Here is a 72,089-nt window from a genome sequence, read left to right as displayed (position 1 = left end):
TGTTCAGTCTTCCTTTCAAGTCCCTGTTCGGGCGCCACTTGTTGGGCATTTTTCTCCCTGGGGCTTGGAAGCAATGAACCTGAAAGAATGACACTCAGACAGTCTCTTGCAAGGACTGACAAGTTTATTTCTGCAGTCAAGCCTTTTTATAGAAGCAGGAACAAACAGCTTAAAGTATATGGCCAGCAGAGCGCATACGGGGTTAACACATAATCAGTAAAAACATTTCAAGGACAGCGTGCTCTAAGTGACTCATGTGCTTATCCCACAACCCCTTTTCTCAAGTAACATCCCTATTTATTATTAAATCTTGGCGATGAGCATAACCAAAGGCAGGAGATGTTTTTCTGTCCGCAGTACACAAAGCTGGATACTTCTGGCCCTTCACCATTTTCCCAAGGACTTTCTCCTAATACGGCTATTTTGTACTATGCTTCCCAACATTGACTATGCCAAAGCCTTTGACTGTGTGGATCACAACAAAAATTCTGAAAGACATTAGAATACCAGACCACCTGACCTGCCTCCTGTGAAATCTGTATGCAGGTCAAGAAGCAACAGTGGAGCCTATTATACAGAGTGAAGTAAGCCAGAAAGAAAAACACCAATACAGTATACTAACGCATATATATGGAATTTAGAAAGATGGTAACAATAACCCAGTGTAAGAGACAGCAAAAGAGACACTGATGTATGGAACAGTCTTATGGACTCTGTGGGAGAGGGAGAGGGTGGGAAGATTTGGGAGAATGGCATTGAAACATGTAGAATATCATGTATGAAACGAGTCACCAGTCCAGGTTCGATGCACGATACTGGATGCTTGGGGCTGGTGCACTGGGACGACCCAGAGGGATGGTATGGGGAGGGAGGAGGGAGGACGGTTTGGGATGGGGAACACATGTATACCTGTGGCGGATTCACTTCAATATTTGGCAAAACCAATACAATATTGTAAAGTTTAAAAATAAAATAAAATTAAAAAAAAAAAAGAAGCAACAGTTAGAACTGGTCATGGAACAATGGACTGATTCCAAATTGGGAAAGGAGTACGTCAAGGCTGTATATTGTCACCCAGCTTATTTAACTTATGTACAGATTACATCATGCAAAATGCTGAGCTGGATGAAGCAAAAGCTGGAATCAAGATTGCAAGAAGAAATATCAGTAACCTCAGATATGCAGATGACCTCAGCCTTATGGCAAAAAGTGAAGAAGAACTAAAGAGCCTCTTGACAAAAGTGAAAGAGGAGAGTGAAAAAGTTGACTTAACTGAACATTCAGAAAACAAAGATCATGGCATCTAGTCCCATCACTTCATGGAAAATAGATGGGGAAACAATGGAAGCAGTAAGAGACTTTATTTTCCTGGGCTCCCAAATCACTGCAGATGATGACTGCAGCCATGAAATTAAAAGATTCATGCCCCTTGGAAGAAAAGCTATGATGAACCTTGAAAGCATATGAAAAAGCAGAGAGGTTACTTTGCCAACAAAATTCTGTCTAGTCAAAGCTATGGTTTTTCCAGTAGTCATGTATGGGATGTGACAGCTGGACTATAAAGAAAGCTGAGCACCAAAGAATTGATGCTTTTGATCTGTGGTGTTGGAGAAGATTCTTGAGAGTCCCTTGGACTGCAAGATGAAACCAGTCAATCCCAAAGGTAATCAGTCCTGAATATTCACTGGAAGGACTGACGCTGAAGCTGAAGTCACAATACTTTGGCCATCTGATATGAAGAACTGACTCACTGAAAAAAACCATGATGCTGGGAAAGGTTGGAAGCAGGAGGAGAAGGGGACAACAGAGGATGAGATGGTTGGATGGCATCACTGACTTGATGGACATGAGTTTGAGTAAACTCCGGGAGTTGGTGATGGACAGGGAATCCTGGTGTGCTGCAGTCCATGGCTTTGCAAAGAGTCAGACATGGCTGAGGAACTGAACTGAACTGAGAAACTAACACAAGATTATAAAGCTATTACACTCCAATAAAATTTAATTTAAAAAAAAGCAAGGATAAAACTAAAATGAAAAGAACTTTGCAATGATGGGGAAGAGTTAAGTTCCCTTCCCCAAATTCCTTTAGTAATGGATCTCTGATATAAGAGTCCAGAGAATTGATTTTAGTCAATGCTCTACCACAAAATATAAAAGCAAAAAATAGAGGCTGTGGAATAAGCAGAAGACTTTAGAAATATTGACTAAAACTTTTTGGAGATGAGATAAGGCACAGAGGGGGATGGATGAAAGCTGCTGGATTAGAAATCATTCCCCTTAGCCGGTTTGGGCTTTTATCCATAGTGCATCACTGTCTCTTAAAATGAGACTTTTCATTAGAGTATTATTTTCCAATGTTGTGTTAGCTTCTGCTGTACAATGAAGTGAATCAGCTATTAATATATCCCATCACTTCATGGGAAATAGATGGGGAAACAGTGTCAGACTTTATTTTTTGGGCTCCAAAAATCACTGCAGATGGTGACTGCAGCCATGAAATTAAAAGATGCTTACTCCTTGGAAGGAAAGTTATGACCAACCTAGATAGCATATTCAAAAGCAGAGACATTACTTTGCCAACAAAGGTTCGTCTAGTCAAGGCTATGGTTTTACCAGTGGTCATGTATGGATGTGAGAGTTGGACTGTGAAGAAGGCTGAGAGCCAAAGAATTGATGCTTTTGAACTGTGGTGTTGGAGAAGACTCTTGAGAGTCCCTTGGACTGCAAGGAGATCCAACCAGTCCATTCTGAAGGAGATCAGCCCTGGGATTTCTTTGGAGGGAATGATGCTGAAGCTGAAACTCCAGTACTTTGGCCATCTCATGCAAAGAGTTGACTAATTGGAAAATACTCTGATGCTGGGAGGGATTGGTGGCAGGAGGATAAGGGGACGACAGAGGATGAGGTGGCTGGATGGCATCACTGACTCAATGGACGTGAGTCTGAGTGAACTCCGGGAGTTGGTGATGGACAGGGAGGCCTGGCATGCTGTGATTCATGGGGTGGCGAAGAGTCGGACACGACTGAGTAACTGAACTGAACTGATATATATGTATATATATCCTCTCCCCCCTGGGCCTCCTGTCTGCCCCCCTCCCCATCAGACTCTTCTAGGTCATCACAGAGCACCGAGCTCAGTTCTCTGTACTATATAGCAGCTTCCCACTAGCTATTCATTTTACATATGGTTGTGTATTTATGTCAAAGCTAACACACCCGTCAGAGTGACCATCATGAACAAAATCTACAAACAGGAGAAGCTGGAGAGTGTGTGGAGGAAAGGGAAACCTCCTGCACTACTGGTGGGAATGTAAATTGATACAGCCACTATGGAGAACGGTATGGCAGTTCCTTAAAAAACTGAAAAATAGAACTACCATATGATCCACCTATCTGACTCCTGAGCACCTGCCCTGAGACATCTTTTCTTTAGGTGTATGTTTTCTCAGTTATTTAATGAGGAGGTTAGACATGAACTTTTGTAAAATTCACAAAAATTAGAATTCTCAGTGTGTGTTCACTTTGTACCACAAAATGTGCATGGAGCCACTATGACAATATATGCAGTTAAAATGACAGAGATCTGAAATGGAAATTAAAGAGATGGAAGGGGATGTCTAGTCAATTGGAAGAATATATTCCTTTGTTTCTGACAGGTTTTAGTTCTTTTTGGCAGATCCATCTATTTTTTGCAGCACAGTAATCAGAAATACATTGTGTCTTTGATATGTAAACACAGCAGTCTTCTTTAGCATCACCAAAAATGGGTAATCTGTGGAGAAAAAGAAAAGACTCTCTTTAGTGTTCATGATTTTCTCACACAATTCTCCTCATCCAGCCAGTGTTTTCTATAACTTTCAGGAAACAACGAGAAGCATTGGGTAAATAAACAGTCTAATGGCAGAAAGTGAAGAGGAAGTAAAAAGCCTCTGAAAGAGGGTGAAAGAGGACAGTGAAAAGTTGGCTTGAAACTCAACATTCAAAAGCTAAGATTTTAGCATCCAGTTCCATCACTTCATGGCAAATAGCAGGGGAAAAAATGTAAGCAGTGACAGACTTTGTTTGCTTGGGCTCCAAAATCTTTGCAGACAATGACTGAAGACGTGAAATTAAAAGACACTTGCTCCTGGGAATGGCTACCCACTCCGGTATTCTTGTCTGGAGAATTCCATTTCCATGGACAGAGGAACCTGGAGGGATACATCCATAGCATGGGAAAGAGTCATGGACGGAGGGACTAACACTTTCCCTTTCATTTTTTTTCCACTTGCTCCTTGGAAGGAAATCTATGACAAACCTAGACAGCATATTCAAAAGCAAAGACATCACTTTGCCAGCAAATGTCAGTATAGTCAAATCTATGGCTTTTCCATTACTCATGTACTGATGTGAAATTTATACCATAAAGAGAGTAAGTGCCGAAGAATTGATGCTTTCAAATCGTGGTGCTGGAGAAGATTCTTGAGAGTCCCTTGGACTGCATGCAAATCAAACCAGTCAATCCTAAAAGAAATCAACCCTGAATATTCCTTGGAAGGACTGATGCTGAGGCTTTGGAAGGACTTATGCTCCAATACTTTGACCACCTGATGGGAAAAGCCAACTCATTGGAAAAGACCCTGATGCTGGGAAAGGCTGAGGCTAAAGGAGAAGGGGGAGGCAGAGGATGAGATGGTTAGATAGCATCACTGACTCAAAAGGACATGAATTTGAGCAAACTGGGAGACACTGGAGGACAGAGGACCCTGGGGAGCTGCAGTCCATGGGGGTCAGAAAGGGTTGGACACGACTTAGCAACTGAACAGTGATAACTACACAGTCAGTCATAAATATACACTTTTAAAAGAAAGCTAATCAACCATCTGGAACTTGCAAGTTCATCTTCACTGGAAGCAAAGCATTCTAAACATAAATGTCATCATGAGATATACAAAATGAAGCTTTGAAAATTGGAAACTGAATCTCCTATTAACATATCACATGAAAAACTTATTGCTTTCATGGAATTTTGATTTTCTTAAATATTTAGGATATAACGACCTAGTATTTGGGGAGGCATTGAGACGATACCTATAGAAGTGTGATCAGGCTTAAACAGAGTATGTGCTCAGGAAATGTAGTAAGTAAGTACAGATACACAGGCTCTGCAGAATTTGAATGTGGCCAGAAAAGGAGGTTCAGTTCATGTTGTATGCAGTGGAAGGTTCCTTTCTTTCCGATTCCAAACAGTACACGAGTGTCTGCTGTGATCAATGTACTATTAGTTCCAAAGATGCAGGAGTGTTGTGGCTCATTGCAGATGTGGTGTGAGAAGCAGTCAAAGAATGGGATGGCAATGCAGAACTGGCGTGCTAGGATGGGATATGCGCAAGACGTTCACCTGCTTGTCCTAAATTGAAAGTGAAGTGGTACAGTGGGCAGGGCTCCATCACAGATTTTCTTTGTTACTTTGTTCCGTTTCTTCATAAAGCCCCTTGGCCCTGAGAAGTCCACCTTATTCCCTCCTAGGGCCTGACAGTCTAGTCACATCAGCACTTCTTTCAAGTGAGTAATAGCAAAAGTCCCCTGTGTTTTATCTCTTTCACCCTTCTGGTCCCCTTCTTCAGATTTCAAGATAACTTTTTGAATGCTCATTTGACCAAGCCCTTTTTCAAAAGACCCTCAGTGACTTCTCAGGCCTTCTTTGACCAGATCTCTGCCTAGTTCTTTAGTGTTATATTCTTTAATCCCCAAAGCAGTGAAAAAAATTATTCCTGTTTATGTTTTTCATTACTTGAAAACCAGGGTAGAGAACTAAAGAAAAGCGAGTCTAACTGCTACTCTTTCTACTATCATATGATACCTTTCAGGGTTACCTGATTACTGTCTTAACCAAAGCATCCTTTCAGTCTTCAGAAGAGAATAGAATGCTAATTGAATTTAGTTCATCAACTATGCCTATATTTCTGCTCATAGACACTTCAGAGATTTCCAATTTTATCATAAAGCTTAATAGAATAAACATAATGGCCCAATAAGAAACATACCCAAGCAGAAACCGAAATTAACGTTTTTCTATGTTCAGAAAAATAGAAATAAGTTAATATCAGAATTGCATTTATGTGTAAATAAAGTATAGAATATAATTCCTGGAAAACAAATAAAAATCAGAATAGATTTTATGTAACAAAATATATTTGCCTTTTCATACATTTATTCTTGTCCAGGACCCTTTATTTTAAAGTGATATTCTTTTTAAAGTACTGTATTTAAAAATATTATATTTTAGAACATGGGTGAAGCAACATAAAAATTTGCTAATTAAAGCAACATGTCTCTCAATTTTTTGTAATTTTCTACATAACAAATTATTACTCTATTTTATATAAATTTTTACCCACTCCTATGTCTTCAATTTTAATGTCTTATTTTTTTGAATGATAAAAAAAATCAATTTTAACTATCCTTTATACAAATGTAAATATATCATTCACAGACTCAAAAATCATAACAAGATATCATCTGTTCTGAAAAGCTCATCAAAATTTTTTTACAGAGCCTGTGCTCTGCAACAAGAGAAGCCACTACAATGAGAAGCCCACATGCTACAACTACAGAGTAGCCCCTACTCTGAGCAACTAGAGAAAAGTCTGAGTAGTGATAAAGACCCAGCACAGACAAAAATAAATAAATAAATAAAAAAATTTTAAAAATAGCAAAAAGCTCTTTCGCAGCTTATGCAGTTTCATTGCATCTCCTCAAACAACTCTCTTTCTACACCACTGATTAAAATAGGCTACAATATTTGTCACAAGTTGGCCAATTCTCTCGAATGCCTGGATTCCACAATCTGATATTTACTATACTTTTTTCTTCTCATATTCATTATTTCAATGCTGGATGTGGCCTACTTATTTGGTCCCATAGTTTGAAAAGTTCTACTTAAATTCTTTGTTTTAATAATATTGCAACAAAAATTCTTTGTCCAATAGCATCCAGCTAAAAATTTCTTTATTTTTAAATTTTGTTATTAAAAAAATTTTTTTTGGTGTCCCTCCCAAAGGAGTTGGTCTATCCCCTGTTTCTTAAAACTCCATTGTAATTAAAAATATACATTGTGACAAAGAGTGATGTCTTTTCATATATGGAGATTTTCTTTAAAAAATTAAAAAAATTTTTTTTCATTTATTTATTTTAATTAAGGCTAATTACTTTAAAACATTGTATTGGTTTTGTCATACATCAATATGAATCCTTCAAATAACTTCAAAAATCATTCTTCTTCTCAGACTATACTGCTTCTTTTGAAAATTTCTAAACTAAATTAAAACTATAAATCTCAGTTTTCAATAGCAGTGTTACTATCTTGCCTTGCAAACCTGATACAAATTGAATATTCAAATTAGCTTATCTAATACTCACATATTAGAATTTAAAAAGGAACCATTTATCCACTTCCAGCTCTTCCCTGATAATGTAAAATTTAATCCAATCCAAAACAGAATTCCTTCTTTGTTTATCAGGTTTTGCATGAGTCTCTGTAAATGAAACAGAAGAAATGACTGAGTATTGAATCCCTTTATCTATTGCTGGTTTGCATTCTTCTATTCATCCTCTGAAACCCAGTTCAAGTATTACTTTCTCTATGATGCCTTTCCTATACCCATTGGAGTTAATTATTCCTTACTTGTAATATTTCTATTCCGTTCATTTATATACCCAAATATTTATATTTATATTTTTGTATTCATTAAATAATATTTATTTTGCTTATATGTCCATTTAGTCTCTCAGATTGTGAGCTCCTTGAAGTCAAGGTTAATACTTCTATCTGCATAGAACCTTCAAGACTAGAGCACAAAAATCTTGATATGGTTAGAAGCCAGTGCTGAATTGTATTAAAATATTTTACTTATTAATTATTTACCAATTCTTCCTGATCTTGAATAAGCAGTAGACTGGATTCTCTTGTGGAACAGTCAGCTAGACTATCATTCCAAGGTTTGGAAGTTTCACTAAAATATAAGCATTTATCTCGGATTCGTTTCCAGTGCATTGGACACGTTAACAGAACTGGTCTCTCTAAAGTAAGAAGAAGAGGGAAAATAAAAATAAAATAAGAAAGAGGAAGAAAAGAAATGAATGTTATATTTCTAACCTGTCCCCACCCTACTAACACTAATAACACATACACAATTCAGTTCAGTTCAGTCGCTCAGTAGTGTCCAACTCTTTGTGACCCCATGGACTGCAGCAGGCCAGGCCTCCCTGTCCATCAACAACTCCTGGAGTTTACTCAAACTCATGCCCATTGAGTTGGTGATGGCATTCAACCATCTTATCCTTTGTTGTCCCCTTCTTCTCCCGCCTTCAAACTTTCCCAGCACCAAGGTCTTTTTAAATGAGTCAGCTCTTCACATCAGGTGGACAAAGTATTGAAGTTTCAGCTTCAACATCAGTTCTTTCAATGAATATTCAGGATTGACTTCCTTTAGGATGGACTGGTTGGATCTCATACAAGTCATTATAAATTCAGGAAAGTCTTTGATCATCACTGTGAGAACAATTCATGAATTTAATATAACTGAGGGTTTTGAGACCACTGTTCATTCTGCTGTTCAGTTCAGTTCAGTCGCTCAGACATGTCTGACTCTTTGCAACCCCATGAATTGCAGCACGCCAGGCCTCCCTGTCCATCACCAACTCCTGAAGTTCACTCAGACTCATGTCCATTGAGTCAGTGATGCCATCCAGCCATCTCATCCTCTGTCGTCCCCTTCTCCTCCTGCCCCCAGTCCCTCCCAGCATCAAAGTCTTTTCCAATGAGTCAACTCTTCGCATGAGGTGGCCAAAGTACTGGAGTTTCAGCTTTAGCATCATTCCTTCCAAAGAAATCCCAGGGCTGATCTCCTTCAGAATGGACTGGTTGGATCTTCTTGCAGTCCGAGGGACTCTCAAGAGTCTTCTCCAACACCACAGTTCAAAAGCATCAATTCTTAGTGACCAGCTAAAACACTGAGAGACAGAATAACTTGTTCAAGTCCACACAAGCAGGTGGTGATAGAGCCAAACTCTTTTTTGAGATTCCTTAAATTCCTTATCATTGCTCTTCCTACTCCATGGACAACTATATCAAACGCTCTTAAAAAAAAGTCTACTTGAAACAACATGTAAAATGAAAAGCAAATAATAATTCATACTCACAATTAATGGCAAATATCATGGAGAGAAATTATTAGAAAATTTCTAACTGCTAAATTATATATTTGCCTAATAATAATAAGATCTATTTGATAGCATTTTTTAGAGGGATATTCTCATTTTCTTAAAATTTCTCTTCTGTACAAATATATATAAAAAATGACCACATTCTGCTACAGTCTGTCAACAATGGAGTATTAACACACACTGCTTAGTAAGTATAAAGACAAGATCAATATCTTAATGATTAATACAATAAATATTAAAGAATTCATTACATGTTTGTGTTCTATTCATTAGCTTTAGTCAAAGGTTAGTTGCTTGACATATTAAAATCACCAAATAGCTCACTTAATGTATATTTTACTTTATAGCTTGGATTTTGACTAATAATTATTGACTCTCCTAGCCTGAGTACTCATAAGGCAGTATTATCTGGTAGTTAAGATGATAGGCTATGATGATAGACCACTGAAGTACAATTCTCAGTGTCACCCCTTAGCACATGTATGACCCCAAATGAGTTGCTTAACCTTTCCATGCCTCAGCTCTGCCAAACATAAAATCAGAGTGATAAGACTAATCTTAACATATGGGTTGTAATGAGCTTTAAGGAAAGTAATACAATGATAACTTCGAATTTTAGCCATTAGTCTTAGAAAATTCAAGCCACAAAATATACCTGTTGCTTCCTTCCGGTTCTCTTGAGCATCCATGCTGGTTTTTTCTACTGATGTGTTTTGTCTTATGAATATCACTGGTAAATAAAGAAACACCGTTAAGAAGATAAAATGCTGAAAGGTGCAATGAAATGCATATGCTATATTTATCACTTCAGGGAATTGTCGTCTCAGTACTATCTCAACAAGCTTGAAATGAACAGAAGATAAGAGCAATAGCAATTTAGTAACAGTGGGTCTGCTTAGAAGACAACATAAACAACATGTAAGTAAACACAGAGAAACACTGAGTTACTTGCATCTAATGTATAAGTAATCTGGAGAAGGGAATGGCAACCCACTCCAGTATTCTTGCCTGGAGAGAACAGAGGAGCCTGGAGGGCTATGGTCCCTAAGATTTCTAAGAGTCAGACATGACTGAAGTGACTTAGCGTGCACACACCCACTATATAAGTAAACTCTCAGGTGTTATTTAAATTCTTAAATTGCTTACACTCCTGTCTACATGTTCCATTTTCAGAATGAGTATAATTGTGTCTGTCCTATGGGAGACATTGCCTACGACAATCTGGAATTTAGTAGGCACCTAAGAAACTGTAGGGATGTCCCAGGAAGTCCAGTGGTTAAGACTTCACCTTCCAATGCAGAGGATGCTGGTTCGATCCCTGGTGGGGGAGCTGAGATCCCATATGCCTTGGGGCCAAAAAACAAAACAAAACAACAACAACAACAAACCCAGAACATAAAAACAGCAGAAGCAGTATTGTAACAAATTCAATAGACTTTAAAAATTGTCCACATTAAAAAAAAAAAAAAAGAAACTCTAAGCAATTGTAAACTTATTTTCTTTGTTATTATCAAGCTTTTATCATAATTACAATTTTTTAAAAAGTTCTTGGAGCACATGTAAATCCCCTATGAAGATTCTCAGAACAATTAGAAAGAGAAATATGAAAGCCTATGGTTTGCAAAGTGGATATGGTCTGGGCACTATTAGAGCACTGTTTCGTAACTGTTTTTATTTCATCAGTCTTCCGCTAAGTTTGGGGTGGCCAAAGCTGTTTAACATATTTTACTATTTATGGCAGAAGGAGAATAAGTAGAACAAGAAATAAATGATCTTGCATCACTTACCTGAAACACTCAACCCAGTCACAGTCAAGGCAAGAAGTATAATCACAGCACAACTAAATTTCAGGGGAAAGTTATGCCAACGTGGACCCTGACAAAGATCTGAGACATTAAGAAAACATGCTTGGTTAACTCAGTTGAGTTCATCTGGTACAAAAAGCAAAGGCTGTTTGGATCACATAAGAAAGAGCAAGATTCAGGTTGGGGGTTAGGGGCAAGAAAGAACATTTATCAGTTATCTTAAAGTAGGGTCCTAAGGACTTCCCTGGTGGTCCAGTGGTTAAGGATCTTCCTGCTAATGCAGGGGACACAGGTTCAATCCCTATTCCAGGAAGACCCCACCTGACGTGGCAGGGTAACTAAGCCGTGGGCCACAAGTATTGAAACTCAAGCACCCTAGAGACTATGCTCCACAACAAGAGAAACCACTGCAATGAGAAGCAACTAAAGAGTTGTTCACTACAACTAGGGAAAGCCCACGCAGCAACAAAGATCCAGCATAGCCAAAAATAAATAAAATTAATTAATTGATTTAAAAAAATGTTCCAGAGTGACCTGTAAGTCCATTTATTTCTACTTTAGTTTTTTACACTCCCCCAGGTGACTGAGTTGTGTGACCCAGTTTTCAGCCAACTACTACCGAACTCTCCTGTTAGGACGGTGACATTTGTCTAAGAGTTAGCCCTTTCTAAAACATCCTTGTGGAGATGGAATTTAAGATAGCTAAATGTGATAAAAGATTAAGGTAGGAAACAGAATGGATTAAATTTTAGATAGTGACACCTGGATAATCATGTGGAGGAGAGAGAGAAAAGATAACACCTAGAGGAGCTCCAAGGTCCTAGGGGTAATCTGAAAATGAGAGAAAGCACACTGGAGAATATTGACCTAGAACTTCTAATGCGATCCTGTGTGACACAGTAGCTAAACTTAGTGAGCCTGAGACAGTCCTAGGTGAACTTTCCTGACAGCTGTATGGTATTTTACCTTTCTGTCTCTTTTCTTCCTTATTCTTTCCTGTCTTGAAATTTTGAAAAATGGAGAAAGTTTCATATAGTCACTATCTTATCATTTATTACTGAAGAACAGCAGTGGTTAAGAGCAAAGGCTCTCAAATGTAACAGATTTGTATTTGAGTATGTTACTTTAAGCCTATAACCTTCATAAAATACAACTTCCTCACCTGTGAAACATAAAATAATAGTTACTTTGTGAGGTTTTGGAAAGGGTTATATGAAAAACTTCTTCTAGACATGGACTCTGGTACATAATAACTGTTCATTTAAAATTTATGGAATTGAGAGGAGGGTCTTATGACTCTTCTGAGTTGTTTTTCTGCAACACTACATGACTTTAGAACTAACAAAGTTACAACAAATTGAAGATGCCAGGTAAATTTTTAGTTCACTTCAGTTCAGTCGCTCAGTCGTGTCCGACTCTTTGCGAATCCATGAACCTCAGTATGCCAGGTCTCCCTGTCCATCACCAACTCCTGGAGTTTACCCAAACTCATGTCCATTGAGTTGGTGATGCCATCCAACCATCTCATCCTGTTCTCCCCTTCTCCTCCTTTAGTCATCTGGAAATACCCACGCAGGGCTATTTTTTGTTTGAATATAAACAATATGCCAAGGACTTCCCTGATGGTGCTGTGGATAAGAATCTCCCTGCTAATGTAGGGGACTCAGATTCAATCCCTGGTCTGGGAAGATTCTGCCACAATTACTGAGCCCATGCTCTAGAGCCCACAAGCCCCAATTGCCGAGACTGCATTCTGCGACTAATGAAGTCCATGAGCCCAGAGCCCACGCTCTGTGACAATGAGAAACCCTTGGACTGCCACGAAGACCCAGTGCAGCCAAAAATAAATAAATAAATACATAAAGTTAAAAAAAAATAGTATGCCAAATCATCTCACTCCATTGCTGCAAACCTTTTCTTGGCCTTCTCTCAAGCAGATTTAAGACTGTACATCTGTAAAACAGTCTACAAATTCCTGTTCAATCCATTTCCCATTACATCTCTGACTTTATCTCCTGCTGCTTTCAACACAGATATGGTCCATCATTTCACACCCAATGTATGTGCTCCTCCTACAAAAGGACAGGAATGTTCTCATCCCAGGGAACTTGCACTTGCCCTGGTCCATTTTCTAAAAAGCTCTTCTCCAAGGAAACATATCTTTGTCCTTTAATTCTTTCAGGTCTTGGCTCAGATGTCATTTTGTGAAGCAGGCCTTCTTCTACTTGATATCATACCCTCTCTGAAGTTAACTCTCAATTCCAGCACAAATAAAAAACAGTTTCTCAGGACTTTCCTAGTGGTCCAGTGGTTAAGAATCCACCTGCCAAAGCAGGGGACAGGGATTCTATCCCTGATCTGGGAAGATTCCATATGCCGTGAAACAACTAAGCAGTGCACATCCGGTACCGAGTCTGAGCTCTACAACAAGAAAAGCCACCACAATGAGAAGCCTGTGCGCTACAGCTAGCGACTAGCCCTTGAATAGTCCACAACTCAACAAAGTTCACAGGCAGCAGCAAAGTTCCAGTGCAGCCATAAATAAATAAGTAAAGAATAAAAAAAGCAGAGGGGTGAATATGAGAGAGTAAAAAATATAGATAAAATTTTCTCTATTGCATTTAATATTATCTAACCCATATATATGTATATACTTAGTTATTTGTTTATTTGTATGTCTTCCTAGCAGTATAACATAAACACAAACAGAGAAAATATTTTTCCACTATTTTTTCCACTTGTCCTAACCTCAGCACCAGGGCATGCCTGGTACAGGTGCTTATTTTTGGATGAATATGTAAACTCTAGAGGCATTTTGTGAACACTTATCTACTTTTTTAAGAAATCAAGTGCTGGGCCATAAACTAAATAGGTCACAACTCACATCTCCGGTTTACCTGAATGCCTTTGATGTAATCACTACTCTACAGTTCCCACAGCCTGAACAGTTCAGCCAAAGAGCTCAGGGGTAGCTTCATAATAAATGTAATAACAGGTCAATCTGTGGAGAAAGAATGTCAGCTGCCATTTCAATAAACAAGAGATGTTGTGACCATAAACCCATTAGCCAGGGCAGCCGCCGTGATGTTGAAGTCCGAGTGGAATTCAGAGTGAAGAAAAACAGGATACTAGCAGTAGATAGTTAAAATGCATGTCACGGGAATGATTTGAGTAAGCCCAGACTCTTGCATCTTCTCCCACATAAGTAAACACTAAAATCATTAACTCGATATGTCTGTTTTTGTGATTAGCAGTCATCTTTTTGTAGTCAACTATATATTTTTTTATTTCCAGCAAAAACTCCTATATGTCCTGGTTTCTCCCTCACCATTTGGGGACAGTTCCTCGGAGTTATCTAAGAGGCTGCCTTCCCAGCTATGGTCCTTGGTAAAACCACCAAATACAAAATTCTCAACTTGTAGGTTATACATTTTTTTGCAGTCAAGTGTTTTGTAACCACATATTTTGTTCTGACTTTATTCTGCTTTGTTTTTCAGATTTACTTTTATAATGATATTTTGAGGAATAATGATTACAAGCAGAATAGACACATCTTCTGACCCCATTGATTTGGGATCTTAGATCATAGCTTTTGAGGAAAATCTTGCTTTTTCTATATTCATCCTCCCACATCTCCTTTCAACACCATCCTCCTTTCTCGCCACTTTTGCTAGATTTGAATAGGGAACGGAATGCTTTTCTGTTTCCCATAAAAAAATAACTATAGTTTGACCAAACTGTCACTATAGTTATCAAAATTCTCCAATTTTCCATAACTGCCATTTGAAGGGTATTGTGAAACTATTTGATAACCCTAAGACTTTTCAGTCTCCAATTTAGAATGTTGATAACTGAATAGTTTGAAATTATCCCAAGTCATCCTGAAAGGATGTAGCACACCTGCTAAGCACACAAAGGAATGAATATCAGGTGGGATAAAAATTGCAATATTAGTAAATTTGGTTTGACATCAGAAGGCAGTACTATATTATAATAATTTTATACATTTTTCTACTTAGTTTCTAGTTTCTTTTCAGCCATGGAATCCATCACCTGTTACCTCACGTTAGAATCCTCATCTCCTTCACTCAGAATACTAGCTCCTCTGACACACAGAAAATTACCAAATTCAACAAATATCAAATAGGTTTATCAGTGACATTCTCCTGTGTCTTGTGGCCTATCTCCTTCTAAACTGATACATTTTTCAATTTAAAAATCATCAGATTGTGAGTATATTCACATCTTTGATCTTGAATATAACTTTCTTTTGGAACATTTTTTCTTCCCTTTGAAAAGTGGAAGATGTTCATCATTAACATCTTTAACACTTTGTGTTAATTAATTAGCAAAGTGTTAATCATTAACACTTTGTATTCTGAAAGGAATGTCATGGGTGCAAATGCACTGGAACTTAATCACAGTATTTTACAGAGAGATTTGAAATAAAGTAGGTTACTATTACAACAAGGTAGCAAAATATTTCTAAAAACATTTCTTTGTTAAAAAATAAAAACAAAAAAGGGACTTCCTGGCTGGTCCAGTGGTTAAGACTCCGTGCTTCCACTGCAGGGAGCACGGGTTTCATCCTTGGTTGGGGAACAAAGATCCTGCTCCCCACATGGGATGGCAAAAAATAAAACAAAAAAAAAAAATAGAAAAACTCCTTTTATTTCCAAATAAAATAAAAAATACTCCTTTGTTCATACTTATAAAATATTTATTCAGGTTCTTTTAGCCAAGGTTCAATAACAGGAATGATATTCAAAAAGAAATCTAAAGGTATGTACTTTTTTCCACACCTGTGATTACCTACAGACAGGCCATGCTATATCAACTTAAAACATGACAACTGCTCATCTTCAAAGTCATGATTTAAAGCCACAAATTTACAGGAACATCTAACTATTGGAAGATATACAAATGCCAAAAGGAAAATTAAAGCCACTTACTCTGAAGAAGAGATGGGGGTGATGACCTTTCAATGCCAGAATCCCTGGGTAAGTTTAAATCAGCATATACCAGCTGACTCTCCATTGCAAACAGAAGAATTCTTCCTTTTACTCGTATAAAAGGAAAAACTCCAACTTCTATGAGGCAAGATCAGCTGAAGGAAGTGATCAGTTTAAAAAGTTTTGCTCTTTCTTATACTAGCACCTACCCACAATGGTAGTTGTGGGTTTTGTCTATAAATTAGTGAGGAAGTCCACTTACTGGGTGTCCAGTGTACTTAGACATATAACATTAGGTTGGCCAAAAAGTTCGTTCAAGTTTTCCATAACATGGAAAATTCCAAAGGAACTTTTTGGCCAACTCAATATCTACTTTGTTTAGTTAATTGGCCTATTGTTTGACAATATTCTGGAAAGATTGTTTGTTGTCTTTGTAAGTATCTTTTTTCAACACCTTTTTCTGGGCCAGGACCAAAGTGAAGGAAATGAAGTACTCTAATTTGGCTCAAAATAAAAACAAACAAACAAACAAAAAACCCCCCAAGAATCAAGATAAACCATATTTAACGCAATGTTGTAAAAAGTAAACACTAACACACACAAAAAACTGTAGGACAATTTTCTAAAGCTCTCAAATCTTCCTGAAATATTTGTGCTCCTGACAAGAGCTGCAAAATGTGGGAAAAGGAGCTGTAAATGTGAAAAAGGTCACTGAATAATACAACAGAGAAAGCAAAGAGCCAAAGATCCAGACTATTCTTAGCTTAAAAGCATGCTTTCAGTGCACTGAAGTTTAACTTCAAGTTAGGAAGCGTGATTATGACCACGAGAAGTCCACAATGGCCATGTTAAAAACAATTGAGTGAGGAAGGAGTATTCTCTTCAACCAGAAGCTTGCAAAATTATGTGAGCTTCAAAAGTATAAACCAGCCAGAAATATAAACCAAAGGAGACTCTTCATTTGTGCATATGCAGTGTGAAACATACTGATGGATGTTTTCATTTGTTATAACCATCTTGACAACCATCTTATAGGACAGAAGACCCTTACTATGCAATTACTATTGTATACTTATAAAATGGACTCCTCAGGTGGCTCAGTGGTAAAGAAGCCGCCAGCCAAAGCAGGAGATGCAGCAGACAGGGGTTTGGTCCCTGGGTCAAGAAGAGCCCCTGGAGAAGGGAATGGCTACTCACTCCATTATTCTTGTCTGGACCACCTCATGGACCAGAGGAACCTGGCAGGCTACAGTCCATTGGATCACAAAATGTCAGACACAACTGAGTGACTAACATACCTCAACATAATAAAGACCATTTATGAAAAGCCCATGGCACAATCAGTGGTGAAAAAAAAATAAATAAAAGGTTTTCTTCTGAGGTCAAGAACAAGCAAGAATGTCTGTTCTCACCACTCCTATTCAACATAGGTATGGAAGTTCTAGCCAAACCAATTAGACATGGAAAAGAAGTTAAGTCCTCCAAGTTGAAAAAAAAAGGAGCAAAATTACATCTGTTCAGAGAAGACATAACCTTATGTGTAGAAAACCATCAAGACTCCAGACTCACACACTCACAAACTATTAGACTAATAAATGAATTTGTCTAAGTTTCAGAATAAAAAGTCAATGCACAGAAATCAGTTGCTATACACTGATTAATGATTTGGAAAGAAAATGAAATTCATTGGCAACAGTATCAAAAAGAATAAAATACTTCAGAAAAAAACCTAATTAAAACTTGTACTAAAAACTGTAGAATTTAAAGAAATTAAAGAAGACATAACTAAATGAAGAGACATCCCATGTTTGTGACTTGGAAGATTAATATTGTTAGCATATGTATACTAGAACTACCATACGACCCAGCAATTCCATTCCTGGGTATATGTCACAAAAAAACAAAAACACTAATTTGAAAAGATACGCACCCCTCAATGTTTGTAGCAGCAATACTTATACAATTGCCAAGATATGGAATAAACCTATGTCTAGGGCTTCACAGGTGGTGCCAATTGTAAAGAATCTGCCTGCCAATTCAGAAGACATAACAGATGTGGGTTGAATCCTTGGTTTGGGAAGATTCCCTGGAGAAGGGCAGGGCAACCTGCTCCATTATTGTTCCCTGGAGAATCCCCATGGACAGCAGAGATGGGCGTACTATAGTCCATGGGGTCACAAAGAGTAGGACACAACTGAGCACCCACGCATGCACGCACATAAAGAAAAGGAGTATTGATTGCTAGAGTGAAACTTGTGTAGTTGCTTCAAAAACCCAAGTGTATTTTGCTTTGCAGGCTTTTGTTGTTGTTGTCTGGTTGGCTGGTTGGTTTTTGTTTTGGGGTTGGTTTTTGTTGTTTAATGTTTTTAAAAATCTGAGTTCATTCACTAACAGTTCCTACCAGGGGGCGCTGCTGGCCTTTCTTTTTTATATCCTTAAACCTTCTGTATATTGAAATCAGAAAGCTCAAGTTATTGGTAAATGCTTCAATTCACATTATTTCATTTGATACATTAATATTTGCCTTATCCAGGCACTGGATTTTTTTGAATTTATGGATGAGTAAGGAGCAAAACTGACCATCTGTTTCCTACCTCAAAACCCAGGCTCCTTTTGCAGCCTACCGCATCACATTTTGCTCCTGTAATACCTACAAAACCAAGTTATACAGAGGAAAAAAAAGCTAAAATAAATTTTGCTCAAGGCTGGCCATTGTACCGCAAACAGCAGCTCTGCTCCTGGGTAGGTAGTTTGTCTAAATTCGAGTGGATGAAAACAGTATTCACTGTGTTGCTTATTGTGCCCAGGTACCTCTGAACAAGATTGATGTATATATATATGGTGACCTGGACAGCCTTGATATTTCCCTTTGTGTACACTTTGCGCTTAGTCTTTCAGTCATGTCTGACTCTTTTGTGATGCTATGGACTGCAGCCTGCCAGGCTCTTCTGTCCATGAGGATTCTCCAGGCAAGAATACTGGAGTGGGTTGCCATGCCCTCCTTCAGGGATCTTCCCAACCCAGGGATCTAACCCAGATCTCTTGCATTGAAAGAGGATTCTTTACTGTCTGAGCCACCAAAAAAAGCCCATGGATAATGGAGTGGGTAGCCCATCCCTTCTCTAGGGGATCTTCCTGACCCAGAAATTGAACTGGGGTCTCATGCATTGCAGGCAAAGTCTTCACCAGCTGAGCTACCAGGGAAGCCCCTTGTTTAAGCTCTAGACAGGTGTTTGCCTAAGTCAAGAGATACCTTCTCCAGGAGATCTTCCCCACCCAGGGACTGAACCCACAATTTCTGCAGTGGCAGGTGGATTCTTAACCAAAGCACCACATGGGAAGCCCAACTCTATAGATGGATACCACCATCAGATTAATTATATTATTTGCAGCTGAAGATGGAGAAGCTCTATGGTGGTGGTAGTTTAGCTGCTATGTGAGACTTAGTTGCAGCATGCAGGGTCTTTTTTTATGGCATGGCTATTCTCTAGTTGCAGCCTGAGGGTTTAGTTGCCCCACAGCATGTGGGATGTTAGTTCCCTGAGCAGTGACTGAACCTGCTTTCCCTGCATTGGGAGGTGAATTGTTAACCACTAAATAACTAGGAAAGTCCCGATTATATTTACCCTTCAGCAAGGGTAGTTGGATGGATAACAATTCTGCTTCAAAGATTTCTGTGGTCATAGCAAAGCAAAGAATAGAGATTTCAGCCTCTTTTTTTCTCTTGATGGTTTAGTGCTTTAATTTGTTCAGCATTGTCCCCAGTGGTTTCTAAAGTGCCTTTTTCAGACTTACACTTTAAGTTTAAAGGATTCTGACAGCAAATAATCTTTGACCTATAAACTCATGTCACACAGAACACACTAGAGCTCCGTATATGTCGCATGTTTAACTTCCAGTTCTAGTTTAAAGATGAGAGCAGTTCCTCAGAGAGCAGTCACTGAGTTAAAAACAATGATAATGCTGACTAAGAGTCAACTGCTCTTTTAAGTTAAGAGACTCCATTTTAGGTTTATGGAAAAAAGAAAAAGCAGTTTTAGATTGGGGTGAAAAGCAGAAATGCAGAGAGTTCCCACAGGCATTTCTTCCTCATACACAGCTTCCCCTGTTTTAAACACATTGCATTAGTTTGTTTTATTGGTTACAACTGATGAACAAATTTTGCTATAATATTATGAACTGAAGTCCATAGACTACATTAGGGTTTACTTTTTATGTTCTATATGCTATGGCAAGCTTGGGCTTTCCTGTTGGCTCAGACAGTAAAGAATCGGCCTGTGAGGCAGGAGGCTGGGGTTCAATCCTGGGTCAGGAAGAGCCTCTGGAGAAGGGAATGGCTATCCACTCCAATATTCTTGCCAGGAGAATTCCTTGGACAGAGAAGCCTGGTGGGCTACTGTCCATGGGGTTGCAAAAAATCAGACACGACTGAGCAACTAACACTTTCACTTTCATAATGATATGAATTTGATAGGGATAGAGTAAGGGGACAAAGTAGGTAATTAAATGGTTAATCCCACTGGGGATTGTAAGTAAAAAAGTATGAGACTGGGAAACCCCTGTATGTTAATGATTGCTTAAAAAAGCAGGTTTGCTTAACTACAAAACCAAGCAGGGTTGTTTAGCAACAAAACCTTGCAAAACAGAAGCATTGAGACATCTCTCAAAACAATAGAACGATGGCATGAGACCCACATCCCACCTAGTGAGCTCAGTAAGTTAATGACCCCCTAGGACAACCTCTCGGCACATATAAAAAAACAATAAAATGGAAAAGTGACATTCAAAGTGAAAGACCCTCATGGTCCTGAGACTTGAAACAATTTTTCCATAGTGCCATGACTGTCCTGGCTTAACCACGTAGGGACAAGAAAACTCCCCAGCCTGACATGAAGGCAGAGCTGACTATGGAAGCTTGACATCTACTCAAGAATGAGGAAAAAAAGAGGTATTTTCCCCCTCCCTACTTTTCCTTTGATTATTAATATAAAACTATAGCCCACTAAGTTCTCAGGCACAGCACCCTCTCATCCACCCACTTGTTAGCCTCACAAATCTCCTATTCTAATAAATCACTTCTTATCTATCACGTTGCCTCTCACTGGATTCTTTCTGTGCTGAGACATAAAGAACTAGAGCTCTTGAGAATCCCCCAAAACACCACCTAATAGTTTTAAATCCATCATTACAGAGTCACAGAGTATAGTTTCACTGTCTTAAAAATCCCCTGGCCTCCCCAATTCATCCCTCCCAATCGCTCCACCTTGGCCCTTCTGACATGTCTTTTCAACATTTCCATAGTTTTGCCTTTACCTAAATGTCAAATTGTTGCAATTTTACAGTATGCAGCTTTATTAGATTGCCTTCTTTCACTTAATAACCCGTATAAAAGGTTCTTTTTATTTTTTTTTCACTTGAGAACTTTTCTTTAAGTCCCTGAACATTATGTCATTGTTTGGAGAGTCTACAGTGTGTTTAGCCATTTATATATTAACAGGCATCTTGGTTGCCTCCAAGTTTTGGCAATCAAAAATACAGCTGCTATAGACACACCTGTGTAAGTCTGCATAAACATCAGTTTTCAACTCATTTCTGTAACTGCCAAAAAGTGAGACTGTTGGATCACCTGGCAAGTATATTAATTTCATAAGAAACGGACAAACTGTCTTCTAAAGAGTCAGCTTTTTATTGTCACCACTTGGTGAAACTTCTAAATCATTTCAAGGATCAAAATAATTCACCAGGAAAGAAATTTTTGTTCATCAAAGACCAATTTATGCCATTACTGTCTTGTTTTAAGAATCTGTTTGTAAACTCTGTTCCAACTGGACCAATCTCAGTGTAGCAGATCGTCAGGGTTGAAATCTTATCACCTCACAAAAGTCCAAAAAAGGGTGATGTAGACAGGTGATGATATATTTGCTGCTGCTGTTGTTTAGTCACTAAGTCCTGTCCAACTCTTTTGTGACGCCATGGACTGTAGCCCACCAGGCTCCTCTGTCCATGGGATTTTCCCAGCAAGAATACTGGGACTGGGCTACCATTTTCTTCACCAAAGGATCTTCCTGGACCGGGGATTGAACCTGCCTCTCCTGCATTGTCAGGCAGGTTCTTCATCACAGAGCCACCAGGGAAGCCTGATTATGTATTTAAGATCTTTCAAAAATAAAAATGGAGTAACTATAGTTCACACATACAAAATGGAGCCAGATGGCCTTAGGTGGAGGTAGTTTCAGATGCATTCTTGCATCTGAGAACTTGCAGATGCATCACTGAGAACTTAAACTTTCTGAATTATATCAAACTCAAGACCATCACCAGACATTTTCAAAACAGTATCTGCAAGCACTGCCAGGTGCAAATATAGTTTCAAAGTGCCTCCCTCCTACACCTGCAAGTGTGTAACCATTTTGAAACCCAAAACAACTCCTGTTTAAACAAGCATTCTTATTTCTTCCCAACTCTAGTCCTAATTTCTGACAATTTATATAACCTTATAGTTTTGACCTTTATAACCTTTCCTCATTTTGTAGCCTCAGAACGTAATAGCCTGGGGTTTTGATCTGTGTATGATCTCCTGAGAACAGTGGTGTGAACAAGCCACAAATCAACACCTTTTAGAGTAGGTTTGTGTGTGGGTGGCTACACACAACAGGGTTTCTGTCCTCAGGGGTCTTGGTTACCACGGGTTGAACCTCAGAGAGACAGAGCCTTGTCCCCATCTCTGCTAGGCCAGGGAGACTCGCAGGCTGTGGAGATTTATGCAGACGTTCTCCTGCTCTGCTAGGAAGGGACCCAGCGTGGCAGACAGCCTGAGCAGAGGGCTGTCCTCTTAGATCCACTGTTAGTCCACCAGGTCCCCATGAGGCGTTTGGCAGGTTGGAAAGGAGCCAAAGACCCTTCAACCGCAGGCATCCTGTTTTCAAGTGTTCTGAGTTTCTTTTCTGCCTCCACATCATGAGAAATGAAACACAGGAAGTGGGGCGTAACATCTAGGGTGGAGCGCAGAAGGTGGAGGGTCGGGGAGGGAGGGTTATCTTATACCATCTGGGGTACCATCCGCTCTATGGGCGTAATTTTCCAGGCCCCGCATCCGGTGTCTCCTTTGGCAGACGGTTGGGACCTGGATGTGGGAGATAGCCGCAGATCTATCTGCGAGGAGGAGAGGGATGTGGTCACCCCACAGGTAAGCTAGAGGCACCGGGAGAGGGCAGTGGTCGCAGCCCTGAGACGCCGCATCCCTCTGTTTGGCCACTTCTGATCCAGAGCAAAGCCATAGTGAAAGAGAAACCGCTACCGAGAGGAGAAGAGAAAGAAGAAATTGCCTTCTTGGTCTCTAGCAGGTTGCAAACTCTCCAGGGCTGTCCCAATACGGGGTGAACATCTGGCCTAGTTGCATGATTTGAAAAATATTTGACTTGATTTCTCCCCAGATGGCTGTGCGCCTAAGCCGCCCTCTTCATAGGAGTTTGCAGAACTTTAGTGGGTGACTGGGAGATTCCTTAGGGTAAGCTCTGCGGTCTAGGGATTAAGGGCTTTGAAAGGCTGAGAGAGGGCAGCAGGTGTTCTTAGTGACCTGTTTCAGGGTCTTTCCCCTTTTTATGTCTCCGTCTGCCTCTCTCCCAGGATTGTATCTTAATTGAAAAGTTGAGATCCCTTTGGAACCGGCCTGAATTCTGCTCCTTTCCAGAAACACAAAGGTCCCAGTGTTCTTGGGGAGACTTTTCTTTCCGTTTTGTCTGAAGAACCTTAAACTCCCGCTGACAGAATAAGGGTGTGTTAAAAAAAAAAAAAAAAAAAGGGCTCCCTTCCTGGTGTCATGCAGGTTAAGTGTGTCACCATTTTCATAATGTATTGCTTTTATTAACTGAAATTTCAGAAACAAAGACCTGATTGAGAAGAGGCGTTTTTTGGCTGGATTGTGAGAGCCCCAGCTTGAAGATACAGATGTAGCTCTGAGTTGTGACTGACACACTTAAAAAAAAGGAGGAAGTTTATTTAACTTTTTAAATGTGAGAAGCCATGGGTTCATTACAGAGCTTGTTTCTCAAGCATTAAAACTTCAGTTGATGAGAAGTGAAGTGTGTTAAGCAAGGATTGGTTGCACAAACACAGGAAAGGGAGGGAGGGAGATCTTGAGGGTGACAACAAGATTTCTCGGGATATCTTGAGGCCACAGGAATGGCCAGGTGTTGCTCTGTCCTTTTGTGTGGTACAATACCAAGATACAAAGAAGTTCTAATTCTTGAATTCTGAAATCAGACCCTCTCCTTCCAACTCTATTTTTGTATGCTGAACACTTCATTATAATTATAATGATCACTCTATTATAATTTCAATTTGTTGTTGCTCTTAGCTCTGTCAAGTTTTCAGTGGTACTATAAACCGTAATCTTTTAAAATGTCCCTGTCTTGACTAGACACCAGAGAAGACACTAACCTTGCCTCAGCCATTCTGGAAAATCCATCCAGACCTCTCCCACACAAGCCCCAGGTACCTGCTTCATCCTCTTCATCAGAATTCGCAGAGCTTTTGTTTCTTAGCACCTACCATAGTAGTAAACAATCTGCAGATATTTGGTGACTGGATAAGAAGTGATTAGTAATGCAAAAAATATGGAAAAAATGAGGCTGCCACTCTGACTAGATACATTACACAGCTGCTACAATAGATAACCTCCTGAATTTCATTGATAGCACAGTGTATATTTACTTATCACTCATGTAGCTGTGAAATATAGGAGGTTCTAGTTAGAATGCAGCTTTCTTCCACGTGGAAATTCAGGGACATAAGTTTCTTTTATCTTGAGGCTGTGCTACCTCTAAGGTCTCCTTGTTGTTATTGTTTTTTCATGAACAGAGAAAGGCAAAGGTTTTTGTGAAGATATGTCTGAGCTTAGGTGGCCTCAACCTGCAGGGACTTGAAACAGGACTTTGGTTTCTGGCCAGAGATTGAAGTCAGGCCAAGTGCTGAGTCCCGGCCATTAGGATTCATTTCCAGAAAATGAAGTTCCACAGAGAAACCAAAACTAGTGAAACAAGTGAGACATTTATTAGGAGGGAAAAGAGTACATGGCATAGGCACACACTGGCAAGCCCAGAGCGTCGGGTCCTTGTGGTAGTCGAATCACTTTTATGCGATTTTCTTCTGGGTTTCCTTTGGCCAAACGTCTTGCTTTGGCTGATTCTGAGTCCATATTTGGTGTATATCAGTGTCCTCCCAGGTGTGTGCCCACATTTCCTAGCCAAGATGGCTTCTAGTGAAGAGGCCTGTGCACAGGTTGACATTACTCCTTTTTTGATCCACAAAGAGCCTTGCTGCAGGTGTATTCTTGGAAAGGTCCTCTGGACCTTGAGAATGAGAAAAGTACTATCTCATTTCTGGGCAGGGCTTAGCTCCTCCTCCTCTTTATCTTGGAATACCTGTCCACAGGGGACAAAGTCCAGCTGTACAGCCCCGAGTCCATTTAGCTCCTGCCTCATGTACATTTCCAACAGTACAAGAGATGACTCTAAACATGGCCACCTGATGTGAAGAGTCGAGTCATTGGAAAAGACCTTGATGCTGGGAAAGACTGAAGGCAGGAGGAGAAGGGGATGACAGAGGATGAGATGGTTGGATGACATCACTGACTCAGTAGACATGAGTTGGAGCAAGCTCCAGGAGATGGTGAAGGACAGGGAAATTTGGCGTGTTGCAGTCCATGGGGTCACAAAGAGTTGGACATGACTGAGTGACTGAACAACAAAAACATGTACATTTTTGGAAGGTCTGCACCCAGTGACATAGTGACATGATGCTGTTCAGTTGCTAAGTCACGTCCAACTCTTTGTAACCTCAAGGATTGTAGCATACCAGGATCCTCTGTTCTCCATTATCTTTCAGAGTTTGCTTAGATTCATGTTCATTGAGTCAGTGATACTATCTGACCATCTTATCCTCTGGCACCCCTTTCCCCTTTTGCCTTCTGAAAAGACCCATCATCAGGGTCTTTTCCAATGAGTAAGTTCTTCACATCAGGTGGCCACAATATTGTAGCTTCAGCAACAGTCCTTCCAACGAATGTTCAGGACTGATTTCCTTTAGGATTGACTGGTTTGATCTCCTTGCCATCCAAGGGACTCTCAAGAGTCTTATCCAACACCACAGTTCAAATGCATCAATTCTTTGGTGCTCAGCTTTCTTTATAGTCCAACTCTCACATCCATACATGACTACTGGAAAAAACATAGCTTTGACTAGATGGATCTTTGTTGGCAAAGTAATGTCTCTGCTTTTTAATATGCTGTCTAGTTTGGTCATAGCTTTTCTTCCAAGGAGCAAGCATCTTTGAATATCATGGCTGCAGTCACCATCTGCAATGATTTTGGAGCCCAAGAAAATAAAGTCTGTCACTGTTTCCATTGTTTCCCCATCTATTTGCCATGAAATAATGGGACTGGATGCCATAATCTTAGAGTTTTGAATGTTGAATTTTAAGCCAGCGTTTTCACTCATTTTCATCAGGAGGCTCTTTTGCAATAGGAGGTGGAGTCTAAACTGAGAGGTTGCTAGTTTCTTTTCAGCCAAATGTTAAAGTAAGTTCCTTTCAATTCACATTTCCTGCTTTGCAACGACTGAGAAAAGGTACCACCAAATCCTTTTTTTCAAACAGAAACATGACATCAACAGAGGTGTTTTTGAAAATCTTAGAGACAGACCCTACCTATAGAGAGAACACAGAGGCGTGGAGATCTGGTAAGGTTAAATTGATGAACTTTGACAAAACAAAACGGGAGTTGGGGAGGAGAGTTCTTATACTACTGATCACTGACAGCATAGTAGAAATTGTGCTTTAGAGGTATCAGGACTTCACAGTTAACCTCCATAGAAGGAGAGATGTTTTGAGGGACTAGAAGTGGGTGAGAGGGCAGGTGTGTAATTGTTATGTTAGTTATTCTGCTACTGGATATGTTACTTAAATATTACTGCACAGTGAATTATGTTATAGGAGGTTAAGAGAAAAATGGTCTGTGGGTTTTGTTTTTAATTAGTCTTCGTATTTTCTCCAGGTTGCTGGCTACTTGCATTCTGGCAACTCACATTATGATGTTAAATAACAGATGATTATATCCCAGAGGGATGGCAAACAGACACCAACAATTTTGTAATACATAAACTAATAAAAGTTACCCATACCTCCTATATAGCACAGGGAACTCTGCTCAATATTATGTAACAACCTAAGTGGGAAAAGAATTTGAAAAAGAATAAACACATGTATATGTTAAAAAAAAATTAACCATGACACTTATGCTGTAGTCTGTTTGAAACTAATAATAATATATTTGGAATCTGTTATTTGTTAGACACAGAGCTACAAAGACAAATTGTATTTAGACCCTGCCTGCAGGGCTTCATCATCTCAGGGACAGACAAATGAGTTACTACAATTTGATGCGATTTGTACTACAAGGTATTTAATAAAACCTAGGGAATTGGTGATGGCTTTACTTGTGAAGTGACTTTTGATCTGGGCTTTGAATGAGTAGTCACATTTTCTGGAAGAAATATGAGTACAAGTCAAAATTTTGTGTTCCAAAAAAATCTAAATAAATATAAAAGTATATTTTCTTACCCTTGGGGATAAAACTGTCCTGAAAAATTTTCTTTTGGAATTAAGGGTAAATGTGATTTTCAGTGATATCGTTAAGTGTTTCAGATGAAATCTGTTGAGGCTCATTTATATGTTCAAATGACTTTCCCTTTGTCTTTCCCTCTGGCTTTCTCCAGCTTTTCCAAGTGGTTCAGTGGGTAAAGAATCTGCCTGCAATTCAGGAGATGCAAGTTTGATCACTGGGTGGGGAAGATCCTCTGGAGGAGGGCATGGCAACCCACCCCAGTATTCTTGCCTGGAGAATCCCATGGACAGTGGAGCCTGGCGGTCTATAGACCATGGGGTCACAAAGAGTCAGACCTGACTGAAGTGACTGAGCATTCATACACTGTTTCTCTCTTGCTTTATGTCTCTCTCTGTCTCATGGGATCTGGTGTACTTCTGTGTTCTCTCTCTCTCTCTCTTTTTTTTTTTTCATTCTCTGGACTTTTGATTATAGCACATCTTCAGCTAAGCTTTATATCATCCTACTTAGAATACATTACCAAAGTAGTTTATATAATGTGTCTTACCAGAAATTTTCAGAAGTGATCATAAAAATGAAATGAGCATCTTTTAAACATAACCATTTTAGTTAAATTAAGGGATTTCCTGGTGGCTCAGATAGTATAGAGTCTGCCTGCATGCGGGAAACCTAAGTTTGATCCCTGGGTCAGGAAGATTCCCTGGAGAAGGAAATGGCAACCCACTCCAGTATTCTTGTCTGGAAAATCCCCTGGAAGAGGACACCAGTCTTTTCTGTTTATTGGAGTCTAAAGGCAAGAATACTAGAGTGGGTTGCCATGTCCTCCTCCAGGGGATCTTCTGGACCCAGGGATCAAACCCGTGTCTCTAATGTCTCCTGCATTGGCAGGTGGGTTCTTTACTACTACTGCAAATTGGGAGCTGAGAATTAATTTATTGTTCTCTAAAGAGACTTTGATAAAATCATGAATAATTATTGATTTTTAAAAAGTCACCTGCAAAAACTGAGACTATTGGTGTATAGATCCTTTGTAATTTATTTATTTCTATTTTTAAAAATTTTAATCTTTGATAATTTAAAAGCAGATGTAGAGTTTGAAAGTAGGAATTGGACCTAAATCTATCCACCAGCAAATTCTTTAGCATTTTTAGTTTATATTAAATTTGATGATAAAGAGAAAGAACATAGCTTATGCATGTTTGTTCTTCAGTCCAGTAGAAAGAACACTTTTTATAGCTTTTACTGAACTTCTATTTTCTGCTAAAAATTTGCATTTCCTTCTTTCTTCTCCCATTCTCCCCTCTCCCTGAACTTTACTTTTTATCTGGGACAATCGGATATTGAGGTTCCTGAAACACAGGGCTCGTGCTTAATGCTTAATGCTTAATGAAAGCAAAAGTTCTTGCCAAATGTTGATGTTTTACTACCTAAGCCACGTAGGCGAAACTACTTGAGCAGCACAAAGGTGAAATCTATTTTCTTTTAAATTTAAACTGTCCTTGTAAGTTAAATAAGTTTTCTAGGACATGAAAGTAAAAGTTAAAACCAGTAGACCAGTAATTATGCTCCAATTAATATAAATAAATAAATTTAAAAAGCAAGCATCATTCAGTTCAGTTCAGTCACTCAGTCATGTCCGACTCTTTGTGACCCCATGAATCGTAGCATGTCAGGCCTCCTTGTCCATCACCTACTCCTGGAGTTCACTCAAACTCATGTGCATCGAGTCGGTGATGGCATCCAGCCATCTCATCCTGTCATCCCCTTCTCCTCCTGCCCCCAGTCCCTCCCAGCATCAGGGTGTTTTCCAATGAGTCAGCTCTTCATATGAGGTGGTCAATGTATTGGAGTTTAAGCTGTAGCATCAGTCCTTCCAATGAACACCAAGGACTGGTCTCCTTTAGGATGGACTGGTTGGATCTCATATATTAATGCATCTATATGGAATCTAGAAAAATGGTACTGATGAACGTATTTGCAGGGCAGGAATGGAGACACAAGGGAAGGCGAGTAGGACAAACAGAGAGTAGCATGGACATATATACACTACCATCTGCAAAATGGATAGCTAGTGGGAAGCAAATTGAATATTCAAATTAGCTTATCTAAAACTCACATATTAGAGTTTAAAAAGGATCCATTTACCCACTTCCAGCTCTTCTCTGATAATGTAAAGTTTAATCCAATCCCAAACAGAATTCCTTCTTTGTTTATCAGGTTTTGTATGAGTCTCTGTAAATGAAACAGAAGAAATGACTGAATATTGAATCTGTTTATCTGTTGCTGGTTTGCATTCTTATGTTCATCCTCTGAAACCCAGTTCAAGTATCACCTCTTCTAAGAGGCTTTTCCTGACTCCCTGTTGGAGTTAATTAATCCTTATTTGTGATATTTCTATTTGTTCATTTATATATTACTATATACAAATGTTTATATTTATATTGTTGTATTCATTAAATTATATTTATCTTGTTTACATGTCTATTTAGTCTCTCAGATTGTGAGCTTCTTGAAGTCAAGGTTGATATTTTCATCTGCATAGAACCCTTAAGGCTAAAGCACAAAGATCTTGATGTGGCTAGAAGTCAGTGCTAAGTTGTATTAAAGTATTTTACTTAATTATTTACCAGTTCTTCCCCATCTTGAATAAGCAGTAGACTGGATTCTCTTGTGGAACAGTCAGCTGGACTGTCATTCCAAGATTTGGAAGATTCATGAAAATACAAGCATTTATCTCGGATTTGTTGCCAGTGCATTGGGCACGTTAACAGAACTGGTCTCTCTAAAGTAAGAAAGAAGGGGAACAATAAAGTAAGAAAGAGGAAGAAGAAATAAATGTTATGTTTCTAACCTGTCCCCACCCCACTAACACTAACCACGCATGCACTAGTCGTCATAAATTCAGGAAAGACTTTGATCATCGCTGTGAGGACAATTATGTATTTAGAATTTAATATAACTGTGACGCTTTTGAGACCATTGTTCATTCTGCTACTAAGATTTGAAAAATGGTGACCAGTTAAAACACTAACAGACAGAATAACTTGTTCAAGTCCACACACGCAGATGGTGATAGAGACAAAACTCTTTCTAGGGTTCCTTAAATTCCTCACCAGTGCTCTTTCTACTCCATGGACAACAATATCAAAATCATCTAAAAAATACACGAAACAATATACTTGAAAGCAAATAATAATTCATAAGTTAATGGCAAATACCATGGAGAAAAATTATAAAAACACTCTAATGCTAAATTATATATTTGCCTATTCAGTTCAGTTCAACTCAGTTACTCAGTCTTGTCCGATTCTGTGAACCCATGGATTGCAGCATGGGGCTTCCTTGTCCATCACCAACTCCCAGAGCTTGCTCAAACTCATGTCCATCGAGTCAGTGATGCCATCCAACCATCTCAACCTCTGTCATCCCCTTCTACCTTCTTCCTTCAGTCTTTCCCAGCATCAGGGTCTTACTTTGGTCAGGGCTCTGTGATGATCTAGAGGGGTGGGATGGGAGGGTGGGAGGAGGCTCAAGAGGGAGGGGATATATGTATACTTATAGCTGATTCATGCTGTTGTATAGCAGAAACCAGCACAACACTGTAAAACAACTATCCTTCAATTAAAAATAAATTAAAAAAATAATAGTCATCCTTTTGATATACACTTTTAGTTTTGACAAATACATATAGTTGTGTAGTCACATCACGATCATTATAAAGAACAGTTCCGCCCGCACCCACACCTTTGTAAACATTGCTTTCCTCTCTGTCCACCCTTTGATAAAAACTGATCTGTTATCTTTTCTTATACTCTTGCTTTAGAAGAATGTTGATGGAGTCTGACTTTTTTCACTAAGCATCGTGCATTTGAAATTCATCCATATTGTACTGTGTTATCAATAGTGTAGTTTTAAGAAGGAGAGATATTATTTACAAGGACTCCTGCAATAGGAAAAATGCTCTAAAAAAGGTCCTCATTTTATAAATAGGTCAAGAAGTGGGTTGGACACTTGTGGGGGAAGAGAGCATGAACTGTAAAGAGTAGATGATAGCCTGAAGTTAGCACTTCCCACTTTGTGCCAGGGACACGAACTCATGGTCACACATGAGCTATGATGCATCTCACTTCTCTTTTTAGAGCTTGTTTACATTTTCAGGCAAGCCAGAGTTTGGGGATTTGGATGGGAGAGTGAGCCTCACTAAAATTTAACAAGCCAAAGAAAAATAAGAAATGAGCAATTGTGAATATAAAGTCAAGTTTTTCTTTTCTCCTAGTACCAAGTGGTATTTATTTATCTTTCTATCAGCTGAAGGATATTTGAATTGTTGCCAGTTTTGGTGATGATGAATAAAAAGGTAAAGCGAAAGCCACTCAGTTGTGTCTGACTCTTTGTGAGCCCATGGACTATACAGTCCATTGAATTCTGCAGGCCAGAATACTGGAGTCAGTAGTCTTTCCGTTCTCCAGGGGATCTTTCCAAGCCAGGGGTCGAACCCAGGTCTCCTGCATTTACAGGTGGATTCTTTACCAGCTGAACCACGAGGGAAGCCCGATAATGAATAAAGTTAATATAAATATTCAAGTCTAGGTTTTTGTGTAAATGGAAGTTTTCATTCCTCTTGCATAGACACCAAGGGATTCTTACATTGCTAGGGCATATGGTAAGGGTATGTTCACCACACCTAACTGCCAAGCTGTTTTCCAAAGTGGCTATACAGTTATATTTCCAACAGTTCATGAGAATTCCATTTGCATCTTTTCTTCCCTATCACTTAGTTTTGTTATTTTGTTTTACTTGCCACTCTGATGCACATATTGTGGCAGCTCACTGTATTTTACTGTTTCCCTAATGACTAGTTATGTTGGTTTCTTGATTGGTGGCAGCCAACAGGGAAGTCACAGGAGCTGCCTAGGGCTGCTAGATTCAGCAGTCACTGGGGTGAAAGGAGGCCTTAGTTCCCAGAAGCCTGCTGGGAACCTGGTGTCACAGGAGTCACTTGGGTCACTGGAGCTGGCAGGCACCTGGGAGAGGGGGGCCTTGGTTTGTGAGTCTGCAGGGAGTCACACAGGGCTGCAGGAGCCAGAAGGATGGGGAAGGCAGATCTGGGATGTGTAGTGAAGTCAGGTGCTGTTTTACTCCCCTTTTCCCATGGGGAATGGGTCTCTCTCTCTGCTGGACTGCCCAGTCCTGAGGGAAGGGTTTTGGGGGCCTGGTCCCCAAGAGTTCACCAGGAGCCAAGTGTCACAGGAGCCCCACCTGGAGCAGCTGGAGTTGGCAGGTGCAGGGGGGAGACAGGAGCCTGGGCTCCTAGATGCCCACAGGAAGCCCTGGGTGGAAGCTGTCTAAGGCTGCATTATCTGCCTGGAATTGCTAGAGTACACAGGAGCTGGGATGAAGCAGGGGGTGGGTGTACCTGGTGCTCCTTGCTCTGGGGAAGGTATTTTTAATGTGCAGATACTTTTCAAATTGATATTTCTACTGGGAGGAGAGTGGATGTGACTTCGAGAAACATTTTCACTTCTTTCTCATCTCTTTGCCTTTTTAACTTTTGCCTTATTTACTTTTCTTACCTTATTGGCACTCATAGAAACTCCAGTAAAATGTTAAATTAGATTGGTGAGAGCAGACATCCCTGCCTTGTTCCTGACCTTTGGAGGAAGGCCTTCACTTTTTCACCATTAAGTATCATGTTAGCTGCCCTATTTCTATGAAAAGTGAAAGTTCAGTTCATAATTTGTTGGGCTTTTTTATTTTGGATGACATACATTTTTCCATATTTTATGTCATACTTATTGACATGGTCATATCCATTTCTCTTCTCTTATTCTGTTAATATGATGAATTATAGTGATTAATTTTCTAATGCTCTTTTCAGAACTTCTAACCAAATTTATTATTTATGGAGGTAAATCTGGATTGTTTGTATGTTTTATTTTCATTCTGATTTCTACTCTTTTCGTTTCTTACTCTCTTATTAGCTCTTCTTCCAATAACTGGAAGACTCTCCAGGGGAAAAAGCTTCAGTTTCTCTTCTCTCTAGTCGCTTTGGGGCCATGTCCATGGCTGTCTGTCCTGGACATGGACCTTTTGTGAGAGAGTTTGGCAATAGGGGAGGTGAGGTACAGCAGACTTTATGTGTTGATTCTGTGATAAATTTGTTTTTCTTTCTAATACCTCCATGAGATTGAGATTATGACATTTGTATTTACAGGCAAAGATCTCCAAAAGAAATGCCTAGCAATTACCTCTTCTGTTACACCTGCCAAGCTTTGCTGCTGCATCCTGATTATTCTTATACTTGTAGCTCTAAATGTGGTGACACTTTGCGTTCTTCTGGCAGGTGAGTTACCTATTCTCCAAACCGTACCATGTTCTTTGCACATTCACATTGTCAATAAATATTTATTGAGCTCCATTATGTGCCAGGGTGTGTGAAATGCTTGAGGTGTATCAGTGAACAAAACACTCCTATTCTATAAATAGCAGGAAGATGCAGATATTATAATATAGGGTAACAGATTGAGTTGAATGTTAAGTGTCCAGGGCAAGCCTCCTTGAGAAAACGACTTTTCAGCAAACTTGAAGGAGATGAAGAAGCCATTGGGTATGTGGGGAAAGCATTCCAGATGGCAGGAACAAGTAGAATGAAAGGAATAATCTCCTGGCAGGTTTGAGGAACAGCATGGAGGCTTTCCTCCATGCTGAAGGAGGAAGGGAATGAGGTGGAAGTAACAGGCTTAAGCAAGGTGGGAATGAGGAAGAGTAACGGGCTGGGGGTCAGGGAGGTTACAGCCTAATGAGTCAGGTAAAAACTCTGGCTTTTAATCTGAGTGCAGTAGCGGGTATCAAGAAGAGGGAAATTGTAGGAGAGGAATGCCATGATCTGAATTTCATTGTAGAATAATATTTTGACTGCTACATTGAGAATCATGTAATGTGTATATTTATTAACATAATAGTTTTCATAGAACATTCTATTCTAAGGCAAATCCTCAATATAATAAAATCACTTGGGAAAAGCCTCTTTCACTAGTTTGTACTCAGCAAGTGATCACGGATCTCAATATTCCATTTTCCCAGAAACCAAAAAGGAAAAATGACCTCAAAAGACTTCTTTTGGCAAGCAGTGAAGTGCAATCAAATTTCCAAATATTGAGTAACAGTTGACATTTTATAAATGACTAAGGCTGATAGCATTCTAAGAGGCATTAGAAATACACTTGAGAATATGTTCCTGGAAGTAAAATGAGAGAAAATTATGTAGTGGGTGGTGCCAAGATACATATAAAGGAAAACTATTCATTCAGAAAAACAGACAAATTTGGGCTTGGAAAACATTTCTAAGAGTCTACCTATAGAAAGTAGCCCCTGTTCAGATTTTGAGAAAAGCAAAAGATTATTAGCCAAGGCCATGAAAGTACAAGAGTCTAGCTGTTCTTTGGCCATGCTTTTCTTCAAACCCCTCATTTTGGAATTTTGTTATACTGTACCTACATATACATGTACACATGTGTATATATGTATATATACATATGTAAAAAAAGACTGACCTCAGGGTGGTAAGTGTAAAAATAGATAAAAGGGATGAGAAAATTTATTTGTTATGCTTCACTGTGTCTGTCCAACTTTTAGTGAGAAGCAGAGAGACAGACTTACAAGTTGTGTATGTCACCTGCCCAAAAGGATGGATTGGATTTGGGAATAAGTGTTTTTATTTTTCTGAAGACTCAGAGAATTGGACATTGAGTCAGATATCCTGTACTTCAGTGGGAGCTGTTCTTGCTCAGTTTGAAACTGAGGAGGAGCTGGTAAGGAATATTTTTGGATCATGTTCTTTGTTAAATACTTAGCCCCTGAGAAGGATATAGGCCGCACAGGGTGACAGCTGAAAGAAGAGGAAGGATCCCATTCCAGGCAGACTTGGGGCCTTGGAGTGCATATTAGTGCCTGATATTTCTTGGGCATGTTCTATGCCTGGAAAGCTGTGAGACAAATTAGACACATTCTCTCATGTAATCCTCATAGTTAACCTTCACATTAGATATATTGTTCCCATTGTAAAAAAAGAAGTATGGTAATCCTGTAATTTATCATCCAAACTGGGACATCTTGGGGAGTGAAAGTGACAATATTATGTTGGAACCACAGGCATAACCTGGGACTTTCCCGGTCAAATTGAGATGTGTGATCACTTTAATGTAATTTAGGATCAGACACATTTGAGTGACTTAAGCTGAGAACTGGGGACTAGTCTTCTCCCTTCAATGTCTAAGCTTCTCAATCTTACCAGGCTGTCATCCAACGAGAGAAGGCTGGGGGGAAGAGGACTCAAGGGTAAAATGAAGGAGACATGTGTTTTTGCTTTCTGTGTTTTATAATAGAACTTTCTGACAAGATACAAAGACATTTTTGACTATTGGATTGGCCTTAGCAGAGAATCATCACATCATGCTTGGAAGTGGACAGACAACTCTAAACTTAATGTCCCGTAAGTTTTTAGGCTGCCTTCTATTCTATGTAGTTATGGGTGTGAGTTGTATTTATGGGAATGTAAATTTCATATCATGGAAAGTTTCCTGCACTATGATGTAAGAAATAGAAGTCCTTTGTATGCTCTTCTGTTTATTAGCAGTGCCTTTGGGAAAAGTTTACATATCATGTTTTCAATTGAAGTCTTTAGCATGATGATGACATTAGACATAGTTCTTCTGCTTTCACGCACTGACTTAAACTGTGCTGAAATCCATATTTAGAATGTAGAGAGAGCAGCTGAGGTACTCTGGGGTCCTATAGTCTTGGAAAGCCACTGAAGAATTGGTATCCACAGACCCTCAGTCCACTCTGCCAGCTGCTGTGTTATTCCTAAAAGGTATGTTGTCAGGGACCCAGAGGGAATCCCTCCTGTGATAATTTATCCCTGGAAGAAACTTAGTATCTGAACACTTCAGTGGAGAGGTCTTAACTGTAACCATTACACTGGAGCAGACAGAATAAAAAGGGGCAATAGCTTCCCTCAATCAAAGCCAAGCCCATTTAAGAATTTACTAGTAAGTACATAATTTTATTTTCATATGTTTATGAAGCAGGTCAAGAGAACACTGAAAATCATCTTCATTGAAGGCCAATGAAAATAATTAATAAATGATCAAAACTAAAAGAATAGAGAAGAGTTTTATTTGAGCCAAGCTGAGGACTAGCCTGGAAGCCCACCTCCCAGATCACTCTGAGAAACTGCTTCAGAGAAACAGGGTTTCTAGCCCAGTTTTATATTTTGTCAGAAGAGAGAACATTAAACAAGTCAGGGTCACATTCCTTCAAGATTTCAAGGATATTTCTTTTTTTAAAAAATATAAATTTATTTATTTTAATTGGAGGTTAATTACTTTACAGTATTGTATTGGTTTTGCCATACATCAACATGAATCCAAATGAAAAAAATAGACCAGCACATACAGAGCGGGTCAGTATGGCCTTGGCACCTGGGAAGGGAGTCTTATCATTGAAGGAGGACCAGCACTAGTGTCCCCAGAAGAGAGACATTTAATTTTTATTTTTAACATGGACATTTTTTATTTCTGGTCAGTGTACCCTTTTCTTTCGTCATTAAAGCAAAAGTAGAATATATGTTTGATAGGCCACAAACAGGCTGTTACAGATGGCCTAAAATTCAAGTTTACTCATGTGTAAGCCAGAATGACTTCCCTATCTTTCAATATATGCAAATGTCTTTTATCTCCACCCATGGCAGCAGTTCACCTGGCTGCAACAGCAAGCGCTAAATAACTAGTCAACAACATAACTGGATTTGGGATGGGTGATGATAATCTGATATTCAGGTAGGGAGTATGAGAGTATATAAGGAACTAAATACAAAAATGATGTATATATATTATACTAAGAAGCCATATGAAGACAGATTTTCACTTTTCTCTGGTTCACATTAAAAATACCTGGAGTGGGGGTGTGGAAGAATATGAGGAGGAAAGAATGCAGATGTCCAACCTGTGCTTTTTAATATTTTTGTGTTTGGTTTTAGATTTGTCATCCAAGGAACTGGAGAATGTGCCTACCTGACTGACTCTGGAGTTAGTAGTGGCAAGAGATACGTAATTAGAAAAAGGATTTGCAGCAAGACAAATAGTAATGTCTCCATATCCTTAGATGCATTATAAATTACTATATATAGTTGCTGCTGTACTGCCTGATCTGCTGAAAATTTATCATAAAAATTGATCTATAATATTTGCTAACAGCGAAGAAATAAGCTATTCTTGAATGATACAGGGATTTGGAAGAGCATAATTCTAAGTATTAAATATTGTATGTGCTAAGTTGCTTCAGTTGTATCTGACTCTTTGTGACCCTATGGACAGTAGCCCACCAGGCTCTTCTGTCCTTGGGATTCTCCAGGCAAGAATTCTAGAGTAGGTTTCCATGTCCTCCTCCAGGGGTTGAATAATATGAGTTGATACTTTTATCTGAACCCGATAACTGTGAATGGATAGAGAAGCCTGACATTCTGCCGTCCATGGGGTCACAAAGATTTGGACATGACTTAGCGACCAAACAAAAAATATGAATGAATTCCTCTTTTGTTACATAGACAGCACTTTTCTTTGCAAACATGGGACCATAAAAATGACTATGATAGCTGAAACCATACAAAATGTTAATGAGAACTTTATAACTGGTTAACATATTCAAAATTCTCTTACTATCAGTTACAGATATATAGGGAAATTTTCAAAAGCACTAAGACTAAGGACTCCCTGGTGGTCCAGTGGCTAAGACTCCATGCTCCCAATGCAAGGGGTCTGGGTTTGACCCCTGGTCAGGGAACTAGATCTCACATGCCACAACTAGAAGGTCTCATGTGCTAATGATTCCCACATGCTGTACAACAAAGTGAATCAGCTGTACAGCACATGGAATCTTTAGTTGCACCATATGGAATTATACTCCAATGGGGAAAAAAAACAACAACTCTTTAACGCAAAAAGCAGAAAAAAGAAAAAAAAAATCACAGAAAGTGGCAAAAAAGAAAAGATTCCACGTGCTGCAAGGAAAATTGAACATCCCATGTGCCATGACTAACGTGGTGCAGCCAAATGAAGTTTTAAAAAATTACCAGGGCTAACATTTCTTTTAGATTTCGTATTTTAAAACAGAATTTGAAACACTGAAAAAAAGCTTTTTACACTTATTCTCAGTGTTCATGTTTTTAATTAGTGTGTAAATAAATGTATATAAATATCAATTTTTGGGCACAGAGGAATTCCGGGTGGGGTGAGATTGCCTGCCGACTCTCTGTGCGGTCGTGAAGGTGGGTGCGGGGGTGCCTCATGAGTGTGGCGCCCCTCGTGGGCTACAGCAGCAGCGGCTCCGAAGATGAGGCCGAGGCCGGGGCCCAAAATAAAATTATTAAAAAAAAAATATCAATTTTTTATTTAACTTTACTAGATTTAAAACACCCTGCTTTTATCCCACTTAAATCACAAATAGTTAAATACTTATACTAATGAAGGCTGTGATACCCAAATCTCAGAACTGTTACATATTATTGAGTTTTAAGAAACAAAATGTTTAAAATTTTTACAGCATTAGCTACACTGTACTGATGAGTCCCCAAAAGGATGAAATAGCAATTTATAATGCATTCTCTCTTTCTGTGTTATTGGTTGGCCAAAAAGTTTCTTCCAGTTTTTCCATAAGATCTTATGGAATGGAAAAACATGAATGAACTTTTTGGCCAATCCAACACTTCCATTTCTCCCATCTCACTTGTATATTTCTCAGTTTCTTCTTTTGTAAAAAATTTTGATTTAGCATCATGCATCGAACCTGGACTGGCAACTCGTTTCCTACATGATATTTTATATGTTTCATTGCCATTCTCCCAAATCTTCCCACCCTCTCCCTCTCCCACAGAGTCCATAAGACTGTTCTATACATCAGTGTCTCTTTAGCTTGGGGAGGGAGGAGGGAGGAGGGTTCGGGATGGGGAGCGCATGTATACCTGTGGAGGATTCATTTTGATATTTGGCAAAACTAATACAATTATGTAAAGTTTAAAAATAAAATAAAATTGGAAGAAAAAAAAAAAATAAAATAAAAAATTTTGATTTACAACTATACTCCAGTAAAAATTGTGTTGCTGCTGCTGCTGCTGCTAAGGCGCTTCAGTCGTGTCCGACTCTGTGCGACCCAATAGACGGCAGCCCACCCGGCTCCCCCATCCCTGGGATTCTCCAGGCAAGAACACCAGAGTGGGTTGCCATTTCCTTCTCCAATGCATGAAAGTGAAAAGTGAAAGTGAAGTCGCTCAGTTGTGTCCGACCCTTAGCGACCCCAAGGACTGCAGCCTACCAGTCTCCTCCGTCCAAGGGATTTTCCAGGCAAGAGTACTGGAGTGGGGTGCCATTGCCTTTTCCTAAAATTGTGTTAATTTCAAGTATACAGCAGAGTGAATTAGCTATGCACGTACATGTGTGCACTGTTTATAGACTATTTCCCCTATAGGAATTCACACAGTATAGGGTACTGTTCCCTGTGCAATATAGTATGTCCTTGCCAATTATCTCTTTTGTAGAGAGTTGTGTTTATACGTCAATCTCAATCTCCCAATTTATCCCTCTCCACTCTTTTACCACCAGGTAACCAGAAGTTTGATTTCTCTATTTCTGTTTTGTAGATCAGTTCGTTTGTACCGTTTTTTAGATTCCATGTATAGGTGATATCTTAGGATGTTTGTCTTATCAGTTTCTTCTTGTTGTGCAGTCCCCTAGTCATGACTGAATTTTTAACGACCCATGGACTGCAGAACTGGAGGAGAAAATGGCAATGCATGCCATTATTCTTGCCTGGAGAATCCCATGGACAGAGTTCCCTGATAGGGTTGCAAAGAGTCGGGCACAACTGTAATCACTTGGCTTGGCATGGCAGACACTGCAGAACCCGAGGCTGTGTGATTCTATGCAACTTTGACAATATTTAGTTTTGTATTTATTTTTATATATTGTATACTTACATTTTTATACATACTTGAGATTATATCTTCGTTTTATTTTTTTATTGTCTTACAATCATTTTGCCTCAGGTTTTCTAAGATGCCTAGACTACATCTAGCTCAGTTCTATATTCTCAGAGGCTAGTATAATGCCTCAAATACTGAATATGATATAAACATACCTGTGAATATAAAATGCTGTCCACACTATAAGATTCTTCATATTTTCTTGGTTTCTTCTACTTTTTTTAATAAAGAAAGCTAAATTTCCACAGAAATCTGGAAGATAAAGTAAATCAATTAATAGATTTTGTGTTGATAAACTTGATGTGATTAGCTTACAAATGATGTTTGAGTCAAATTGTGACCCTAACCGACTTAGTATTCTTTCACAAACTAGTTTTCAAGCCATGTATCTAAAGCATACATTCCATCTTTTAGCTATGAACTTTATAAATTAAATAGCCACTGAAAGCAGAGTTTCTTCACATGAAAAATAAATACAATTACTAGTTTCACTGGATAGGCTCCTCTCTAGTTGCAGTATGGGGCTCCTCTCTAGTTGTGGTATGTGGGCTTCTCACTGCAGTGGCTTCTCTTGTTGCAGAAAGTGGGCTCTAGGGCACCAGGGCTCAATAATTATGGTGCACAGGATTTGTTGCCCCAAGGCAGATGGAATCCTCCCAGACCAGGGATCAAACCTGTGTCCCCTGTCTTGGCAGGCAGATTCTTAACCACTGGGCCACAAGGGAGGGCCAATAAATAGCTTTCTTCCATCATTGCTCTATGGAAATAAAATTGAAAATAACAGCAATTATTCTGGAACGTCTAAGTGATGACAAGTCCATTGACACTTTCCTACTGGTGCTAGCAGAAAGTCAAGGAATGGAATGAATCAATTTCTAACACATCAGTGGAAATCACTACTGACTGAATTAATCATTCAAACATCATGTAGAAACAAGCTTGTAAAATTACACAGAAACACATCTACATGATTTGAGACTTACCCATTCTTCCTCTTTAAATTTATTTTGCTTCATTCTTTATCTTATAACCAGAGGGATTATTCCAATCCAAAGTGTGATCTGGTCACTCCTTTGCATAAAATATTTTAATGACTTCTCCTTTATTCTCAGTATACCACCCAAACTCCTAAGGGTAATCATGGTCATATAATATAATTATGTCACTGCCTCCCCCAAATATAAAAAAGAAAAGCCTCCTAGAATTAATGAGTGAGCCCAGCAAGATTACAGGATACAAGTCCAAGACACAAAAAATTAATCAGATTTTATATACTAATAGTTAACCTGGAAACAAATGAAAAACACAGTAGTATCTATAATCATTCCTAAGAAATGAAATACTTATGTACAAAATTTAAACATTTTCAGGATATGAATGCTGAAATTTTTAAATGTCAATGAAAAAATGAAACAAAACTAGATAAATGGAGCTGAAGACTGTACTTGTGGATTTGAAGGCTTTGTTGTTGCTGTTGTTCAGTCACTAAGTTGTGTCCAACTCTGTGATCCCATGGGCTGCAGCATGCCAGGCTTGCCTGTCCTTCACTGTCTTTCTGAGTTTGCTCAAACTCATGTCCACTGAGTTGGTGTTGCCATCCAGGCCATCTCATCCTCAGTCACTCCCTTCTCCTCCTGCCCTCAATGTTGCAGAATATCAGAGTCTTTTTCATTGAGTTGGCTCATTGCATCAGGTGGCCAAAGTTTGGAGCATCAGCTTCAGCATCAGTCTTTCGAATGAATACTCAGGGTTGATCTCCTTTAGGATTGACTGGTTTGATCTCCTTGATGTCCAAGGGACTCTCAAGAGTCTTCTTTAGCACCACAATTCAAAAGCATCAATTCTTTGGTGCTCATCCTTCATTATGATCCAACTCACATAATCCATACATGACTACTGGAAAAAACATAACTTTGACTATGTAGACCTTTGTCAGCAAAGTGGTGTCTCTGCTTTTTAATATGCTGTCTAGGTTTCTCAGCTTTTCTTCCAAGAAGCAAGTGTCTTTTAATTTCATGGCTGCAGTCACTGTCTGCAGTGATTTTGGAGCCCAAGAAATAAAATTTGCCACTGTTTCCATTTTCTCCCCATCTATTTGCCATGAAGTGATGAGATCAGTTGCCAGGATCTCAGTTTTGTGAATTTTGAGTTTTATGCCAGCTTTTTCACTTTCCTCTTTCACCTTCATCAAATAGCTCTTTAGTTCCTCTTTGCTTTCTGCCATTAAGGTGGTATTATCTACATATCTGAGATTGTTGATATGTCTCCTGGCAATCTTGACTCCAGCTTGTGGTTCATCCACTCCGGCATTTTGCCTGATGTACTCAAGTTAAATAAGCTAAAGTGACAATATACAGCCTTGGTGTACTCCTTTCCCAATTTTGAACCAGTCCATTGAAGACTTAACTGGTAGTAAAATATCAGTTTTTCTCAAAGTGATCTATAGGTTTTATGCAACTTTTTTCCAAAATCCAGCAGGATTTTCATAGACATAGACTATAGACAAACTCATTTCTGAATTCAGATGGAAAGATATAGGGCCTAGGATAACAAAACAACCTTGAAAAAGAAGAGAAAATTGGGAGGAATCATTTTATATGATTTAAGTCTTACTATATTTTTAAGGACATTATACAATGTTGGCAAAGTGCTGATCACATAGATTAATACAACAGAATAGAGAACCAATAAATAGACCGTTGCAAATATGACCAATTAAATTTTCACAAGCGTATCAAAGCAATTCAGTAACTAAATGATTTGGAGGACTTGGGCATCCACTAGCCAAAAATTTAAAAAATGAACTTTGACCTAAACCTTACATCTGAAACCAGTATTAGCCCCCAAAAGGACTCTAGGCTTAAATCTAAAATATAAAATTAGAAAACTTTTAGAAAAAAATATAGGATAAAATCTTTTGGATACACAGCTAGGCAATACATTCTTGGGCTTCCTTGGTGGCTTAGATGGTAAAGATTCTGTCTGCAATGCAGGAGACCTGGGCTAGATCCCTGGGTCAGGAAGATCCCCTGGAGAAGGGAATGACTACCCACTCCAGTATTCTTGCCTGGAGAATTCCATGGACAGAGGAGCCTGGCTGGCTACAGTCCATGGGGGTCACAACAGTCAGACATGATGGAGTGAATAACACTCTCACTTCACTAAATTCTTAAACCTGACACCAAAAACATGATTCATAAAAGAAAACATTAATAAACTAGATCTCATTAAAACTATTTTTTTTTTTTTTTTTGCCTAATACCCTGAGGAGAGAATGAAAAGACAAGTTAGAAACTGGGAGAAAAATTTGCACATAGACAAAGAACTAGTGACTAGAATGTATAAAGAACTCTCAAAACTCAGTAATAAAGAATCCAAATAGAAAGTAGATAACTATTTAAAAAAGAATTTTTTACAGAAGTGTTAGGTTTACAATGAAATTGAGAGGAAGGAATAGTTATTCCATATACGCCCTAAAAAAACAGACATCAGATCAGATCAGTCACTCAGTCGTGTCTGACTCTTTGCGAACCCATGAATCGCAGCATGCCAGTCCTCCCTGTCCATCACCAACTCCCGGAGTTCACTCAGACTCACGTCCATTGAGTCAGTGATGCCATCCAGCCATCTCATCCTCTGTCGTCCCCTTCTCCTCTTGCCCCCAATCCCTCCCAGCATCAGAGTCTTTTCCAATGAGTCAACTCTTCGCATGAGGTGGCCAAAGTACTGGAGTTTCAGCTTTAGCATCATTCCTTCCAAAGAAATCCCAGGGCTGATCTTCTTCAGAATGGACTGGTTGGATCTCCTTGCAGTCCAAGGGACTCTCAAGAGTCTTCTCCAACACCACAGTTCAAAAGCATCAATTCTTCGGCGCTCAGCCTTCTTCACAGTCCAACTCTCACATCCATATATGACCACTGGAAAAACCATAGCCTTGACTAGGTGAACCTTTGTTGGCAAAGCAATGTCTCTGCTTTTGAATATGCTGTCTAGGTTGGTCATAACTTTCCTTCCAAGGAGTAAGCATTTTTTAATTTCATGGCTGCAGTCACCATCTGCAGTGATTTTGAAGCCCAGAAAAATGAAGTCTGACACTGTTTCCACTGTTTCCCCATCTATTTCCCATGAAGTGATGGGACTGGATGCCATGATCTTCGTTTTCTGAATGTTGAGCTTTAAGCCAACTTTTGCACTCTCCACTTTCACTTTCATCAAGGGGCTTTTGAGTTCCTCTTCACTTTCTGCCATAAGGGTGGTATCATCTGCATATCTAAGGTTATTGATATTTCTCCTGGCAATCTTGATGCCAGCTTGTGTTTCTTCCAGTCCAGCGTTTCTAATGATGTACTCTGCATATAAGTTAAATAAACAGGGTGACAATATACAGCCTTGACAACTCCTTTTCCTATTTGGAACCAGACTGTTGTTCCATGTCCAGTTCTAACTGTTGCTTCCTGACCTGCATACAGATTTCTCAAGAGGTATCAGGTGGTCTGGGATTCCCATTTCTTTCAGAATTTTCCACAGTTTATTGTGATCCACACAGTCAAAGGCTTTGGCATAGTCAATAAAGCAGAAATAGATGTTTTTTCTGAAACTCTTTTGCTTTTTGCATGATCCAGTGGATGTTGGCAATTTGATCTCTGGTTCCTCTGCCTTTTCTAAAACCAGCTTGAACATCAGGAAGGTTCACAGTTCACATATTGCTGAAGCCTGGCTTGGAGAATTTTGAGCATTACTTTATTAGCGTGCAAGATGAGTGCAATTGTGCGGTAGTTTGAGCATTCTTTGGCATTGCCTTTCTTTGGGATTGGAATGAAAACTGACCTTTTCCAGTCCTGTGGCCACTGCTGAGTTTTCCAAATTTGCTGGCATATTGAGTGAAGCACTTTCACAGCATCATCTTTCAGGATTTGGAATAGTTCAACTGGAATTCCATCACCTCCACCAGCTTTGTTCATAGCTATGCTTTCTAAGGCCCACTTAACTTCATATTCCAGGATATCTGGCTCTAGGTCAGTGATCACACCATCGTGATTATCTAGGTCGTGAAGATCTTTTTTGTACAGTTCTTCTGTGTAGTCTTGCCCCCTCTTCTTAATATCTTCTGCTTCTGATAGGTCCATACCATTTCTGTCCTTTATCGAGCCCATCTTTGCATGAAATGCTCCTTTGGTATCTCTGATTTTCTTGAAGAGATCTCTAGTCTTTCCCATTCTGTTGTTTTTCTCTATTTCTTTGCATTGATCGCTGAAGAAGGCTTTCTTATTTCTTCTTGCTATTCTTTGGAACTCCTCATTCAGATGTTTATATCTTTCCTTTTCTCCTTTGTTTTTTGCTTCTCTTCTTTTCACAGCTATTTGTAAGGCCTCCCCAGACAGCCATTATGCTTTTTTGAATTTCTTTTCCATGGGGATGGTCTTGATCCCTGTCTCCTGTACAATGTCAGGAACCTCATTCCATAGTTCATCAGGCACTCTATCTATCAGATCTAGGCCCTTAAATCTGTTTCTCACTTCCACTGTATAATCGTAAGGGATTTGATTTAGGTCATACCTGAAAGGCCTAGTGGTTTTCCCTACTTTCTCCAATTTCAGTCTGAATTTGGCAATAAGGAGTTCATGATCTGAGCCACAGTCAGCTCCTGGTCTTGTTTTTGCTTACTGTACAGAGCTTCTCCATCTTTGGCTGCAAAGAATATAATCAATCTGATTTCGGTGTTGACCATCTGGTGATGTCCATGTGTAGAGTCTTCTCTTGTGTTGTTGGAAGAGGGTATTTGTTATGACCAGTGCATTTTCTTGGCAAAACTCTATTAGTCTTTGCCCTGCTTCATTCCGTATTCCTGCGTCCAAGGTCAGGGGTGGCGATCAGAGGAGTTACCCCGTGTCTGAGGTCAGGGGTGGCGGCCAGGAGGAGATACCCCATGCCCCAAGCCTGAGGCCAGGGGCGGTGGGCGGGAGGAGCTACCCCATGCCCCTAAGCCCGAGGCCAGGGGCAGCGGCCTGGAGGAGCTACCCCACGCCCCCATGCCCGAGACCAAGGGCGGCGGCTGGGAGGAGCAACTCCACATCTAAGGAGCCGTGGCTGCGTGTGCGCAAGAGGGCCTAGAGGAGCTATCCCACACTGAAAGTCAGGAAGGGCGGCAGTGCGGAGATACCCCTCATCCAAGGTAAGGAGCAATGGCTGAGCTTTGCTGGAGCAGCCGTGAAGAGATACCCCACACCAAAGTAAGAGAAACCCAAGTAAGGCAGTAGGTGTTGCAAGAGGGCATCAGAAGGCAAACACACTGAAACCATACTCACAGAAAACTAGTCAATCTAATCACACTAGGACCACAGCCTTGTCTAACTCAGTGAAACTAAGCCATGCCTGTGGGGCAACCCAAAATGGGAGGGTCATGGTGGAGAGATCTGACAGAATGTGGTCCACTGGAGAAGGGAATGGCAAACCACTTCAGTATTCTTGCCTTGAGAACCCCATGAACAGTATGAAAAGGCAAAATGATAGGATACTGAAAGAGGACCTCCCCAGGTCAGTAGGTGCCCAATATGCTACTGGAGATCAGTGGAGAAATAACTCGAGAAAGAATGAAGGGATGGAGCCAAAGCAAAAAGAATACCCAGCTGTGGATGCGACTGGTGATAGAAGCAAGGTCGGATGCTGTAAAGAGCATTATTGCATAGGAACCTGGAATGTCAGGTCCATGAATCAAGGCAAATTGGAAGTGGTCAAACAAGAGATGGCAAGAGTGAATGTCAACATTCTAGGAATCAGCGAACTGAAATGGATTGGAATGGGTGAATTTAACTCAGATGACCATTATATCTACTACTGCAGACAGGAATCCCTCAGAAGAAATGGAGTGGCCATCATGGTCAACAAAAGAGTCCAAAATGCAGTACTTGGATGCAATCTCAAAAATGACAGAATGATCTCTGTTCGTTTCCAAGCAAACCATTCAATATCACAGTAATCCAAGTCTATGCCCCAACCAGTAACGCTGAAGAAGCTGAAGTTGAACGGTTCTGTGAAGACCTACAAGACCTTTTAAAACACCAAAACAAACAAACAAACAAACAACAACAACAACAAAAAAACCATACATAGCCTCCCTCATTAGGAATAATACCCACCAGAATGGCACATTTTTCATGAGCGATGAACCTACACTGACACATTACAATCACACGAACTCCACAGTTTAGGGTTCATTCTTGGTGTTGTGCATTCTATGGGTTTGGGCAAAATATAACAATGTACCAATATAGGCACAATAGCATTTCCACTGTGGTAAAAATCCTTTTGGCTTTTGTCAGTTTGATCTCCTTCCATTCCACAACCCCATAATCATCAGTTTTTTTATTGTCTTCTGGAGTCAAACAGCATTTTCAGAATGATTTCTTTCATTTAGTAATATGCATTTCAGTATTCTTCAGTATACTTCCAGAACCCCATGAACAGTATGAAAAGGCAAAAAGATAGGACACTGAAAAATGAACTCCCTAAGTCAGTAGGTGCCCAATATGCTACTGGAGACCAGTGGAGAAATAACACCAAAAAGAATGAAGGGATGGAGCCAAAGCAAAAACAACACCCAGTTGTGGATGTGACTGGTGAAAGAAGCAAGGTCTGATGATGTAAAGAGCAGTATTGCATAGGAACCTGGAATGTTAGGTCCACGAATCAAGGCAAATTGTAAGTGGTCAAACAAGAGATGACAAGAGTGAATGTCAACATTCTAGGAATCAGTGAACTAAAATGGACTGGAATGGGTAAACTTAACTCAGATGACCATTATATCTACTACTGTGGGCAGGAATTCCTTAGAAGAAACAGAGTAGCCAACATAGTCAACAAAAGAGTTCAAAATGGTGCTCGCTTTGGCAGCACATATACTAAAATTGGAACGATACAGAGAAGATTAGCATGGCCCCTGCGCAAGGATGACACGCAAATTCGTGAAGTGTTCCATATTTTTCTCAAAATGGATTAAAGATCTAAACATAAGACCAGAAACTATAAAACTCCTAGAGGAGAACATAGGCAAAACACTCTCTGACATACATCACAGCAGGATCCTCTATGACCCACCTCCTAGGATATCAGAAATAAAAGCAAAAATAAACAAATGGGACCTAATTAACCTTAAAAGCTTCTGCACATCAAAGGAAACTATAAGCAAGGTGAAAAGACAGCCTTCAGAATGGGAGAAAATAATAACAAATGAAGCAACTGACAAACAACTAATCTCAAAAATATACAAGCAACTCCTACAGCTCAACTCCAGAAAAATAAATGACCCAATCAAAAAATGGGCCAAAGAACTAAATAGACATTTCTCCAAAGAAGACATACAGATGGCTAACAAACACATGAAAAGATGCTCAACATCACTCATTATCAGAGAAATGCAGATCAAGACCACTATGAGGTACCATTTCACACCAGTCAGAATGGCTGCGATCCAAAAGTCTACAAATAATAAATGTTGGAGAGGGTGTGGAGAAAAGGGAACCCTCTTACACTGTTGGTGGGAATGCAAACTAGTACAGCCACTGTGGAGAACACTGTGGAGATTCCTTAAAAAACTGGAAATAGAACTGCCTTATGATCCAGCAATCCCACTGCTGGGCATACACACTGAGGAAACCAGAAGGGAAAGAGACACGTGTACCCCAATGTTCATCGCAGCACTGTTTATAATAGCCAGGACATGGAAGCAACCTAGATGTCCATCAGCAGATGAATGGATAAGAAAGCAGTGGTACATATACACAATGGAGTATTACTCAGCCATTAAAAAGAATTCATTTGAATCAGTTCTAATGAGGTGGATGAAACTGGAGCCTATTATACAGAGTGAAGTAAGCCAGAAGGAAAAACACCAATACAGTATACTAACGCATATATATGGAATTTAGAAAGATGATAACAATGACCCTGTGTATGAGACAGCGAAAGAGACACTGATGTATGGAACAGTCTTATGGACTCTGTGGGAGAGGGAAAGGGTGGGAAGATTTGGGAGAATGGCATTGAAACCTGTAAAATATCATGTATGAAACGAGATGCCAGTCCAGGTTCAATGCACGATACTGTATGCTTGGGGCTAGTGCACTAGGACGACCCAGAGGGATGGTATGGGGAGGGAGGAGGGAGGAGGGTTCAGGATGGGGAGCACATGTATACCTGTGATGGATTCATTTTGATATTTGGCAAAACTAATACAATTATGTAAAGTTTAAAAACTAAAAAAAAAAAAAAAACAAAGAGTTCAAAATGCAGTACTTGGATGCAATTTCAAAAATGACAGAATGATCTCTGTTTGTTTCCAAGGCAAGCCATTCAATATCACAGTAATCCAAGTCTATGCCCCGACCAGTAAGGCTGAAGAAGCTGAAGTTGAATGGTTCTATGAGGACTTACAAGACCTTTTAGAACTAACACCCAAAAAAATATGTCGTTTTCATTATAGGGGACTGGAATACAAAAGCAAGAAGTCAAGAAACACCTGGAGTAACATGCAAATTTGGCCTTGGAGTATAGAATGAAGCAAAGCAAAGGCTGATAGAGTTTTGTCAAAAGAACACACTGGTCATAGCAAACACCCTCTTCCAACAACACAAGAGAAGACTCTACACAGGGACATCATCAGATGGTCAACACCGAAATCAGATTGATTATATTCTTTGCAGCCAAAGATGGAGAAGCTCTATACAGTCAGCGAAAACAAGACCGGGAGCTGACTGTGGCTCAGATCATAAGCTCCTTATTGCCAAAATCAGACTGAAATTGGAGAAAGTGGGGAAATTCATTAGACCATTCAGGTATGACCTAAATCAAATCCCTTATGATTATACAGTGGAAGTGAGAAATAGATTTAAGGGACTAGATCTGATAGACAGAGTGCCTGATGAACTATGGACAGAGGTTTGTGACATTGTACAGGAGACAGAGATCAAGACCATTCCCAAGAAAAAGAAATGCAAAAAGGCAAAATGGCTGGCTGAGGAGGCCTTACAAATAGCTGTGGAAAGAAGAGAAGCAGAAAAAAGGAGAAAAGGAAAGATATAAGCATCTGGATGCAGAGTTCCAAAGAATACCAAGGAGAGATAAGAAAATCTTCCTCAGTGATCAATGCCAAAGAAATAGAGAAAAACCATAGAATGGGAAAGACTAGAAATCTCTACAAGAAAATTAGAGATACCAAGGGAACACTTCATGCAAAGATGGGCTCAATAAAGGACAGAAGTGGTATGGACCTAACAGAAGCAGAAGATATTAAGAAGAGGTGGCAACAATACAAAGAAGAACTGTACAAAAAAGATCTTCACAACCCAGATAATCATGATGGTGGGACCACTCACCTAGAGCCATGTATCCTGGAATGTGAAGTCAAGTTGGCCTTAGGAAGCATCACTATGAACAAAGCTAGTGGATGTGATGGAATTCCAGTTAAGTGTAAGTAAGTGTTAGTCGCTCAGTTGCGCCCGACTCTTGGTGACCCCATTGACTGCAGCTGACCAGGATCCTCTGTCCATGAGATTTTCCAGGCGAGGATACTGGAGTGGGTTGCCATTTCCTTCTCCAGGGGATCTTCCCAACCCAGGAGTTGAACCCGGGTCTCCTGAACTGCAGGCAAATTCTTTACCGACTGAACTACAAGGGAATTCCAGTTGAGCTCTTTCAAATCCTAAAAGATGATGCTGTGAAAGTGCTTCACTCAATATGCCAGCAAATTTGGAAAACTCAGCAGTGGCCACAGGATTGGAAAAGGTCAGTTTTCATTCCAATCCCAAAGAAAGGCAATGCCAAAGAATGCTCAAACTACCGCACTCATCTCACACACTAGTAAAGTAATGCCCAAAATTCGTCAAGCTAGGCTTCAGCAATATGTGAACTGTGAACTTACCGATGTTCAAGCTGGTTTAGAAAAGGCAGAGGAAGCAGAGATCAAACTGCCAACATCCTCTGGATCATCGAAAAAGCAAGAGAGTTCCAGAAAAACATCTATTTCTGCTTTATTGACTATGCCAAAGCCTTTGACTGTGTGGATCACAAGAAACTGCAGAAAATTCTGAAAGAGATGGGAATACAAAAGCACCTGACCTGCCTCTTGAGAAACCTGTATGCAGGTCAGGAAGCAACAGTTAGAACTGGACATGGAACAACAGACTGGTTCCAAATAGGAAAAGGAGTACGTCAAGGCTATATATTGTCACCCTGCTTATTTGCCTTATATGCAGAGTACATCATGAGAAACACTAGGCTGGAAGAAGCACAAGCTGGAATCAAGATTTTCGGGAGAAATATCAATAACCTCAGATATGCAGATGACACCATCCTTATGGCAGAAAATGAAGAATATGCAGAGTACATCATGAGAAACACTGGGCTGGAAGAAGCACAAGCTGGAATCAAGATTTTTGGGAGAAATATCAATAACCTCAGATATGCAGATGACACCATCCTTATGGCAGAAAATGAAGAAGCACTAAAGCGCCTCTTGATGAAAGTGAAAGAGGAGAATGAAAAAGTTGGCTTAAAGCTCAACATTCAGAAAACAGATCATGGCATCCAGTCCCATCACTTCATGGCAAATAGATGGGGAAACAGTGGCTGACTTTATTTTCTTGGGCTCCAAAATCACTGCAGATGGTGATTGTGGCCATGAAATTAAAAGATGTTTATTCCTTGAAAGCAAAGTTATGACCAACCTAGACAGCACATTAAAAGCAGAGACATTACTTTGTCAACAAAGGTCCATCTAATCAAGGCTATGGTTTTCCCAGTAATCTTGTATGGATGTGAGAGGTCGACTATAAAGAAAGCTGAGTGCTTAAGAATTGATGCTTTTCAACTGTGGTTTTGGAGAAGACTCCTGAGAGTCCCTTGGACTGCAAGGAGATCCAACCAATCCATCCTAAAGGAAATCAGTCCTGGGTGTTCACTGGAAGGACTGATGTTGAAGCTGAAACTCCAATATCTTGGCCACCTGATGCAAAGAGCTGACTCGTTTTAAATCCCCTGATGTTGGGAAAGATTGAAGGCAGGAGGAGAAGGGCACGACAGAGGACAAGATGGTTAGATGGCATCACCGACTCAATGGACATGAGTCTGAGTAAACTCTGAGAGTTGGTGATGGACAGGGAGGCCTGGTTTGTTGCATTTCATGGGGTTGCAAAGAGTTGGACACGACTGAGTGACTGAACTGTGCTGGAATGAGCAGCAAAGAATTGCTGCTTTTGAACTGTGGTGTTGGAGAAGACTCTTGAGAGTCTTCTCCTGAGAGTCTCCTTGGACTGCAAGGAGATCCAACCAGTGCATCCTAAAGGAGATCAGTCCTGGGTGTTCTTTGGAAGGACTGATGTTGAAGCTGAGACTCCACTACTTTGGCCACCTGATCCAAAGATCGGACTCATTTGAAAAGATCCTGATGCTGGGAAAGTTTGAGTGGTGGAGGAGGAGGAGGTTGGATTGCATTGCAAACTCAGTGGACATGAGTTTGGGTGAACTCTGGGAGTTGGTGATGGACAGGAAGGCCTGGCATGCTGAGGTTCATGGAATTGCAAAAAGTCAGATATGACTGAGCAACTGAACTGAACTGAATATGCATTTAAGTTTCTCCATGTCTTTTCATGGATTGATAGCTCATTTTTAAATACCTCTGAATAATAATTTTTTGTCTGAATGTTCCATCATTTATCCATTCATCCACTCAAAGATGTCTTGTCTGCTTCCAAATTTGGGTAATTATGAATAAAGTTGCTAAAAACATACTTACGCAGGTTTTTACGTGGACTGAATTTTCCAGATTCTTTGGAAATACCAAGGAGTGCAGTTGCTAAATCATAAGGTGCCAGTATATTTAGTTGTATAAGGAACCACAAAATTCTTTCCAAAGGTATGGTATCATTTTGCCTTTCCCAGTGTATGAGAGTTGCTTGTTGCCTCATATCCTCTAAGCATTTGGTTTTGTCAGTGTTCCAGATTCTGATCATAATGGGTATGCAGTCATACCTCATCATTATTCATTACTCTAATTGCATCTCCCTGATGGTATACAGTTAGAACTGGACATGGAACAACAGACTGGTTCCAAATAGGAAAAAGAGTATGTCAAGCCTGTATATTGTCACCCTGCCTATTTAACTTATATGCAGAGTACATCATGAGAAACGCTGGGCTGGAAGAAGCACAAGCTGGAATCAAGATTGCCCTGAGAAATAGCAATAACCTCAGATATGCAGATGACACCACCCTTATGGCAGAAAGTGAAGAGGAACTAAAAAGCCTCTTGATGAAAGTGAAAGAGGAGAGTGAAAAAGTTGGCTTAAAGCTCAACATTCAGAAAACTAAGATCATGGCATCTGGTCCCATCACTTCATGGCATATAGATGGGGAAACAGTGGAAACAGTGTTAGACTTTATTTTTCTGGGCTCCAAAATCACTGCAGATGGTGATTGCAGCCATGAAATGAAAAGACACTTACTTCTTGGAAGGAAAGTTATGACCAACCTAGATAGCATATTGAAAAGCAGAGATATTACCCTGCCAACAAAAGTCCGTCTAGTCAAGGCTATGGTTTTTCCAGTGGTCATGTATGGATGTGAGAGTTGGACTGTGAAGAAAGCCGAGCATGGAAGAATTGATGCTTTTGAACTGTGGTGTTGGAGAAGACTCTTAAGAGTCCTTTGGATTGCAAGGAGGTCCAACCATTCTATCCTAAAGGATATCAGTCCTTGGTGTTCATTGGAAGGAGTGATGCTGAAGCTGAAACTCCAATACTTTGGCCACCTCATGCGAAGAGTTGACTCATTGGAAAAGACCCTGATCCTGGGAGAGATTGGGGGCAGGAGGAGAAGGGGACAACAGAGGATGAGATGGCTGGATAGCATCAACGACTCGATGGACATGAGTTTGTGAACTCCGGGAGTTGGTGATGGACAGGGAGACATGGCGTGCTGTGATTCATGGAGTCACAAAGAGTCGGACACGGCTGAGCGACTGAACTGAACTGATGGTATATGGTATGGAACATTTTTTTTTAATGTGCTCATTTGCCATCTGTATATCTTTTTTGATGATGTATCTATTAAGTTTGAGTTTTAAGAGCCTTTTGTATATATAAATTTTGGATAGCAGTTATTTAGTGGGTGCGTCTTTTGCAAATATTTTCTCCCAGTCTGGTTTGTTTTTAATTCTCTTACTAGTGTTTTTCCTAGAGTAAAAGTTTTTTAATTTTCATGAAGTCCAGCTTATTAATTATTTCTTTAATGGATTGCATCTTTGATGTTGTAGCTAAAAATATATCATCATACCCAAGGGCATGTAGGTTTTCCCTTACGTTGTCTTCCAGTTTTATAATTTTGCATTTTTTCTTTTAGGTTCATGATCAATTTTGAGTTATTTTTCATAAAGTGTATTTGATCAGTGTCTAGATAATTTCTGTGTATGTATATGTTCAATTGTTCAAATACCATTTGTTGAAAAGGCTACTTTTTCTCCTTTCTATTGCCTTTGCTCTTTTGTCCAAGTTCAGTTGACTACATTTATGAGGGTCTATTTCTGGTCTCTCTTTTCTGTCCCATTAATCTTTTTGTCTTATTTTGTCACACTATCTTGATTACTGTAGTTAGATAACTAGTCTTGACATTGAATAGTCTGTTCTCAATTTTCTTCTCCTTCAATATTGGGTTGGCTATTATAGGTCTTTTGCCATATAAACTTTAGAATTATTTTGTCAAAATACATAAAATGACTTTCTGTACTTTTTATTGTGGTTATATTGAATCTATAGATCATATTGGGAAGAGCTGACATCTTGACAATGTCAAGTTGTTGAGTTTTCCTATCTGTAAACATGGAGTATCTCTGGATTTGTTTAGTTCTTCGATTCTGTTCATCCAAATGTTGTGCTTTTCCTCATATAGAACTTGTACATGTATTTTTAGATTTTTACCTAAGCATTTCATTTTTAGGGTGCTGATATAAAGGGCATTTTGTTTTCAATTCCACATTTTTTTTTTTTTTTTTTGTTAATTGTTAATGTAATGAAAAGCAACTGACTTTGGTTTATTCTCCTCCCACCCTGGACAGAACGCTAATATCATGCGACTCAAAGCCCCAGCCCTCTAGTCACTTGGCCCCACTGGTTGTTCTTTCCGGTATGACTATCCTCACAGTAGCATAAGCTATTGTTGACTGAAAAATATACACAAGTGAAGAGTTGAGAATTATGTTTTGACAGAATTATTGAGGACTATAGCCCATGGTTGGCAGCCTCTGAGGGACTGTTTCAAAAGGGTAAGGGAGGATCCCAGAATATATAAGTGTTAGATGTTCAGTTGTCTGACTCTTTGTGACCCCATGAACTGTTGCCCACTAGGCCCCTCATTCCATGAAATTTTCCTGGCAAGAATACTGGAGTGGGTTAGCCATTCCCTTTTCCAGGGGATCTTATGGATCCAGGGATCGAACCTGGTCTCCTGAATTGCAGGCAGATTCTTTACCATCTAAGTCACCAGGGAAGCCAAGAATATACAAGAGTTTTTGCTGGGAAAAAAAAAAGAATTTGAACATCAAAAGATTACCACTAACCATAAAAGAGGCATCTCAAATTAATAATAATTTTAGTGCTTTTCTATGAATGGGAAGATGAAAGAATCTGGACTCACTGGAATTAGTCCTTTGATAGGCATTTTAACTGTCTAGGACCAGTGTCCTGTTTTTCTCCTTCTTGAATTCCTATCAGGAGGCACTGTTTTGGGCAGCTGTTGTGACTGATAGAGTTATGGCCACAGCTTCCTTTGTTTACTGAAATGGCAGGTGTCATTCTTTGTCTACTCTAACCAGGATGTTCCTGTTACTTGGGAAAATCCAAAGGTTTCAAGGTTGCCTCCAGGAACTGGGACAAGGCCAGACCATGGGCAAGAGACGTGAGCAGACATTTCCCAGAAGAGTCATAGTAAACATTTCCCAGAAAAGACATGAACAGACATTTCCCAGAGGAGAATATCCAGAGAGCAAAGACCAAGAATAGATGCTTATGGCCGTTAATCACTATAGAAGTAAAAATTAAAACGACACGATAAGTAGCTAAAATTTGCCAAAATTAAAAAAAAAAAAAAAGGAATGACAATGCAAAATTCTGATGAGGATGCAGAGAAACTGCATTGCTCATGGAGTATAAAATATTACAGATACTCAGGGAAATGGTTTAACAATTTTTTAAAATTGTGATAAGAATAGTTAATAGGAGACCTCTTCTCTTAACAATTTTTTAAATACATAACATAGCATTTTTATCTATAGGTACAATGTACAGTTCAGTCACTCAGTCACGTCCAACTCTTTGCGACCCCATGAACCACAGCACGCCAGGCCTCCCTGTCCATCACTAACTCCCGGAGTCTACCCAAACTCATGTCCAGTGAGTCAGTGATGCCATCCAACCACCTCATCCTCTGTCGTCCCCTTCTTCTCCTGCCCTCAATCCTTCCCAACATCAGGGTCTTTTCCAATGAGTCAGCTCTTCATATCAGGTGGCCAAAATATTGGAGTTTCAGCTTCAACATCAGTCCTTCCAATGAACACCCAGGACTGATTTCCTTTAGCATGGACTGGTTGGATCTCCTTGCAGTCCAAGGAACTCTCAAGAGTCTTCTCCAACATCACAGTTCAAAAGCATCAATTCTTCTGCAGTCAGCTTTCAGATATCTAAAACTCATTCATCTTACATAAATGAAATTTTATGTATGTTTATTAGCAACTCCAATTTTTCCTTCCCTCCAGTTTCTGGCAGCCACCATTCTGTCCTTGGCATCTATGAGTGTGATTATTGTAGATACCTCAGGTAACTGGAATCATGTAGAGTTTGTCCTTCTGTGATTGGCTATAGAACTCCTGGGGATTCTCCAGGCAAGACTACTGGAGTGGGTTGCCATTTCTTACTCCAGGGGTTCTTTTTGATCCAGGGATCAAACTCATGTCTCTCGGGTCTCTGGAAGTGGTAGGCAGATTCTTTACCACTACACCTCCTGGGAAGTCATCTGGCTTCCTTTAATTAACAATAATCTGGGATATCTGGTTCTCTTTAATTAACAACACTTGTTTGATGTTCAGACTACCTGCTGCTGCTGCTGCTAAGTCACTTCAGTTGTGTCCAATTCTGTGTGACCCCATAGACGGCAGCCAACCAGGCTCCCCCGTCCCTGGGATTCTCCAGGCAAGAACACTGGAGTGAGTTGCCATTTCCTTCTCCAGTGCATGAAAGTGAAAAGTGAAAGTGAAGTCGTTCAGTCGTGTCCGACCCTCAGCGACCCCACGGGTTGCAACCTACCAGGCTCCTCCGTCCATGGGATTTTCCAGGCAGGAGTACTGGCTGCTGCTGCTGCTGCTGCTAAGTCGCTTCAGTCATGTCCGACTCTGTGCAACCCCAGAGATGGCAGCCCACCAGGCTCCCCCGTCCCTGGGATTCTCCAGGCAAGAACACTGGAGGGGATTGCCATTTCCTTCTCCAATGCATGAAAGTGAAAAGTGAAAGTGAAGTCGCTCAGTCGTGTCCGACTCCTAGCGATCCCATGGACTGCAACCTACCAGGCTCTTCCGTCCGTGGGATTTTCCAGGCAAGAGTACTGGAGTGGGGTGCAATTGCCTTCTCTGCAGATTGTTGTAAAATTTCCATTTAACCAGGCTCCTTCCCTCTCCTCAGAGCAGTTCTCTCAGGGCCACTTAAGATGTTGCCTCCAAAACTTGAAGTCCTAAAAATTCCCACCAAATAAAACGTAACTCTCAACTTTTAGGTTGTGAATATTTCTCTAAGGTGACAGCAGGAGGCTCCTTTCCTTGTCTTTTTAGCAAGCCTTATTATAACTAAATTTAATTGGGTACCCCTTACTTCCCTGGTGGCTTAGACAGTAAAGTGTCTGCCTACAATGTGGGAGACCTGGGTTCAATCCCTGGATTGGGAAGATCTCCTGGAGAAGGAAATGGCAATCCACTCCAGTATTCCTGCCTGGAGAATCCCATGGACGGAGGAGCCTGGTAGGCTACAGTCCATGGGGTTGCAAAGAGTCAGACACGACTGAGTGACTTCACTTTCACTTTCACTGCTCTACTCATTTCTGACCTGAGCCCAACTTTCTAATCTTGTGTAATCACACAACAGCCTGCCTAGCTTGTCGGTTCTTCCCATAGATCAAAGAAGTAGAAATGTAGAATAAGATGACCAGGTCTCTTCTGTAGCTTCCCCTTAAGTGACCTCCCAAACAAACCATGTGGCTAACCTGTGATCAGGATAAAGGAGCAAGTCTAGAGGAAGATCAGGAGGAGACAGGCCTGTACTCAGTGGAGGATGGTGATGACTTTGATCCACTTCCTCAGTGATTAACTGAGGTTACTTCCCCCTTTTTCTTTAAGACTTTCAGGGCTAGCAGCATCTTTGGAGGTGGTTCTAAGGGGACTGAGCCCACAATCTTCCCAGATTGTTGGCATTCCGATTAAAAACAGCTTGTCCCTGTACCAATGTCCATGAGTTTGATTTTGTAAGCAATGAGCAGTCCCCCTCACTTCAGTTGGTAACTTGCTGAGAGCTCTTTTCTGCAAAGAACTCTTTCCTGTCAAAAGATGATTACAAAAAAAAAAAACCAAAAAAACAAAAAAACTAGATTAGATAAAGCAAAAAAAAAAAATACTCATTTCAAACTTTCAAGCTCATAGGTAGTGCTAATGGTAAAGAACCTGCCTACCAATGCAGGATACATAAGAGACATGGGTTCAATCCCTGGGTCAGGAAGATCCCCTGGAGGAGGACATGGAAACCCACTCCAGAATTCTGGCCTGGAAAATCCCATGGACAGAAGATCCTGGAGGGCTACAGTCCATTGGGTCGCAAAGAGTCAGACATGGCTGAAGCCACTTAGCACATATGATCATATAGTCAGAACCTGCTATCTAATTTGCAAGTGCAAAATAAAAAGAGTGGAGTTCTTTGTTTAAAAAAATCATTAATAATTTCAAGATACTGATGGTTGGGCATTAAGCCAAGTATGAAACCCTTTTCAGCACAGAGAACTGTGGTCCTGAATGGTCTGTATGTCCACATAGCTGATGGCACACACAGAATCATTTTTATGTCCAGCTGCAGTTCATCATTGTCTGTGAAATTTTAGTATTCTTGCTTCTTGAAGAGGGTACTTTTCTCTGCTGAGCTACCTAACAAGAGTTGTTTGGCTTAGCATGAGGCAGGAAATAAATGGACTTTAGGCTTGTCATTTATAACTAGCCTTCTTTTTTAAAAAAATTAAATTAATTACGATTAACTTACAATTACTAATTACTTTACAATATTGCAGTGGTTTTTTCCATACATTGACATGAATCAGCCATGGGTGTACAGTGTTCCACATTCTGAACCCCCCTCCCACCTCCCTCCTCATCCCATCTCTCAGGGTCATCCCAGTGTACCAGCCCTGAGCACCCTGTCTCATGCATCAAACCTGGACTGGCGATCTGTTTTACATATGATAACATACATGTTTCAATGCTGTTCTCTCAAATCATCTCACCCTCGCCTTCTCCGACAGAGTCCAAAAGACTGTTCTATACATCTGTGTCTCTTTTGCTGCTTTGCATATAGGGTCATCATTACCATCTTTCTAAATTCCATATATATGCATTAGTATACTGTATCAGTATTTTTATTTCTGACTTACTTCACTCTGTATAATAGGTTCCAGTTTCATCCATCTCATTAGAACTGATTCAAATGCATTCTTTTTAATGGCTGAGTAATATCCCATTGTGCATATGTACCACAGCTTTCTTATCCATTCGTCTGCCGATGGCCATCTAGGTTGCTTCCATGTCCTGGCTATTATAAACAGTGCTGCGATGAACAATGGGGTACATGTGTCTCTTTCCCTTCTGGTTTCCTCAGTGTGTATGCCCAGCAGTGGGATTGCTGGGTTGTATGGCAGTTCTATTTCCAGTTTTTTTAAAGGAATCTCCACACTGTTCTCCATAGTGGCTGTACTAGTTTGCATTCCCACCAACAGTGTAAGAGGGTTCACTTTTCTCCACACCCTCGTCAGCATTTATTTTTTGTAGACTTTTGGATAGCAGCCATTCTGACTGGCGTGAAATGGTACCTCATTGTGGTTTTGATTTGCATTTCTCTGATAATGAGTGATGTTGAGCATTTTTCATGTGTTTGTTAGCCATCTGTATGTCTTCAGAGAAAAGTCTGTTTAGTTCTTTGGCCCATTTTTTTATTGGGTCATTTATTTTTCTGGAATTGAGCTGCAGGAGCTGCTTGTATATTTTTGAGATTAATTCTTTGTCAGTTCCTTTGTTTGCTATTATTTTCTCCCATTCTGAAGGCTGCCTTTTCACCTTCCTTATAGTTTCCTTCATTGTGCAAAAGCTTTTGTTTTTTTTCATTGTTTTGTCTCATTTGTTTATTTTTGCTTTTATTTCCATTACTTTGGGAGGTGGGTCATAGAGGATCCTGCTGTGATTTATGTCAGAGAGTGTTTTGCCTATGTTTTCCTCTAGGAGTTTTATAGTTTTTGGCCTTACGTTTAGATCTTTAATCCATTTTGAGTTTATTTTTGTGTATGGTGTATAACTAGCCTTGTGTTCCAACTTGCTGAGACAGGAGACAAGTTGTCTCCAGACTAGATATTTATGATGAACTTTCTGTCTGCATTTGGAGATAATAATAGCCACAGGAAGAGGCTGAATAGCTAGGCTTTGTTTCTCATGTTCACTTTAAGATAACAATTATGGCAGAGATAAAGAAGGGCTAAACCTTGATTGAGTAAAAGATCAAGAGATCACATATTTCCCATCCTTGAAGAAAGAAGAAACTCCCTGTGCAGAAAGGCTCCTTGAGGTTCAAAAAGGAGGAAGCATCATCCAGAAAATATGTGATGCCAAGCCCCACTCCTCCCCAGGCTTCTGGGTGGGAATCCATCTTGGAAAAAAGTTGTGCATGCGCATTGGGGAGGGGCCTTGGGTATGTCAGCTGTGCAAAAACAAGCAAGATAATTAACCAAATATAAACACAGACCCGGTAGAACTGTCCTGTATAAATCATTTAACCACCTCTTTACCAAACTCCTCCTCATGAAGGGGGATGCCCACACCCTCTCTCTCTGGGTGCATATCTCTGCCTTGTTTCTGTCTTAAACTGTTTTTCTGAGGGTTTTCCACTTGTGCTGTGTCTCTAATTAAACTTTGTACCTGGTTTTACAGTTTTTGCCTCCTTGAGAAATGCATTTTTCAATGAGGGTAAGGGGAGTTTTGCTTCTGTCTTCTAACCCCTGGTTGACTATCAGCCAGGATTCTAGGTTTTCATCTAGGCTGTGCTGTGTGCTAAGTCGCTTCAGGTGTTTGCTATTCTTGCAACCCTATGTACTGTAGCCTGCCAAGCTCCTCTGTCTATGGGATTCTCCAGGCAAGAATACTGGAGTGGGTTGCCTTTCCCTCTTCCAAGGAATCTTCCTGACCTCAATGATTGAATCTGTGTTTCTTATGTCTTCTGCATTGGCAGGCAGGGCTGCTGCTGCTGCTGCTAAGTCGCTTCAGTCGTGTCCGACTCTGTGCGACCCCAGAGACGGCAGCTCACCAGGCTCCCCTGTCCCTGGGATTCTCCAGGCAAGAACACTGAAGTGGGGTGCCATTTCCTTCTCCAATGCATCAAAGTGAAAAGTGAAAGTGAAGTCGCTCAGTTGTGTCTGACTCTTCGTAACCCCATGGACTGCAGCCTACCAGGCTCTTCCGTCCATGGGATTTTCCAGGCAAGAGTACTGGAGTGGGGTGCCATTGCCTTCTCCAGGCAGGCAGGGCTACCTAGGTTCAATTACTGAGCAGGGAAGTAAGATCTAGCTTGTTTCAAGCCATCAGTTACTGCTGTCTCTCTGAGATCAAGTGGGCTTTGCTCATTTCTCTAAATTCTTTTCATGATGCACTAGGGTGAAATATACCATTTATCCTACTCTTTAAGAAACTCTAGTGTTCAGAATATTTAAACCCAGACACTGGTCAATCAGAAGAGTCTCTAGTCTGTGTTCTAACTTGAGGGTTATAGCTTTATCTGAGCCCTGAAGAAAAAAGGTTGTAGGTATTCCCCAGACCAAACTTCACTGGGAAGATTTTAGATACTAAAGTTCATAATATTTCCTTAGGCAGGCATGAATAATTGTAACTGAGCAGAACCCTATGGTGGCACAGTGGTAAAGAATCCACTTGCCAAAGCAGGAGACACAAGAGACCTGGGTTCGATCCCTGGGTTTGGATGATCCTCTGGAACAGGAAATGGCAACCCCCTCCGGTATTCTTACCTGGAAAATTCCTTGGACAAAGGAGCCTGGCAGGCTACAGTCCATGGGGTCGCAAAGAGTTGGACATGACTGAGCATGCGTGCGTGCACACACACACACACACACACACACACACACACACACACACACACACAGCACCCTATGGGGTCTTCCTGGGACAGACCCTCCCCTCATGTCCTCTGCCCACCTCTCCTTTGCAGAAAAGGCGTATTCTCCAAGCCTCCCTGAGTCACAAAAGCCTGGCTCAAGAATAAATGATTGAATAGATGTAAACATTTAGTGATAAAACAGCTGTTGGGTGAAAGGAACTGATAACAATTTAAAACAGTAATCAGCCATATGGTGGTCACAGAATCTTTACCTCCTCTCTGAATTTCTTAGGTAGTAACATCTGACCCAATATCCTGATTGGTTTCACAGATGCTTAACTCTCTACCAAATAGAAGAAGTTAACTGCTTGATGCCCATGAGTAGTAGCCCCCAGAGCTACTGGAGCTCTAGGATTGATAATGTTAACCCCTGTGATACCACCCTGGTACCTCACCATCAGCCAATAAGAGAATTGAGAGGATCATACACCCTTACTCCCCTCCCTTGCCTGGCCTTTAAAAATACTTTTCTGAAATGTATCAGAGAATTTGGGTTTTCCGAGCACTAACTGCCCTGGACTATTTGTCTGGTGACTGCAATAAATGCGGTACTTACGTTCATCACAACCTGATGTCAGTAAATTGGGTTTACTGCATATGGGTGAGCAGACTCAAGTATGGTTTGGTAACAGTATTAGTAATTGAATAATAAATATATTAACAGCTGAAGTTTTTTGGACACCTTTAACAAAATCATAATTTTCTTTTTCAGAATACTTCTGTCACCATATAGATCATGAGAGTGAAAGAACTTAATGTGCTGTAATAATTTGCATGAATGCTCTGTGGCTCAGTCATGTCAGACTCTTTGCGACCTCATGGACTGTATCCCACCAGGGTGCCCTGTCCAGAGAGTTTTCCAGGTGAGAGTACTGGAATGGGTTGCCATTTCCTACTCCAAGTGATCTTCCCATCCCAGAGATGGATCACACATCTCCTGTGTCTCCTGTTTTGCCAGGCAGATTCTTTATCACCGAGCCACCTGGGAATCCTGTAACAATTTAAGTAATAATAAATTACCAGGAAGTCCCTGATGGTCCAATGGTTGGGACTCTGTACTGCCTTTACAGATGGCCTGAGTTCAATCTTTGAAGGAGGAACTAAGATCCTTCAAGCCACACAGCACTGCCAAAAATAAATTAATTAACCTTAGAAAGTTAATGAGTTGCAACAATTTAGGGATTTCAAACCTACACTAATTATTATTTTACAGTTCTGGAGGTCAGCAGTTTAAAATGAATCTTACTGAAAAAAGATTAAGGTATATTGGTAGGTCTGAGTTCCTTTTGCAGGCTTTAGGACAGAATGTGTCTCCTTGTCTCTTATAGCTTCTAGAGATCACCTGCATTCCTCAGCTCTGACCCCTTGCTTCATCTTCAATGCCATCAGCAGAGCATCATCAAATCTCTCCATGACTATGACACTTCTATCTTCCTCTAATAAGGAGCTGTGTGACTAAATGTGACCAACCCAGGTAATCCAGAATAATCTCCCCATCTCAAGATCCTTAATTAATTACATCTTCAAAGATTCTTTTTTATTTTTTTTCATGGAAGGTAACAAATACACATGTTTAGGGGCTTGGGACACGGTATCTTTTGATGACGGGCATCCATTGCTTTGTCTACCACATATGTGTAAAGTCAAACAATTAACAAGCTAAAGATTTGTTACTTACATTGAGTTTATTTTGCTCCAAAACTGTTTTTTTTTTTTTTTTTCCTGTGTCTTTCACTGAGTATATTCCTCTTTCATCAGCTACATTAACCATCCATTCTGTTGTCAAAGTTAGAAAGGCCCAAGGGAAGCAGGGCAGAGGTAAACTGGGAGTAAATTTTCATGCCCTTTGTGCTCAGTCATGTCCTACTCATTGTGACCTCTGGACTGTTGCCTACAGGCTCCTCTGTCCATCGGATTTTCCAGGCAGGAATACTGGAGTGGGTTGCCATTTCCTTCTCCAGGAGATCTTCCTGACCCAGGGATTGAACCCAGGTCTCCCGCATTGTAGGCAGACGCTTTACCATCTGAGCCACCAGGGAAGTCCACTGCTCTATGTAATCACATCTCAGTGATTGTTTTATTTTTATATTACTCATTTAGACAGTCACTTCTGTTGGGTTTGTTGACTTAAAAAATAGTCACAGTCTAAAAGTTGAGAGTTATGTTTTATTTGGTGGGAATTTTTAGGACTTCAAGCCCGGGAGACAGCATTTCAAGTAACCCTGAGAGAACTGCTCTGAGGAGGTGAGGAGAAGGGCCAGGTTATATAGAAGTTTTACAAAAAAGGGCAGGTAGTCAGAACATCCAAAGATTATTGTCACTTAAAGAAAACAAGATACTCCAAGTTAAGGAATTGGATGCTTTCCTATGTATGGGAGGATGCAAGAATCTGAGCTCACTGAAATCCTTCCTTTCAAATGTGTCTCAGTTCTCTGGGACCAGTATTTTGGGTTTTAACATCTTGAGGTTCCTTGGAGTTCATCTTAGGAAGTGGCAGCAGTCTGACGGCTGTTAGAGGGCAGGTATTCTTCTCCTTACTGAGTTCCCTTAGTGCTCACAGGCTCACACTGGAGGGCTACAATCACTGACAACCGTGACATCCTTTTTTACTGATCTGGCAGGAAATCTTCCATTTCTCAGGTGGTAATTGTAACTTGAAGAACTTTTTCTTACCTTTTCACACTCAGTCAATTAGTCACTCACTTCCATCTCCTAAATATAGGCCCAATTAAATTATTTTGGAAAATAAAAAGTTTTTATCCTCAATAAAGTTAAAATAACTGTGACTTTCTCCTCTCACACTGCAGCTCCCTAGGAACCATGTAAAACAATGTCACTTCATCTTATGTGTCATGTTGGGTATCAGGTATAGAGTTTCATAAGAAAGTAAACAAGACAATAAGATTTAGGAATTATAAAATTCACATATTTAATAAAGAGGCTTTGGGTTATTTGGAAAGTTATTTTCTCATACTTCTTCTTTTCTAATATGTGGTTGAGTTATTTTAAATTTTAGGGGGTTTCCTAACAGTCAGATGCATTCTCTTCTCTTTTGCAGTTCCCTTCAGATGGACTATTTCCTCCTTCAAACTCAATTGCCTCACCCTTTCTTTTTTTTTTTTCTTTTTTTTCTCGCCCTTTAATATAGCAAATGTCTACTCAAGTTATTGGTTTGGAAATTTATTCAACACTTCCTTGGAAGACTTTCCACTGAGTAGATATATCTCATTAAGTGCTCTCATAATGTACTTATTCCACTGTTTTTTGCAATTTGTCACAATGAATCATTTATACCCTGTTAACTTTGCAGTTTCCTATTAAACTGCTCAGTGAGGCCTGGTGACTCAAAGGTATTATCTTCAAAAATATGTTCTAAATGGCAAGTGAGTAACCGTACAAATATTCAAGTACTTAGTTTTCAGTTTCTTGTTCCCAGAATGGAGAGAAGTTAAGCAATGTGAAACAGAGCTTTCATGATAAATGCGTCTAATGCAGAAATCCCATGACCTGGTTTAGTCACTGACCTTCTACTGCCTTAATGGAATTTCCAAATCAGACCATTTACTCTGTTGCTGGCAACTTACAACAAATTTACATGGTTTCTCACTCAAGGAGCTCATTTTCAATGTAGTTGAACCAACTACATGAGATACATTTAAATCTTTTATCAATGTTTCTGGCTCATGGTAAATGATGATAAACTGTAGCTTTATGTTACCATGTCATGATAATAATGGTAAAAGTAATGTTATTAGTTCTGTCAATTATTTGGGAATTCCAAGAATATGAAATTTACTAAGGTTTGTTCCATTTCTCTTTGACAGCAAAATGATAAAATGATGTAAAAAGGATAAACTTGAAAGTTCGTATGTACTTCTGTTTATAATAAACCAAGTTGAGAGAGGCCAAGCTGATGCTGAGAAGAATTAGAAGAGCCAGATTCAAACAAACAAGTTTTTAAAAAGGCATTGGAAACTTTTCAAGGTAATTAGAGGAACAGTAAAGATTCAGAGAAGTGAATAAACATTTTGAGGTTCACTCTTCTCCTAGCAGTATCTTGGTGAAGGATCACCTGCTCAGAATCTGAACAGGGCCATGGCCAGCAGGCACTCTGCTAGGTGAGATAAAAATTGTTACCAATGCACTTGAAGGACCAAAATCCTGAAGTGAAAAGTGGGTCAAAGGAAGCTTGATGTTTTTCCTTTAAGCCATTTGCCAAATTATTAAACTTCACAAGGAAAGAGGCTAAAAAGAAAAATGTGACAAGCGGAGTGGCATTTTGACAGTCATGTAGTTTTGAGAAGAAAAAAAAAAAAAAAATTAGATTCACTCTCCAACAAGAAAAGGAACTTTAGTAATATTCCATGCTCTGAGATGGAATTTCTAGAGGGTTTAGCCAGAGGTGCTAAGATAAATAAGAAATAATGGAATGGTTGAAAAATGGTAGATAAAATCTTGCAGAAATTGCAATAGACTGAAGTCAACTCAGTCTTTATTGGATTAAGACAATATCAATGAATGTAATACTTAGCAGAGGATAATGTGAATACTTCCTGGAAGCAGGTTTCATATTTCATACATGTGTAGGTACACTGACAACATTCAAGCAAAATTTTTCTTATTGTACCAACAGGTAAAACAAACAGACAAATGAATAAATAAATAATAGACACATAGATGACTCAGGTATTAGAATCACCAAACTCAAACTTTAAAATAACTATGATTAACACATTCTAGAAAATAGTTAACAAAAATGATGCATTTTACTAGAGAAGTGGAATCCCTAAATATAAATCAAATGGAAATTTTATAAACAAAAATTGCAATAAAAATTGATGGTTTAATAGATAGGTTTAAGAGCAGATTGATCTCAGCAGAAGACACAATTACAAAAATGTAAGGTAGGTCAGCAAAAATTCCACACTGAAGCACAGAGAAGCAATAAAGAAAATATTATTCAGATATAAGGGCAATAATAAAAAATCTTAATATAGATGCAATTGTATACTCAGAAGCGAAAAAATTGGAGGAAGGCAAAAGCAGTAATTTAAGAGATAGCAATCAATAATTTTTCAAAAGAGAAGAAAGATATCAAGCTATAAATTTAAGAAGCTTGGCAAATTAAAAACAAGATAGACTTTTGAAAATCATACCTAGGAAAACTATAGTAAAATTACTGCAAAATTAAAAGAAAAAAAGTAGGTATAGTAAGAATGACCAGTGCCTTCATAATGGAAACGAGGAAATGACTTTTTTTTTTTTTTAAAGTAGTGAAAGAACAACAGGGTTCTATCCCTGGGTCAGGAAGTTACCTTGGAGAAGAAAATGGCAACCCATTCCAGTATTCTTGCCTGGGAAATCCCATGGACAGAGGAAACTTGTGGGCTATTGTCCATGGGGTCACAAAGAGAGTCAGACACTACTTAGTGACTAAACAAAAACAACAAACAACAACAAAGTAAGATTATAAAACATGGTACTTGGCAAACTATAAGACACTGATGAAAGAAACTGAAGATGACACAAACAAATGGAAAGATATACTATGTGTATGAATGAAAAGAATTAGTATTGTTAAAATGACCATACTACCCAAGACGATCTACACATTCAATGCAATATCTATCAAAATATGAATGGCATTTTTTTCACACAGAACTAGAGTAGATAATTCTAAACTGCTGGGGACCAGCCCCAGCTGATCCAGGGTATTCGAAGGAGAGACGGCCTAGGCGACTATTTATATGCTAATTAGAGATATAGAGAACAATAGAATGAGGATAGCTCAGTAGGAAAATTCAGTGGAGAAAAGAAGCTGAGTAGCTTGGTTTACGCGGGAGACCAATAAAACTTCAAGACAAGAAGTTTGCACCACTTACGTAGGCCGCAGGCACCCTCTCGAATAGCGGAAGGTGTCTCACCCTAGACACCTTCTCGAGTGGGTCTTAGAAGCCCAGGCATAATTAGTAAGCGTGGTGGGTTCCGCGCTCCAGATGGAGACTCAGCTGGAAGTTAAAGGGAAGAATGACATGGGGAGACCAAGTGCTGGTGAACAAGGCCCATAGCTTTATTTTTAACAGGGGCTTTTATACCCTAAGTTACACACAGAGGATAATAGGGGATGCAAAGTCAGCAGTCTTTGATTCTTATCAAAAACCAAGGTTTCTTTCCTGCAAATTTATCGTATACAAATGGTTTAGGTGATTTACATCATCTTCTGGCCAGAAGGCCTACTAACATTTTATGACTCTTGACAAGGACTTATCAACAAAGACTTATTTTCTCTAAGAGTAATTATTTTAAGGTTTGGCACCATCTTCCAAAGATAAAATTGCATTCCTATAGGGCGGATGTGTAATGGGTTTACAACAAAGAAAGAATTTATTACCTTAAGGGTCTAAAGTTACTAACACCAAGGCCACTACTTATTTTTTACTATATACCAACTATTAATTAATACACATTCAAGGATACAATTCAGGGGATGTGAAAACTTGGCAACAAGCATCGACTCATCAATGAAATCCTTTACTAGTTTATTCTGACAGTTTTTAACTCTCTGAGAGGCTCTAAGCTATTTGAATATCTTAAGCTTCCCGTGCCTCTGGAGGCTAGGAGACTGTAAACAATCGTATGCATAGCTGCAGGAGTCCGGGTAAACTTGTCAGGCGAGTTAGAGAGCCATCTGAGGGGTTTGGATTTAAACACTCCTAATTGCCCAGGAACTTTATTAATTGGAGCTGTAAGTTAACTCTTTGGCAGAGAGAGAGAGATGGTGGTAGGGGACAGCCCCCAGTAAAGTCAGAGGTGAGAGCACAAAGCAATAAAGTAGGCAGACTCTGGTTTTTTGGGGGAAAATGCTCGAGAATATCCGGGGGGACTCCTGAGGCTCGATCCCGACTTTGCGTATGCCGAGCCTCCTTCCTCATGACCTTTGTCATGAGCAGAATGCCTCACCGGCTCCCTGCACTAAACTTTGTTCAGAAACACAGAGCCACCTGCTAAATAGTAAAAACAATCTTGAGCAAGAACAAGAGTATCACACTCTCTGTTTTCAAACTGTACTGCAAAACTACAGTAATCAAAACAGTATGACAATGCCACAAAAACAGACACATAGACCAGTGGAATAGAGTAAGATCTCAGTAATTAACCCATACTTATATGGACAATTAATATATAACAAATGAGGCTAGTATATACCATGATTATCTTCAACAAATGGTGTTGGGAAAACTGGACATTTATATGTGAGAGCATCAAACTAGACTACTCTCTCACACCACACACAAGAACAAGTTTGAAATGGATTAAAAACTTAAGTGTAAGACCTGAAGTGATAAATCTAGAAGAAAGCATAGGCAGTATACATTTCGACACTGATCTTTATAATAATTTTTCATATGTATCCTCAGCAAGGGAAGCCAAAGCAAAAGTAAACAAACAGGACAACATCAAACTAAAGAGTTTTTGCAAGCAAAGGAAACTATCAACAAAATGAAAAAGGCACCTATTGATTGGGAAAAGATATTTGCAAAATATAAATAAGAAGGGATTAATATCCAAAATATACAGAAAAATACAACATAAAAAAAACCATACAAATCATCAACAGGTACACTAAAAGATATAAGCAAGTCAAGCAAAGATTAGATATCACTTCACACCTCTCAGAAAGATAGCAAATAACAAGTGCTATCAAGGAGACTGAGAAAAGGGAAACTTCATGCACTATTTATGGGAATGTAAATTGGTGCAGCCACCATGAAAAACAGTATGGAGATTCCTCAAAAAATTTAAAATAGAGCTGTCATGTGATCCATCATTACTATTCCTGTGTACTTATCTGAAGGAAAAAAAAATGCTAATTAGAAAAGATACATGCACCCCTATGTTAATTGAAGGATTATTTACAATAGCCAAGATATGGAAGCAAGCTAAGAGTATGGATAGATAAATGGATAAAAAAGATGTGGTATATATAATACAATGGAGTATTACTCAGTCATAGAAAGGAATGAAATCTTGTCAATTATAATAAAATAGATGAACCTAGAGGGTATGATGATAAATGAAATTAGACAGAGACAGACAAATACTGGATGGCTTCCCTTTTATATAGAATCTAAAACAAGCATAACAAAACATAAACAGCTATAAATTATGTATAGTGTTACTGATATTGAGAAAAAAAAACACAGGTGTTTGCCAAAAAGGAATGGGGGGTGGGGTGCGCAGAAGGGAAGACATAGGGGAGAGAGACTGAGAGATAAAACCTCTAGTTACAAAATACATGAGTTACAGTAAGTCCGCTACATACAAAACTTCAAGTTGCAAACTTTCAAAGATGCAAACATGTGTTGACATGTCTAATCATGTAAATTAGTTCACATGTTTATCATATATTGTCACTCTTGGTCATATCTGACTCTTGTGACCCAATGGACAGTATCCAGCAAGGCTTCTGTATCCATGAAATTTTCCAGGCAAGAATAGTGGAATGGGCTGTTATTTCCTACTCCAGGGCATCTTCCTGATGTAGGGATCAAACCCGCATCTCTTGAGTCTCCTGCATTAGCTGGCAGATTCTTTACCACTGCATGCCTGGGAAGCCCACAAGGTACTGTACTATAAGGTTAAAATTGTTTTCTTTATTTTTTCTTTATTTATTTGTGTGTGTGTGTGTGTGTATTATTTGTCTGAAAATTATTCTAAATCTATTACAGTACAATATAGTACTATAAAGCCAATTGTGCTGGTTGAGTACCTAAGCTATTTGACTTATGAACAAATTGGATGAACGTGCTCTCAAGCAGATCTTATAGGGGACTTACTACGTATATGTATGTATATATATATATATATATATATATATATATATATATACTTTTTTTGTGTGGCCAGTGACCTTATAAAAACGTGAGTCTTTGATCAATTTAACTTCGCTTGACATTTTTAGTTACTCA

The 72,089-nt window shown here is 39.6% G+C and overlaps 3 protein-coding genes and 1 non-coding gene across 5 annotated transcripts; 2 read left to right on the top strand and 2 right to left on the bottom strand.

Moving 5' to 3' along the window:
• Positions 1 to 106: 106 nt before the first annotated feature.
• On the bottom strand, positions 107 to 16,281 carry LOC139183206 (killer cell lectin-like receptor subfamily B member 1). Of its 2 annotated transcripts, XM_070790174.1 has the most exons (6): positions 15,965 to 16,281; positions 10,995 to 11,093; positions 9,863 to 9,937; positions 7,907 to 8,061; positions 7,402 to 7,517; positions 107 to 3,772 (listed from the first exon to the last, which is right to left on the bottom strand). In XM_070790174.1, the coding sequence occupies exons 1-6, from the start codon at positions 16,047 to 16,049 to the stop codon at positions 3,622 to 3,624; spliced, it is 681 nt and encodes a 226-aa protein (XP_070646275.1). In that variant the 5' UTR covers positions 16,050 to 16,281; the 3' UTR covers positions 107 to 3,621. The 2 variants fall into 2 exon arrangements, with proteins under 2 accessions (XP_070646275.1, XP_070646276.1); XM_070790175.1 differs by lacking the exon at positions 10,995 to 11,093 and having other exon boundaries at positions 15,965 to 16,279.
• A 10,245-nt stretch (positions 16,282 to 26,526) lies between these two features.
• LOC109559690 (C-type lectin domain family 2 member H-like) lies at positions 26,527 to 40,657 on the top strand. Its single transcript, XM_070790173.1, has 5 exons — positions 26,527 to 26,701; positions 33,800 to 33,928; positions 35,221 to 35,396; positions 35,970 to 36,076; positions 37,625 to 40,657. The coding sequence occupies exons 1-5, from the start codon at positions 26,623 to 26,625 to the stop codon at positions 37,758 to 37,760; spliced, it is 627 nt and encodes a 208-aa protein (XP_070646274.1). The 5' UTR covers positions 26,527 to 26,622; the 3' UTR covers positions 37,761 to 40,657.
• Positions 27,079 to 33,173, bottom strand: LOC109559689 (killer cell lectin-like receptor subfamily B member 1). The gene is made up of 3 exons (XM_070788542.1): positions 33,159 to 33,173; positions 30,213 to 30,431; positions 27,079 to 29,817 (listed from the first exon to the last, which is right to left on the bottom strand). Exons 1-3 carry the CDS (start codon positions 33,171 to 33,173, stop codon positions 29,698 to 29,700), a joined length of 354 nt encoding a protein of 117 aa, XP_070644643.1. The 3' UTR covers positions 27,079 to 29,697.
• A 7,838-nt stretch (positions 40,658 to 48,495) lies between the features above and the next one.
• On the top strand, positions 48,496 to 48,602 carry LOC139183382 (U6 spliceosomal RNA). Its single transcript, XR_011566971.1, has one exon. It is a non-coding gene; the product is annotated as a U6 spliceosomal RNA (small nuclear RNA).
• Positions 48,603 to 72,089: the final 23,487 nt, after the last annotated feature.

The sequence above is a fragment of the Bos indicus genome, chromosome 5, assembly GCF_029378745.1.
Source record: "Bos indicus isolate NIAB-ARS_2022 breed Sahiwal x Tharparkar chromosome 5, NIAB-ARS_B.indTharparkar_mat_pri_1.0, whole genome shotgun sequence".
In the NCBI taxonomy this organism is placed as follows: Eukaryota; Metazoa; Chordata; class Mammalia; order Artiodactyla; family Bovidae; genus Bos; species Bos indicus.
Note: the sequence above shows the minus strand (reverse complement) of the source record. Positions and strands in the feature narration are given on the sequence as shown.

Coding starts and splice junctions, on each gene's coding strand:
- LOC139183206 (XM_070790174.1), bottom strand. CDS start 16,049: ATGGAGAGTCAGCTGGTATATGCTGATTTAAACTTACCCAGGGATTCT. Junction 8,062..9,862: donor GAACCGGAAGGAAGCAACAG/GTATATTTTGTG, acceptor TTCTTACTTTAG/AGAGACCAGTTCTGTTAACG. Junction 3,773..7,401: donor TCCTTTTTAAATTCTAATAT/GTGAGTATTAGA, acceptor TTTTCTCCACAG/ATTACCCATTTTTGGTGATG.
- LOC109559690 (XM_070790173.1), top strand. CDS start 26,623: ATGACATCAACAGAGGTGTTTTTGAAAATCTTAGAGACAGACCCTACC. Junction 33,929..35,220: donor ACTTTGCGTTCTTCTGGCAG/GTGAGTTACCTA, acceptor TCCAACTTTTAG/TGAGAAGCAGAGAGACAGAC. Junction 35,397..35,969: donor TTGAAACTGAGGAGGAGCTG/GTAAGGAATATT, acceptor GTTTTATAATAG/AACTTTCTGACAAGATACAA.
- LOC109559689 (XM_070788542.1), bottom strand. Junction 29,818..30,212: donor TTCAAGATGGGGAAGAACTG/GTAAATAATTAA, acceptor TTTCATTTACAG/AGACTCATACAAAACCTGAT.